General features: G+C 43.6%; 2 protein-coding genes across 4 annotated transcripts; one reads left to right on the top strand and one right to left on the bottom strand.

Moving 5' to 3' along the window:
* The first annotated feature begins 17,739 nt into the window (after positions 1 to 17,739).
* Positions 17,740 to 22,991, top strand: CUNH11orf95 (chromosome unknown C11orf95 homolog). Its single transcript, XM_036259811.1, has 5 exons — positions 17,740 to 18,025; positions 20,083 to 20,580; positions 21,105 to 21,491; positions 21,715 to 22,266; positions 22,499 to 22,991. Exons 1-5 carry the CDS (start codon positions 17,887 to 17,889, stop codon positions 22,960 to 22,962), a joined length of 2,040 nt encoding a protein of 679 aa, XP_036115704.1. The 5' UTR covers positions 17,740 to 17,886; the 3' UTR covers positions 22,963 to 22,991.
* Positions 22,992 to 27,479: 4,488 nt separating this feature from the next.
* Positions 27,480 to 71,091, bottom strand: RTN3 (reticulon 3). 3 transcript variants are annotated; one of them, XM_036260248.1, is made up of 9 exons: positions 70,778 to 71,091; positions 56,018 to 56,074; positions 43,937 to 46,297; positions 34,122 to 34,329; positions 32,018 to 32,156; positions 31,518 to 31,587; positions 31,008 to 31,054; positions 30,130 to 30,188; positions 27,480 to 28,368 (listed from the first exon to the last, which is right to left on the bottom strand). In XM_036260248.1, exons 1-9 carry the CDS (start codon positions 70,914 to 70,916, stop codon positions 28,323 to 28,325), a joined length of 3,126 nt encoding a protein of 1,041 aa, XP_036116141.1. In that variant the 5' UTR covers positions 70,917 to 71,091; the 3' UTR covers positions 27,480 to 28,322. The 3 variants fall into 3 exon arrangements, with proteins under 3 accessions (XP_036116141.1, XP_036116139.1, XP_036116140.1); XM_036260246.1 differs by lacking the exon at positions 43,937 to 46,297 and having other exon boundaries at positions 27,705 to 28,368; positions 70,778 to 70,980; XM_036260247.1 differs by lacking the exons at positions 43,937 to 46,297; positions 56,018 to 56,074 and having other exon boundaries at positions 27,883 to 28,368; positions 70,778 to 71,038.
* Between the last annotated feature and the right edge of the window lie 250 nt (positions 71,092 to 71,341).

Raw genomic sequence — 71,341 nt, 5'->3', positions numbered from 1 at the left:
TTCGGTTGCAGTTTGTCTCTGGTCCTGGTTAGGTTGTGCGGGTGGCAACCGCTCGATGTGTCCCTTTCACATCGATGTTTCTCTCTCTCTCTCTCTCTCTCCCCCTCTCTCTTCCTCCCACTCTGAACAAAAAAGAAAAAACAGATGCATATGCAGAACCTACATGAAACTCTTCTCACCTTCTTCCTTGAAACCAGGTCCTCTGATTATTAGCTTGAAAAGCTGGGATCATGGTGAGTCTTAGTTGGTAGTAAATGCAGTGCTTCACAACAGAAACCAGCAAATCTTTAAGATTAAAAAAAAGGAAATGATTCATTGGCTATAGCTTAAATCGTAGTTGGCTGTTTATGATGGATTGTCCTTAGGTTTCGCTTTTGTAATCTTCAGGTATCTACAGACTTAGGTTTGGGTTTGCTTAGTAGGTGCTATGGCACTAGAGCCACCCCTGTCTAATGGCCTCCTTGCTTAATTAATTTAACAATTCCCCTGTTTGGGTGATCCTCAGATACATGAGAGATTGACCAGAAATTTGATATCAGCGCCACTCTCAGTCACCATCACGGTTACATTTCTCTGTGTCATTGTGAAATTCATAGGCTTCAGATCTGTAGAAGAACTGCTTTGGACGTTTATCCCGTTGTTCATCTTGTTTCTGTTTCTCCAAGTGCACTGAGGCCATTTGATGGCTACAAACATACTCTTAGATCTTTAAGAGAACACAGCACACCAGGGAGACTATAATGATGACCATTAGGAGGATAATACCAAGGGGCTGAAGTATACTCCTTAGCCAGGGCCTCCATGAACCAACTCAGTTGACATCAAATAAATAAAAAAATGTACTGGATGGGGTATTAACCTATTTCAATCAAATAGCTTGTTTGCTGATTTCTTGTCTTTGAGTATCTACAATACCAGAGGTGTTGATCCAGGTACAGAATGAGGTTTTCACTGTGGTGCAGACTCCAAGCAATCTAAAGCATTTCTATGCTCTAAAAGCACCTTGGCAGGAGAACCTGGGGACTTCTGTTGTGCAGCCATGGCCTTAGCAGGAGACTCAGCAATGGTTGCCGGAGTTAAGGATGTTTCTGATCATTTATTCCAAGCCAAGGAAGAAAGGACCATCCAAATGATGCCCATCCAGAGGGATTCACATCTGCTGGACCAATGTTGAGATGAATTATGAAGAGCTTAATCCGTGAACTTGGGAGAAATGTCCATCTTAAGATGTAGTCTCCTCCTGGGGAGGAATCTCCCTGGTCAATTTTAACTTTAGATCACTGGTCGGTATGCAGTTCCAAGAGTCTTGAAGAGCCCTTTGCAATTTGGAGATGTGGACCAGGGTTCAAGTTCCTGAAGTTTGGCTTCCATCTGGGTAGTGAAGAGAACCTGGTATGGTCGCTTCAAATGAGGCTCAAGGTCAGTCTTTCATTTTTTTTATGTATATATTTTATTTATTTTTGTTCTTCACTCAATGATAGTTTTCTATCATTAGATAGAGTGGGAGGGAGGGAGAGACACACAGAGAGAAATATCGATGTGATAGAGCCAAATCGACTGGTTGCTCCCACACCACCCCACTAGGGCTGGAGACAAACTGCAACTGAGGTACGTGCCCTTGATCGCAATTGAAACCGCGACTCATTGGTCCAAGGGCCAGCGCTCTAACCACTGAGCAAAATCGGCCAGGGCAACTTCAGTCTTTCTTAGGCGTCATTTTCAGAAGATCCACACTCCAGGTTTTAAGTTGTGGAAGGTTTGATCATCTGTAGGAGGGTCATGGAAAACTTTTTTTACCTGGTGGAAATACACTTTGTTATAATGCATCTAAGCGTTGCAGCATTGAGTCATATCAAAATTATGAGTACAGGGAGACACATGTGGTTCTATCATCAAAGACATAGGTCTTCTTGTTACTATTTTGTAAGGTATTAATTTATGCTTTTCCATAGGTGTTGATCTAATTGCCATAAGAACCAATGGGCCCTGGCTAGTTTTGCTCAGTGGTTAGAACGTCGGCCTGCAGACTGAAGGGTTCCAGTCAAGGACATGTACCTGGGTTGTACAGTGTGGGAGGTAACTCAATCCATGTGTCTCTCTCTCATCAATGTTTCTCTCTCTCTTTCTCTCTCTCTCTCTCTCTCCCCCTCCTCCCTCTCTTCCACTCTATCTGAAAAATCAATGGGAAAATATCTTAGGGTGAGGATTCAAACAAACAAACAAACAAACAAACAAACAAACAAACAATGTTAGAACTTTTGGCCAGGGCAGTCGGTTGATTCTGTTCATTTAGCAGCTTTAGTTTTAAGTTACCATTTGTCTCTTTGACTTTACCTGATGGCTAAGGGTGGTACGAGCAATGGTGATGTCACTGTGTCAGCAGCGCCTTATTTAATTGTTTACTTATTTGTCCCATGAAATGAGTCCCCTATCTGGGGATACCCCATAAAGGAACAATATTTTTTTTTTTTTTAAAGTTTTATTTTTATTATTATTTTTTTATCCTCACCCGAGGATATTTTTCCATTTTTTTGTACAGATAGAGTGGGAGGGAGAGAGAGGAAGGGAGAGAGAGAGAGAAACATCGATGTGAAGGGACACATCGAGTGGCTGCCACCCGCACGACCAACCAGGGCCGGGGACAAACTGCAAGCGAAGTACATGCCCTCAGCGGGAACCGAACCCGGGTCTCTCCGGACCACAGGCCGACGCTCTAACTGCTGAGCCAAACTGGCCAGGGCAGGAACAATATTTTCTAACAGCTTCTTAACCACGGTTGTGGCATCAGCCTCTCTGCATGGGAAGGCTTCAATCCATCCTGAGAACATACAATTACAATAACATGTTGATAAACCATCGCAGAAAGCAATGAAATGAAGTCCACTTTTTTTTTTCAATCCTTACCCGAGGATATTTTTCTAATTATCATCAAATCGAGTGGGAGGGAGGGGGAGAGAGAGAGAAACATCGATGTGAGAGAGACACATCTATCGGCTGCCTCCCACACGACCCAACCAGGGCAGGGGACAAACTGAAACCGAGGTATGTGCCCTTGACCAGAATTGAACCCGCGACTTACTGGTCCGCGGGCCGACACTCTAGCTGCTGAACCAAACTGGCCAGGGCAAGACTGAAGTCCACTTTTATGTTCCAATTGCCCAGTAGGTAGTGGGAATGCTCTCTCTAATACCTTCATGGTCTTCCCAGGGTTATAGGTTTGACAACTCAGACATTGACTGTAAACCACTTTTGTGACCTTGGAGCAGTCACTACCCCTTCAATATTTTTTCATAATTTGGATCATTTTTTCTTTGCCATGATGCATTGCAGAATGTAGAGCTTTTAGTAATGGCATTTTTAAGGACTCGGGAAGAATCAGGAGGCTATGCAGACCCTCAGTGAGTCCTCATTTAATATTAAATTTGTACCCTTGTCAGTGCCTGATTTTGTCTTGTATGTAAATTGTCATAAGCAATTGGGTTAGAATCAGTCTTACGGAGCTCCTTCAGGTTGCCCACAGGAACAGTTTAGAGCTGGCTGATGTAGCATGGAGAGCATTTCCCCGATCCTTAGGTTCTGTTTCTCTCCTAGGAGCTTCCGTTTTAATCATTGCAATTTGATTAGACAGTAGCATGGCAGAGAGCAGTTCACCTACATGGGGTCCAAATTTGACTGAGGTTCCGCTAGAAGTGAGGGACGCTCTCGGTTTCTACAACATACCTAAGTCACGGACCACCAAAGACATATCTGCTATCGGTATAAATGTTTACTGCTTTTCCTTTGGCCAACTGATGAGTCCAAGTGAGGGCTTGTAGTTATGCTGGTTGAGCAGACTTAAATTGGGGAAGGATTCTTTCCTGCAGTTCATATTTAGTTGGGACAGCATCTCTGGCGTAATATTTTCCTTCTGCATTCTTCGCATAGGACCCATTGGCGAAGATGATTAAATCCGGGTTTTCTAATGGTGAGTCCTGCCTGTCAGTGAGAGGGGTCAATAACCGTAGCACTGCGTCTGCACGTGTAGTCACGGTGCTCTGTGTCATCGTCAAGCAAGGGCAGCAGGGTTGAGCAAGTTGCAACCCTTAAGACAGAAGTTAAAGGTGAAGGAAGAACCTCGTAAGATGTTAGTCTGTTTGCTGAAAAATGTTGAGTCTTCTCAGAGTTTAATCGACTCTCAACAGCATGAGGTACTTGTAAGTACAAGTCAAATCCTAATACCAGTTCAGCTGAAGCTTCCATCCTTTTAGCTGCTGCAGCTACTGGACATGCTCTGGCTACTGGGTCTGAGTGTGAGCTGTAGCAACAGGTCTTTTTCCTCCCGCTTGGGTTAGAAGTCCCAGGCCTGGTCATCATGCTTGTGGACAAATAAGGGGAAAGACTTCCTATAATTTGTGAGCCCTGGAGTTTGTTGGAGGGCTAATTTTAGTTGGCTAAAGGCTCGATCATGATTATCTTCCCAGGGTAAGTGCTCTCGAATTGAATTCTCTCATATATGGGAGTTGTGATCAGAGATAACTTTGGAATCTAAGATCTACAATTTCCTGCAAGTTCAAGGAAGCTCTGTCTTCTTTTTTTTTTTTTCATCCTCACCTGAGGACATTTTTCCATTTTTTGTTCAGACAGAGTGGGAGAGAGAGAGAGGAAGAGAGAGAGAGAGAGAAACATCGACGTGAAAGGGACACATCGAGTGGCTGCCACCCGCACAGCCAACCAGGGCTGGGGACAAACTACAACCGAGCCCTGCTGGTTTGGCTCAGCGGTTAGAGTGTCGACCTGTGGTCCTGAGAGACCCAGGTTCGGTTCCCGCTAAGGGCACATAACTCAGTTGCAGTTTGTCCCCGGCCCTGGTCGGTTGTGCGGGTGGCAGCCACTTGATGTGTCCCTTTCACATCGATGTTTCTCTCTCTCTCTCTGTTCCTCTCTCTCCCCCCCCCCACTCTACCTGAACAAAAAATGGAAAAATGTCTTCAGGTGAGGATAAAAAAAAAAAAAACTACAACCGAGGTACGTGCCCTTAGAGAGAACTGAACCCAGGTCTCTCTGGACCGCAGGCCAATGCTCTAACCGCTGAGCCAAACTGGCCAGGGCTGTCTTCTTTTGTAAATCGTCATCCGAGGACATTTCTCCATTTATCTTCAGATAGAATGGGAAGGAGAGAGGGAGAGAGAAAAAGAGAGAGAGAGAAAGAGAGATTGATGTGAGAGGGAAACATCGACTGGCTGCCTCCTGCAGGACTCCTACCAGGGCTGGGGATGGAATGCAACTGAGGTATGTGCCCTTGATCAGAATCGAACCCGCGGTTCTTTGGTCCATGGGCCGACACTATAACCGCTGAGCCAAACTGGCCAGGGCTAAGGAAGCTTCTTAACTATCATTTAGCTGTAGGACTGTGGAATGTTTGGATGTTCTTTGTTCTATCAGGCGCAAGGGTCACATCGCCTTCTGCGGTCACATCATGGGCTAGGTAGTGGGCCTTCTCTTTTGAGAACTGGATTTTTCCTTGGAGGCCTTCTTGCTGTCATAGACTAATCTGTTTCTGAGTCTTCCCTTGTAGGGGAGCATACCAATAAGTCATCTACCTATTGAGTGAGTGTAGAGTCCCTAGGGAACGGTTGTTGCCAAATCTGAATGTAAAACCTGTGAAAAATAGGATGGGGCTTCAGGGCACCCTTGAGGCATTACAGTCCAGGTATATGTTGGTTTCTCCGAGTGAATGCAAATAAATGTTGACTGTCCTCCTCAAGTGGAATACTAGAGAAAGCAGAGCATCGACCCACCACTTTGAGTCTGTAGGTACATTATATAAAAGGTACTGGGATTTGAAACTACAGGGGACCTTGGCATCCCAATTTTTTGAATTGCACACCGATCCAGAACAAATCACCAACTTTGTCCCTTTGTTTTTTTAATGGGTAGGATTGGAGTGTCGTGGGGACTAGCACATGGCACTGTAAGTCTTGGCGTTGTTAAGTCATCTACAGCTGGTCAGAGCTGTAGCGTAGTTCTTGGTGTTGAGGCACTTTAGGCAGGGGTGTGGGATCATCTGTTTGGATTGTTACGACTTCAGTGCTCTTAGTTTTGCCTTGGTTGGTGGAGGAAGAAGCCCGTAGGCATCCAGGCCCTTCCGGGAGCGGAGCTTTCATACCTTGGAGTCCAATTTCAGCAATTCCTGTTTGCAGAAGGCAGAGCAGCTCAGCATCAGGAAGGTCAGGAAATTCTGAGACCCTTAATTTCTCCTTCTGAGTTAAATTTTATGACTTCTCCATTTGGAAAGCAAACCTCGTCCTAATGGGCATAGTGGGGCAGTGTCACCCAGAAGGAAAGTACGGGTGCCCGAAAATGGCCCTGGTGTCATCTGGACTGATTTAGACACAGGTACCCTTTGAATTTGGTTAGAAACCCCCACTATAGAAATATTCTCTTTACTCCGAGGGATTTGCTGTTTTATGAAAGTGGAATTTAATGCAGATGAAGCGGCTCTATGATCCACCAATACTGTACAGAATTCTCCATTAATTTTTATCTTGGTTTCCCCCCGCTCATTTAGAGGTATCATGGGGAGCAATTTTCCGGAGGGTTCCTGGGAGCTCATCCATGTTTATTATTTTTTCAGTAATCCAATGTTTTAAGATTCCCCCCAGTGGAAAACCAGTCTGGATTAATAGGTGGAGGCCTATTTAAGGGTGGGTTCAGCAGGGGTATGCTTTCTTCCAGAGCCATGGTTGTTTACAATAAAGGCAGACATTTGGGATACAATAGTCCTGAGTGCAGGACCTCTGGGTTCTGGCTTGAAATGTGTACACGGAGGTCCTCTTGGCCCTTGAAATTGTTGGAACTGTGGGGCCATAAATTTATTGGCTATTTGAATTTTATCTTGCTCCAAGTTTCTTTCAAAATGCTCAGCTAGGGCCCTGGCCAATTTGGCTCAGCAGTTAGAGCGTCAGCCTGTGGTCCAGAGAGACCCGGGTTCGGTTCCTGCTAAGAGCACGTACCTCGGTTGCCGTTTGTCCCCGGTGCTGGTTGGGGTCGTGTGGGTGGCAACCACTCGATGTGTCTCTTTCACATCAATGTTTCTCTCTCTCTTCTTCCCTCCCTCCCTCCCACTCTATCTGAAGATAAGTGGAAAAATATCTTCAGGTGAGGATTAAAAAAAAAAAATCAAATCGAATAAAAAGTCAGCGTGTTTTCTGTGCTTGTGTTCAATCCAGAAAGCCCAGAATGTTTCACAAAAGGGTTTCCAATAGTGTCTTATAACTTGAGACTGGGTCATCCTTTTTTTGGTTTGCAAGATTGAATGACAGGCCAGTTAGTCTTTTGAGGAAATACCTTATCAATACTTTCAAGTAGTCCAGCTCATTGGTTGAGTGTCAACCCATGCACTGAGAGGTTCCGGGTCAGGACACATGCCCAGATTGTGGGCCCAATCCCCAGTGGGGGGCATGCAAGAGATGGCCAATCAGTGTTCTCTCTCATTGATGTTTCTCTCTCTCCCTCTCACTTCCTTTTTCAAATCAATAAAGGAAAAAAATACTTTTAAGTAGGTATTGGGCTACACTTACAGTGCATTTGGGCCATCCCTCCCTCACAGTGCAGTGAGTATGTGGGTCTTTAATATCACTCTCAGGATCTTCCCATGTGGCTTCAGCCATTCATTTTCAGGAGTCACTAGGGCCTAATGTTATATGAATAAATTGATAGAGAAAGGGCACCCCAGATCATAAGTTCTAATTAGGGCTCTAAATTCCTCATACAATTTGTGAGGATTCTCTAGGTTTTGGAAAATCATTGATGATAGCCCTAAACTCAGCCTTTGATGAAGAAGATAGTTACATTTGGTTTTCCAGGATCAGCAGAGAGCCTCATTTCCAAAGGCATTTGTTTATGCCCTGGCCAGTTTGGCTCAGCAGTTAGAGCATCGGCCTACGGACCAATGCGTTGTGGGTTCGATTCCACTCAAAGGCACGTACCTCAGTGGCTGTTCATCCTCAGCCCTGGTCGGGGTTTTGCGGGAAATCAACCAGTCGATGTGTCCCTCTCATGTGGATGTTTCTCTCTCTCTCTCTCTCTCTCTCTCTCTCTCCCTGCCACTCTATCTGAAGATAAATAGAAAAAGATCCTCAGGTGAGGATTAAAAAAAAAAAAAAAAAGACATTTGTTTAACTTCTAGCTCATCTTGAGTGAAAAGGCAATTAATAAAGGGATTGGTGGGTTCAGAATATTTCGGGGGAGGAGGTACAGGGCAGGAGCAGTTGGAGCAGCCAGGATCAAGCTAGTCAGTGTACTAGCTTAGATTCACCATCAGCTGGTTGCTTAAGCTCTTCATTTGTCTTTTGTAAAGAATCTTTTCAAGAGGCAATTTTTTATTCATTCATTTCTCAGAAGCTTCTGCATACCAATAAAACATGCATTCCATTGTTTCAGGGGAAATTCAGGATTTTTCTTTTTTCTAGAGCACCTCATAAATGGATGAGTTTATCTGGGTTAAAAGTTTCCCAATATGGCCACTGTAAGTTAAAATGATTTTTGGTAAGGTTAATTCACTAGTTCAGAAAAACAGGTTCTGGATCCATAAATTTTATACATAGTTAGCTGGGGTCCCAGATGGAGGAGTCCCAGATTGTTTGGACTGAGAGGAGCCCATTTCTCTCTTTTTCCCCTCTTATTACCCGAGGCATCATGACAGTCCAGTTTCTTAAGTCGCCAACCAAACACCCAGTCCAGAGAAATGGTCAAATAAATTTGGAGAGGTCTATTAAATGCAAAAACTGTAGAGCTTAGATTCAAGAAGGACTTACCCATGATCTTCAGATGCAGAGAGAAAGCAGTGAGTTCAAGGGGCTCAGCAACTTGGCTAGGTGCACACCGCTCTTAGGGGATGGGGCAGAGGGGGGTGGTGTCTGCCTCTGGATCCCACTTCTGACACCAAAACTGTTAAAAGATATGTTGAACCCTAGCTGGTTTTGCTCAGTGGTTAGAGTGTTGGCCTGAGGATTGAAGGATCACAGATTTGATTCTCGGTCAAGGACACATACCTGGGTTGCAGCTTTGATCCTGGGCCCCAGTTGGGGTTGTGTAGGAGGCAGTCAATTGATGTGTCTTTCTTGCACAATTGATGTGTCCCTCTTGCATTGATGTTTCTCTCTCTCTCTCCCTCTCTCTTTCTCTCTCTCTCTCTCCCTGCCACTCTATCTGAAGATAAATAGAAAAAGATCCTCAGGTGAGGATTAAAAAAAAAAAAAAAAAAGACATTTGTTTAACTTCTAGCTCATCTTGAGTGAAAAGGCAATTAATAAAGGGATTGGTGGGTTCAGAATATTTCGGGGGAGGGGGTACAGGGCAGGAGCAGTTGGAGCAGCCAGGATCAAGCTAGTCAGTGTACATATTTTAGATTCACCATCAGCTGGTTGCTTAAGCTCTTCATTTGTCTTTTGTAAAGAATCTTTTCAAGAGGCAATTTTTTATTCATTCATTTCTCAGAAGCTTCTGCATACCAATAAAAAATGCATTCCATTGTTTCAGGGGAAATTCAGGATTTTTCTTTTTTGTAGAGTACCTCATAAATGGATGAGTTTATCTGGGTTAAAAGTTTCCCAATATGGCCACTGTAAGTTAAAATGATTTTTGGTAAGGTTAATTCACTAGTTCAGAAAAACAGGTTCTGGATCCATAAATTTTATACATAGTTAGCTGGGGTCCCAGATGGAGGAGTCCCAGATTGTTTGGACTGAGAGGAGCCTATTTCTCTCTTTTTCCTCTCTTATTACCTGAGGCATCATGACAGTCCAGTTTCTTTTTTATTTATTTATTTATTTTTTTAATCCTCACCCGAGGACATTTTTCCATTTTTGTACAGACAGTGGGAGGGAGAGAGGGGAAGAGAGAGAGAGAGAAACATCGATGTGAAAGGGACACATCGAGTGGCTGCCACCCGCACGACCAACCAGGGCTGGGGACAAACTGCAACCAAGGTACATGCCCTTTAGCGGGAACCGAACCCGGGTCTCTCCGGACCGCAGGCGGGCGCTCTAACCGCGGAGCCAAACCGGCCAGGGCTTAAATTTTTTTTTTTTTTATCCTCACCCGAGGATATTTTTCCATTTTTTGTACAGATAGAGTGGGAGGGAGAGAGAGGAAGGGAGAGAGAGACAGAAACATCGACGTGAAGGGACACATCGAGTGGCTGCCACCCGCACGACCAACCAGGGCCGGGGACAAACTGCAACCGAAGTACGTGCCCTTAGCGGGAACCGAACCCGGGTCTCTCAGGACCGCAGGCCGACGCTCTAACCGCTGAGCCAAACTGGCCAGGGCCACAGTCCAGTTTCTTAAGTCGCCAACCAAACACCCAGTCCAGAGAAATGGTCAAATAAATTTAGAGAGGTCTATTAAATGTAAAAACTGTAGAGCTTAGATTCAAGAAGGACTTACCCATGATCTTCAGATGCAGAGAGAAAGCAGTGAGTTCAGGGGGCTCAGCAACTTGGCTAGGTGCACACCGCTCTTAGGGGATGGGGCAGAGGGGGGTGGTGTCTGCCTCTGGATCCCACTTCTGACACCAAAACTGTTAAAAGATATGTTGAACCCTAGCTGGTTTTGCTCAGTGGTTAGAGTGTTGGCCTGAGGATTGAAGGATCACAGATTTGATTCTCGGTCAAGGGCACATACCTGGGTTGCAGCTTTGATCCTGGGCCCCAGTTGGGGTTGTGTAGGAGGCAGCCAATTGATGTGTCTCTCTTGCACAATTGATGTGTCTCTCTTGCATTGATGTTTCTCTCTCTCTCTCTCTCTCTCTCTCTTTCTCTCTCTCTCTCTCACTGTCTCTCCCCATCCCTCCCTCCCTTCTACTCTATCTAAAGATTAATGGAAAAATATCCTCAGGTGAGGATTAACAACAACAAAAAAGATAAGTTGAAGCATATTAAAATTTTGGAGGTTTATTTGAATAAAAATCCACTGCAATCAGGCTGTGCCAAACCAGAAGTGATTAGAAGTGCTCCACCAATGGGAGGTGGGGAAAACTTTTTATAGAGAAAAGGTGGAAGTGAAGTACAGTAGGCCCCTTATCCACAGTTTCACTTTGCGTGGTTTAAGTTATCTGTGGCCAACTGTGGTCCAAAATTATTAAGTGAAAAAATTCCAGAAATAAATAATGTATGAGTTGTTTTTTTTTAATGTTTTTATTGAGTTTTTAGGGAGAGAGAGATAGAAACATCAATGTGAGAGGGAAACATCAATTGGCTGCCTCCTGCTTACCCCATACTGGGGACAGAGCCCCAAATCTGGACACATGCCCCCACTGGGGATAAAACCGGGACCTCTCAGTCCATGGGATGACTCTCAAGCCACTTAGCCACACCGGCTGGGCAATCATTTATGAGTTTTAAATTGCATGATTTTCTGAGTAGTGTGATAAAATCTTGCACTGTCCAACTCCACCCTGCCTGGAATTTGAATCATCCCTTTTGTCCAGTGTATTTGTGCTGTACATACAGTACAAAAAAAGTCTGAGAGACAGAGAGAGAGACAGAGAGAGACTACATTCACATAGCTTTTATTACAATGTATTATTACAATTGTTCTATTTTATTAATAATTATTGTTGATCTCTTAATGTGCCTAATTAAAAAAATTTTTTAAAAATTGATTTTAGAGAGAGGAAGGGAGAGAGATAGAAATATCGACTGGCTGCCTCCTGCATGCCCCCCACTGGGGATTTGGCCCACAACCTAGGCATGTGCTCTGACCAGGAATCGAACTGGTGACCTCTTAGTGCAGGGGTCGATGCTCAACCACTGAGCCACACCGGCCAGGCAATGTGCCTAATTTTTTTTTAATCCTCACCCGAGGATATTTTTGTATGTATCTTCAGATAGAGCGGGAGGGAGAGAGGGGGGAGGAGACAGAGAGAGATATTGATGTGAGAGAGACTCATTGAATGGTTGCCACCCACACGACCCCAACTGGGGCCAGGGACAAACTGCAACGGAGGTACGTGCCCTTAGCGGGAACCGAACCCGGGCCTCTCCAGTCCGCAGGCCGACGCTCTAACCGCTAAACCAAACTGGCCAGGGCAATGTGCCTAATTTTTAAATTAAACTTTATCATAGGTGTGTATGTACAGGAAAAACATAGTGTATATAGGGATCGGTACTATCTGAGGTTTCATCTGCTTGGCATCTTGAAACATATCTCCTGTGGATAAGGGGGAGAATACTATAAGGGAATGATTGATCGGCCAAGCTTAAACCCTAGTTGGCTGACTGATTGGTTGTCCTTGGGTTTCACTTTTGTAACCTTGAGGTATCTACGGGCTTAGGTTTTGGTTTGCTTAGCAGGCGCTGTGACGTTACAGCCATCTCAGTCTCAGCGCCTCCTTATTTAATTAATTTAACAAGTGCTAGCAGTCACTGATTTATTTTTATTTATTTATTTAAATCAATTCATTTATTATTGTTACAGATGTCCCCCCACCCCAGATACCCCTATGGATACGTGGGCAGCGAAAGTATCAGAACTTCATGGGAATGATAAGCACCAGCTCCAGGAAGAGTTCACTTGGGGAGGGAGGGAGGAGAATGGAGCAAAAAGGCTTGTGTAGGAGCTTCAACTGTCTCTATGATACTTTATTTCTTAAAAGGTGTTATGTAGCAAACATGTCAACACGTTTAATTTGTTGAAACCGAGAGGTATGAGTATATATGTGTACATGTATAATAGGTTCCTTTCTGTATGTTTGAAATATTTTATAATTTAACAGTGTTTTTAAGTGTCAAGGATTTGGAGATTGGTAATCTGGGGGTTAAATCTTCATTTCACCAATTACTATCTACGGTTTTGGACAAATTACTTCTTTTCCCATCTGTGACTGTAGCTCTTGGGATGTCACACCCTATTCACCTGCTCTGAAGACTCGATTAAAATAACATTGGGAAACAGCTGGCTAGTTTTCTCTTTTCTAAAAACAAGTATGATCCCTGGCCGGTTTGGCTCAGTGGTTGGAGTGTGGGCCCACGGACCGAAGGGTCGCTGGTTTGATTCCCAGTCAATGGTACATACCTGGGTTGCAGGTTCGTTCCTCTTTTCGACCATGCAACTGTGCGTGTGTGTTCCTCTTTATCTCCCTCCCTCCCACTCTATCTAAAAATCAATGGGAAAACATCCTCAGGTGAGGATTGACATACAAACAAACAAACAAACGAAAACAAATGTGATACTGGTGTTTTACTTTCAAATTTAAGTGACTGGGGTTGAAATTCCTCCTTGCCCTTTCCCCCCAAAACACACATACAAAGTTTAGAGTTTTAGTTTATGCCTGGAGATAACCTAGGTTTAGAATTCCTTTGGAATTTTACAAGGGATGGTTTAATTTGCAATCTACATACACAGTCCCTTTGACATTCACAGGCTCTATGGCTAATTGACTTTCATTCTTTGAAAGAGTTTAGGTTTGCCCTCTGGAGAATCCCGAAAGGCTACTTTTCAGAACCAGTGTTAGTTCTGGGACATACTGAAAAACAGAATCTGGAATCGGTGGCATATTTGGGTCCAGTGAGGTTTTTGCATATACTGCCCTAAAAACTTCCTTTAGGAACACTATTTACAGTTCCTCCATTCTAGACATTGGCGAGGCCCTTCCTTTTTTTTTTTTCTTTATCATCCTCACCCAAGGACATTTTCCCATTTTTTGTTCAGGTAGAGTGGGAGGGAGAGAGAGAAACATCCATGTGAAAGGGACACATCGAGTGGTCGCCACCCACACAACCAACCAGGACCCAGGACAAACTGCAACCGAGGTACATGCCCTTAGCGGGAATTGAACCCGGGTCTCTCCGGACCGCAGGCCGATGCTCTAACCGCTGAGCCAAACAGACCAGGGCGAGGCCCTTCCTTTAATGGGACTGCCCAAGGAGCCACGGAAGCACCGGGCAAGGGCTCTGATTCCTCCTCCAGAGACTCTGGCTCTTGCAGGGTGGGAACAGCCACCCTAAGGAGCCCACATCACGGCAGACACCAGACAGTGGACTAAGAATCCGAGTCAGAGAATGGAGGGGAAGAGGCGAGATGAAAAAATGAGAATTTCTGGGTTTGATACAGGCTTCAAAGCTTCTAGCTTGTGACCTTATTCTGTTTCCACCCCCCAGATGTATTTTTCTTTTCATATCCCTGTCACTCCAATCCAGATACTTTGAGCGTTAGCCTGGCCCTTCTCTGATCATCGTATTCAATCAGGCACCATGTCCTATAGATTCCACCCTCTTAATATGACTCAGTGTAGGACCACTGCAAGCTCTCAAGGGCCTTTGTTAGAAAGTAGTTAAAAGGGTCCCCTCTGGCCCGTGAATTACTAAAAGAGGCTCCCTCTGGGCAGGAGCAGCTTTCAGGTATGTGTTTGGTTAACAAATAGCTCATTTGGTGAGGTGTCCTTTCCTCCTGGCAGAAGCCAGTGTGCAGGGCTGGGACGGGGGACGACCCAGGTGGCATTTCAACCCCTCTCGCCCTCTCTAGCGCCCCTTGTGTGCAGTGAAGATCGCACCACATGTGCTGTGGTCCTGGTCAAATCTTTGGCTTCCTCTCCATTGGCCCTGCTGCTGTGGCCTTAAAGTTGTTCTTCATGGTGCGGACTGCTGGAGCAGAGTCTACAGTCTTCTCTCCCTTCCTCCCTTTCTCAGGGCTGCCTCCGGAATACTCTGAACACTGGCTCCAGGCATCCCCCATGCCTCCAGGACAAACAGACTCTCAGCATGGCACCCAAGGCTCTTGCCCCTGCTAATTTCTATTTCTTCTTCTGCCTCTTCCACACACCAGATCCCTAGCCTTAGCCTGAAAAGCCTTTGCTCCTTTCTCCTGGCAGCATCTTCCCAGTCTTTCAAGACTTGGCTCAACCAGTACCTTTCCAGGTTGGGTGGCCTCTCCCTTAGCTCTTATCACCCTGTATTGCAATCAAGGCCGGCTAACCACGGGGCACCAGGTCACAGTGCCTAGAGCTCATGATACTTTTAAGGGCTCATGAAAACGTTTTAATTTATTTTGAAGTCAGAAGACAAAAATGAACTTTAAGGGTCAAAGAAGATGTATTATTTTTCTAACATCAGAAAAGAATGAAATTTGTAGGGCCCTCAAAAATTATTAAATCATTCCGTGTGTGTGTGTGTATAAATATTATATATATATATATATATATATATAGAGAGAGAGAGAGAGAGAGAGAGAGAGAGAGAGGAAGCTGCTCCTTCGGGTCAAAGTACCCAGGGTCCATGAAAATAATCATAACGTGGCCCTGTTTCTTGCCTTCCCACAGCAGAACCAGTAGATGGAGAGCTCCTAGGATGGGGGGATGAACCCCCTTAAAGCTGTTATCTTTGTTTAAACCCTTATATCCCCAGCCAGTGCTAGGCACTCAGGACTGGCTCAGTCAATGCTTTCTGAAGAAGTGGACAAGAAAAATGAATGAACAAATGGCTTTGGGTGAGACTGTTGACTCTGAGCTTCCCTTTCTTCAACTGCAAAGTGAAGCATCATCGCCATAGGGTGGCTGCAAGGATCAGATGGTGAGTGGGAAATGCTTCTGAAATGTGGAGCTTGGAGCTGGTCCTGAAGCCCTGCAGGATGTGGGCAAAGAAAGGAGAGCCAGAGGTTGTTAAAAATGGCTCCAGGTGGCTTTGATAGCTTTCTTTTGGTAATGAATAAATTATCCTATTTATATGTGTAGAAACTGGAAGGACATTTACCAAAGTGGCTCACAGTGGCCAGGCCTGAGGGTATGTTACCTTTGAAATGATTAAAAAAAAAAATACTTAGGAGCTCCAGAAGGCCAGGTCTGTGTCTTACTTTCCCTTTGTGTCCCTGGGCCTTGTACAAAGGGAATGCGAAGGACATGATGAGTAAAGGAATCTCCCATTTCATGGCCTCAGCTGGCACCCCATCAGTACCAGGACCCCGGCTCCGAAGTGGGTGAAAGGAAGTGCAACTCTACCCTGAGATCAAGGCCAGCAGCAGAGAGTGCACAGTTGCAGGAGACTCAATTTACCTAAGGTGATGCCTTGTAAATAATCATGGGGACTGAGGCAGAGATGGGACATCTTCAATGGTGACAGACAACTTTAAGCACACCTTGGCAGGGTGGCTCGTTTGGCTGGAGCGTCATCCAATGTATCTACCATACAGGAGGCAACTGATGGATGTTTCTCTCCAACATCGGTGTTTCTCTCTCTCCCCCTCTTTAAAAAAAACACCCCAAAATCAATGGAGGAGCATGTTCTCAGTGAGGATTAAAGAAAAGAAAAGAAAAGAAAAGAAAAGAAAAGAAAAGAAAAGAAAAGAAAAGAAAAGATAAGATGATGAAGAAATGTTAAGCCCATCCCCTCTTCACAAACTCTTAGGTGATAAACTTTCTGTGTTCCAAGTCATGTAATGTTTCCCCTGGGCCCGGAGGGCTGGGATTGTTGCCTTTTTAATAAGCTTTGGATACCTATTAAGTCATAAAAAGTATCGGAATGGTCTGTCTCCCTCACTGCTGTATTCCCGGTGCCTAAAAGCACGCGGACACACAGTAGGTGTTGAGTGAGTGAACCAATCTGTCAAGGGTGAATTTAATGGATTGCTGGGACCTCTCCAGCGAAGAGAATAACCCATCTCCGTATAATAAGATCCTTCACGGCCTCCCGCACCCTGTCATTTGTACCTCTAGGAATCGCCTTTGTTGTTGGCGACCAACCACAGGCAAACCAAGCACCTGCTACTCCAGCGGGTCCGAGAGAAAGGACCCCAGGCAGCCAAGCCCCCGACTGCCTCTCCGAGTCCCTTCTCTCCGCTTCCTCGGAGCTGGGGGCCCGAGGCATCCTGAGGCTCGAAGCCAGAGTTCGCCTCAGCACTTTCCAACCTTGGTGGCGCGTCCCCAGGTGCCAGGTGCCCGACACCCTGCCCTGGGTCAGCATTCTTCGTCTCCTTTGGCTGGGTAAAGGGTCTGGGGCTGTGTCTGGCACCACCAGGCCTGCGGGGGCAGGAGCCTGAGTCACCGCGGCGCGCGCCCTCTCCTCACGGTTCCCATCCCGGGGCCCCCTCCACCGGCAGAGTAGGGCCCCGGCATGGCCCGTGCTTCCCTGGTCTCCTGCACCCCCCAGTTCCCGGCCCGAGTCTCCGCGGCCGCGGTCCCCGCCCCGGCCGGCTCCCGAGGAGCTTCGTCCGCCGCCCCTCCAATGGAGAAGCCAGCACTCCCAGCGCTCCCGGGCGGCTCCCGCGGGAGGGGGCGCAGCCGCCCCCGCGGCTCCACCCTCTCCACGGGGCCGCAGCCATCTGGGGCCCCTGCCAATCGCGTCCGCTCTGGGGCCCGCGCCGAGCTTGCGCGGGAGAAGGCAGCCGCACCGGCCGACCCCCTGCCGGCGCCGGTGCACTGAGATGCCCCGAGGGTGCAGTGGCTGCGAGCCGAGCCTGGGTGGAAGCGCGCAGCGGACGCGGCGCCCCTCGCCAACTCGTTGACCCTTCAGGAGCCGGGACCGAAGCCCCGGAGGCGACGGTGGGGGCCCGCGCCGGTGGCGAGGTCCGTTCTCCTAACGTCCGGGGCGGGCATCGGCTGCGAAGCCTCGGCCCGGCTCGTTGCCTCCCGCCTCTCCCCTTCAGCCCCCCGCGAGCTGGCAGAAGGAAATAGCGCGCGGCCCCTTTAAATTTACCCAGGAGCCCTTAAAGGAGCCCCAGGGGCCCCCAGACAGGAATCCCCACCCCGGTCCAGCCCGCGCCGCCGAGCGAGCAGCCAGCCGTCCGTGCGGCCGGCTGCCCCGTGCATGCGTCCCGCGCCCCGGGGCCTCGCGCACCGAGCGCCCCGCGAGAGCCGCCACCGGCTCCGCGGCCCCGCGCCCCGCCGCCCCGGGGCCCCGCTCCACAGCGCAGCGCATGGAGCCCAGCGGGGACCACCGGAGCCGGAGCGGCGGCGGCAGGGGCGGCCCCGGGCCAGCAGCGGCCTCGGCACGGGGCCGACGGCTGCCGCCCGCGGGATCGAGCGGCGGCACGGAGCCCGAGGAGGACGACGGCGGTAAGGGCTGGGGCCAGTGGCTCGGGTGGGGGCCCCAGCATGGGGGAGGGGAGGGCTGCGGCTCCGGGCTCCGGGCCCCTCTCCGCCGCCGAACAAAGGGGGGGACGCGGGCAGGGCGGCCGGGGGCGCCACCTGGTGGGCGCGGATGGAGCCTGCAGGGCCAGCGGGGGAGCCCCCCGCCCTGATCCTGGGGTCGGCCCACGGGACTCGGGCGGATCCCCTCCCCCTTAAAGGGACCCGCGGCCCCCGCATTGGAGGCCCGGCCCGAGGGGCCCCAAAGGGCTTGGCCAGACACCGCTGGTCACGCGCTCTAGGCTGTTGGACTTTCGGCCCCCGCCCCTTTCAGACTCCGAGGTGATCTCCCTTATAAAGTCTGCCCAGACTATGGGTGCCTTTTGGGGACTCCCCTGTGTTAAGTCGGGCTGCCCCTCTTCTTTTGCTTTGAGACAGGAATCCTTTTTTCTTTCCCCACCACGTTCTCCCTAGGAAAGCATAGCTTGCGCCTCCGGGGGCCCGCCCCTACCTTCCCCACCGCGGACAGTTTTAAAGGGAAGGGCTCGCCCACAAAGGCTGACACCCACTCCTGTCCGCGTGCTATCTCCCGTCTTTTCAGAAAATGTTGCCACAATTTGCCAGTTGTAGTGGGATCAGTCAGTCCTCCCCATTCGCTCTCAAAGGAGACAGTTTCTTCATTCCCCTGCTGCAGGGTAAATGCCTTAAGACCCGTGAAGGTTCTGTCAGGGCGAGGGGAGACTGCCCTAACCTCAGAGCTCCCTTCCAGAAACTCCCCATCCCCTTTTGTTTTTAAAGGATCTCGGCTCCTCCCCTTTTTTCGATCTTAAGGGGCCAGTCCACCTTACACTAGCATAGATCTGGCGCTGGAAGGATGCTTACAGACTAGTTAGCTATCTAGTGCCTTTACAGACAAAGAGCTTAGGCCCAGAGAGCGACATGACCTATCAAAGGTCACAGAGCAAGTTACCAGTAAAGTCAGGACTCGAACCCAGGTCTCTAACTTTGAAGCCTGTGTTTTTTATTTGGAGCTATTTAAACAAAAAACAATGGTGACAGGAGCCCTCTCTGATCCTGTCTTTTGTTTCCCAGACCCTGAGATTCTCCACTTGGATAATGATCACACCTGTCTATTCAGCTTAAATGAAATTGGGTCCAAACTGTAGGTAGGGTGGGGGACTGCTCTGGATCTCTGTCTGTTTGGCAAAAGAGAACATAGCTGTGTCAGTGGGCTCTGCCCTTGCTGCTCTGGTGCCCGTGCTCTGATTGCTGGGCAGTGGCTGGCTCCCTGCCAGAGCAAAACACAAATCCCCAGAAAGACTTACTGGGCTCCCCTGGGTGGGGGCCACTCCTTGCTGCAGAATTTTCAGTAGCCACTCTGGTGGCCCTTCTGCTATCCCCTTTCAGAGTCTCTAGAAAAGTCAGGGTCCTAAAAAATGCATTTCCTTGGAGGTGTTGACAATTTTGTCATGGGGATCCCTCCTGTGGCTGCTTATATTTGGGGAACTGACAATGCTTAGTGCCCCTAAATGGGACTCTCAGGAGGCTGAACTGGAAAAAGGAAGAAGCTCTTTGGGTGGGGCCCTCCTGGCCCAGGCCTTAGGCGGGTGGGTCCTGTGTGCAGCCCTGGATGCAGACAGATGCCCCCTTTGTTCTCACCCCGCTGCCGGCTCTGCTTCAGCTGTAACCGCCCCAGCATGCTGCTCTCCTGGCTTTACCCCTACAGCTCTTGTCCAAAAAGAGTGTCCTACAGAACCGGCTGCCTCCTTGGTGTTCACCTTATTTTTTAAAAAGTCAGAGCTAGTCCCTCACAATGCCCTGCATCCTTTTGTTCTTGAGGCTCTCTTAAAGGGCCCTCGCTCTCTGTAAAGGGCCACTGTTTTGACTCCCTGCTCTCCCACATCCCTTTTATTGCTGTTGCCATCCTTTTCCTGCCCCTGAATGAACCCTCCCTCCTCCCTTTCTCGGGCTGCAAAAATCAAAGCCTTGGGTTTTTTCCTTGGAAATCGAAGATTGAAAAACTGTCTCCCTTTTCCCCTCTCCAGGGCAAGATCTTCATCTGGAAGGGGGTGCCTTAGGGTCCTGGGGGAGTGCCCCCCTGCCCTCCTCCAGGGCCAGGGGACCAGCATCTTCAGGCAGGAAATACTCAGACCACTGTGAGGCCCGGGCCTCCAGGCCTGGAAAGAGCCGCATCCCTGGCCGTGACCACCGGAGATACTATCATGACCACTGGCGGCTGGAATACCTGATGGACTTCAACCCTGCCCGACATGGCATGGTGTGCATGGTGTGCGGCAGCTCCCTGGCCACGCTCAAGCTCAGCACCATCAAGCGGCACATCCGCCAAAAGCACCCCTACTCTCTGCATTGGAGTCCCCGGGAGAAGGAAGTCATCAGCAACAGCTGGGATGCCCACTTGGGGCTGGGGGCCTGTGGAGAGGCTGAGGGCCTGGGGGCCCAGGGGGCTGAGGAGGAGGAGGAGGAAGAAGAAGAAGAGGAGGAGGAGGGGGCTAACCTCCCAGCTTGCCCACCCAAGGGCCCAGGTAATATAGGACATGGAGAGGCAGGGGCCTGGGTGGCAGGTGGGGACAAATGGGGACAACCCTGGCTTCTCAGTCAACTAGCTGACTTCCTTTAGGTGGGGTCTGCTTATTGTCCTTATTGTACAATAGTGGGAGAGGGATAGTGGGATGAGGAAGTCTTCAACATCCTAGATAGCTTTGATTTCTGTGGCTTTAGAAGGATCAAGGAGAGTGGAGGCTGGAGGGGTCGGCAGGAGAAGGGCTGGGATCAGAGGGGTGTTAGAAAGGTATGTCTGGAAAGGAAGTCCAGAGAAAGTGCTAGAATCTGGGTCTGGGGGAGAGGTGGGTGGGCCTTAGGGTTTGTGTGCAGGAGGATTAGGAGATGGAAGACTTAAGACTTGAGGGGAGAGGAAGAGGATACAGCTAGGCCAGGGTCTCAGAGTCAGAGTGAGGGAGAGGCTTGTGGAAGTCCTGGCTGTGGTGGTGGTGGGGGTTCCCCCAGAGGGCCAGCATCTCAGTTCCTTCCCTCCCTCCAACCCTTTCAGGCAAAGCCCCAGCTGGCAGGGGCAGCAGGCGCCAGCGACGAGGGGGCCCAGTGGCACCTAGGGCTCGGCGTCAGCGCCTCTCGGCTTCCTGGAGGGCCAGGGGCAGCAGGGGGCTGGGGGCTCGGCGCCTGGAACGGAGGCTGAAGGAGTCCCTGCAGAACTGGTTCCGGGCAGAGTGTCTCATGGATTATGACCCGCGGGGGAACCGGCTGGTGTGCATGGCCTGTGGCCGGGCACTGCCCAGCCTGCACCTGGACGACATCCGTGCCCACGTGCTGGAGGTGCACCCCAGCTCCCTGGGGCTCAGCGGCCCCCAGCGCAGTGCCCTGCTGCAGGCCTGGGGTGGCCAGCCTGAGACACTGTCTGAGCTCACTCAGTCCCCACCAGGTGCGAGGCCCATCCCAGGGCCGAGATCCCCCTCCTATAAGGGCTGCAAAGTGGGGTCTGTGGCTAAAATCGGGAGGGACTCCCTCCCCCGCTCTCCCCACACACATATTGGCTCATCCCTCTAGCTTGGGGCTGGGGTGAGGAACAAGGGACCCCCCTCTGCGTGGGTAAGGGCAACCCAGCCTGGAGGCTGAGCTCCTCTCCCTCACCCCTTCCCCAACAGACGATGACCTCGTCCCCCAGGACCTGACCAGAAAAAGCCGGGACTCGGCCCCTGCTGCTGGAGCCCCCTCCTCTCAGGATCTCAGCCCCCCAGACGTAAAGGAAGAGGCTAGCTGGGTCCCTGAGAGGCCCGGGCCGGCAGACAAGGAGGAGGAGCTGGAGGAGGGCAAGAGGGAGGGGGTCCCAGGCCGGTGGCCACGGGGCCGCGACCACCGCCGCCACTACCAGGAGCGCTGGCGACTGGAGTACCTCATGGAGCTAGACGGCGGCCGGCGCGGTCTGGTGTGCATGGTGTGCGGGGGCTCGCTGGCCTCGCTCAAGATGAGCACCATCAAGAGGCACATCCGCCAGCGCCACCCGGGCTCCACGCGCCTCAGCGGGCCTGTCAAGGCCCTCATCGCCCAGGAGTGGAGCGAGAAGGCTGCCCACCTGCTGGCCCTGGGGCTGCCCTCCCCGGAGTCCTCCAAGGACCCTGCCGCCCCCAGCACAGCCGCAGCCTCCGAGGAGGGGGGAGGGGACGAGGAGGAGGAGCCAGAGGAAGAGGAGTGGTGGGGTGAGCTGGTGGAGTGCCAGAGCAGGTGGAGAGGGAGAGGGGCAGGGGCCCAGCCAGGCAGGGAGAATGGGTTGGGGAGTGCTTCGGCAGAAGGGGGGCAACGAGGGGAAGGTTGGAGAGGAGATTGGGGAGGATGGGACAGGAAGGCAAAAATGGGGGGTTATGAAACAGACGCAGGACTCGGGGTGCTTCTGGCCCACCCGTTCCAATGCGGTCCTTTGTCCGTTCCTAGGTGATGCCCCACTTTCTCCTGGGGAGCCGTCTGAGCGGCCTGCGGAGGAAGAAGACGACGACGAGGACGGCCAAGAGCCCGGGGGCCTCGCCTTCCCGCCCCTGCCCCCGCCGCCGCCGCCCCCGCCGCCGCCGCCGCCGCCCCGCAGCAGAGAGCAGCGGCGAAACTACCAGCCGCGCTGGCGGGGCGAGTACCTGATGGACTACGACGGCAGCCGGCGCGGCTTGGTGTGCATGGTGTGCGGGGGCGCGCTGGCCACGCTCAAGGTCAGCACCATCAAGCGGCACATCCTGCAGGTGCACCCCTTTTCCATGGACTTCACGCCCGAGGAACGCCAGACCATCCTGGAGGCCTACGAGGAGGCGGCGCTGCGCTGCTACGGCCACGAGGGCTTCGGGCCGCCGGCGCCGGCGCCGCGCGACGGCGGCTCGGACCTAAAGGCTGGTGCCGTGTGTCGGGCGTGATGGGCGTAGCGGACTCGCGGGCCGGGCAGAGGAGGCCCTTGGCCTGGAGAGCGCTGCCGCTGCCCCCCGCTGGCCGGGCAGGGCGGAGATTGGGGATTGGTGGGGTGCTGTGGAGCTCCCGGGGCCAGTCAGACCTCGCTCGGGCCCTGGCTCACCTCGCGCGGGGCCCCACGTTTCCCGATGAGCCACAGCGGCTTCCAGGCGTTTGCACCGAGCGTTTCCAGCCCCGGCCCGCGTCCGACACCAACCGGCCAAGAGATCCTGTGCCGGGCCGGGATGGGGGCGCCGACAAGTCAGTATTAGGACCCTACGGCGGGGTGGCGGGAAGGGCAGGAAGGGCGCGCCGGCTCCTTCCCTGGCCTGGGGCCCAGCTCGGCAGCGTTGCTCGCCGGCAGGCAAAGCGCCCGGGTCAGCCCGGCTGCCTTGGTCTTACTGGTGTTCTCGGTGGCTCGGAGGCCTGTACTAGACTCTGGCGGCGGGGAGGCGGGGCCCTGGAGCCCGCCGGGGGCAAAGGCACGTCGGACTGCGGTCCCGCGGCGGCGCGGGGCGGGGCCCGCGGGCTGCGCCCTCCTGAGCGGGCTCGGTGGGGACTAGGAAGCTGGTGGCCCCACCCGCCTCCCGGTGCCCGCCTCGTCCGCTGGACCGTGATCTTGTAAAGGGATTAGCACTTTTTCCTTTGCTCCTCTCCTGCTCCGGAGGCCTCCGTTCACCCCTCAGCTTAGGTGCTGCTGCTCCACTGAAGCGCCTCGGTGGGTCCGAACCCGGGGCACTGGAGGTCCCGGCAGTTGGCGATGTATTCCCATTCCCTCTGTCCCCCTTTGTACGCGGTGGATGCGCCGCCGTTCAGTCCCTGGGGCCTGGGGCCCTGGGGCCGGGCCTCGGCCTTTCTTTCTCTTCCCCACTGCGGGGCCGGGAAGGGGCCCCACGATCTCCCAGGCAGGTCCGAGAGGGATGTGTAGATTCATTCTCCTGTGGAGAACAGGTGGCCCCGAGATCAGGCCCTTTTTGCTTTTTGTATTTTATTTTGAAACTGTATTTAATGCTTTTATATGAGAGGGGAGGGGCGGGGAGAGAGCTGTCCCAGTCACCCTTACGTGCAAATGTCTTATTTATTATGCGTCTATCAGAGATAAGCTGTGAGGTGGTGGAGGAAGGACTTAAAGGAAGGGGTGAGGACGGGGGTGAGAGGATACCAAACATCCCATACTGTGACTCTCCAGGCCCCAGTGTCTGCTCTTCACATAACCAGGCCAGTTCTTTGGGTCTTATGGCCTGAGAGTGGGGGTGGGGGGAGCAGTGGTTGGGACTTCAGGGCTGAATCTGGATGTGGAGGGGCCCTGGCACCGGGACCAGGGGCTGCCTGTACGGGTGGGAAAGCAGACAGCAGAGGAAGCCCTTCCACTCATCCCAGCTCCACCAGGCCAGAGCCCAAGGTTCAAGTGCCTCAGGCCCAGTCCCCTTGACTCTTCCTGATTTGGGAACTGGATTTTATACCACGGATTTTATAGCATTTTTATATAATTCAAGATTGTCAGAGTTGGAAAGACCTTGGAGATCAACTAGTATCTGCCTCCACCCCTTTCACAGATAGGTAAAATGAGCCCAGAAACTGTTTAACAGCCATCTAGGAACAGTACAAAAACTAGAGTTAAAAAAAAACTCCCAGTTCAATTTCTTTGCACTACATGACACTGCCTCCCAATCTCTGGTAAGTTGTAAAACTTTCCTATGTGGCCTGTTCAAGGATGGCATGTGCTGGGTGCCGCAGTTAGTTGTGTGACCTGGGGATGGCAAAGAACCGCACTTTCCTGGAACGAGTCCTCTACAAGGTAGGTCTTGCCACCATAGGCTTTCCGCTGGAGGATGTGGGCAGTAGCCTTCTCCATCAGAACCCAAGTGGGTTTGACTGCTGTGTGGCCCAAGGCCTCCCAGTCTTCCCAACAGGGCAAGGACTCTGGCATTGTGTCCTTTGGTGTTGATGCCTGGAGTTAGAAAATACTGCGTGGGCCCTCAGGTGACTGAAAAGTGAGTAGTTTGTTTGAACTTGCAGGGTTTTTGAGACAGTATTACAAGCTTGAGACCAGGGATTATATGGATGGCACCAGGCTGGGCACTGCCATTCTTTTATTTTCCTTCACACAAGTTGTTTTCAAATCCAGAATGAGTATTCTACCACTTTTGCTACTCTGCCTGTTCAAAACAGTAGGCATATTGGGGCAACCTGTTATATTCACCCAAGCCCACTGCCGAAGTTCAGGTAAGCCAGGGCAGAGAGCAGGTTAGGAATAGTATTTCCTCTTGATAGGAAGGGAGGGGCCTTAGGACAGGAGTGGATGGCTTCATGGCAGCCCCAAGCACTCCAGTGGTTTGCAAAGTGGCCATCAGACTAGCATCGTATTAGGCATTTCATAGAAACAGAAATTATTGGGCCCCATCTCATTGAATCAGAAACTGGGACAGGGCCCAGCAATCTGTTTTGGGAAGCCTTTCAATGATCACAAATGAGGCTCACTTTGGTGCTGAGTGCCAGTGATCTAGGAAGTGCCACTGGGGTGATTCCTACTTTGACTGGAGCTATGGCCTCACGGCTTAGGGGTCAGAAGGTCCTCAACTCTAGGTGTATACCTCCTTGCCTCGGGAGTCTGACATGAACAGGTGAAGTTCCTTCATGAACTTTTTGTTAATGGTATGCTTGCTAATACGGCCAATATGTAAATGTTACTCTGAATACATATTTATGTACCATGTTAGTGACATTATTCAAACATTTGTATGCGTATTTGTGAAGTTTGCATCAGTTATTATTTTTTTAAATTTCAGCCTAAGTTTCCTAAGGTATGTTGAATAAAGTTTTAAAACTAGCTTAAGGGGCATGACAGTCTTAGTTTTGGAGGAGAGCAAGACCCAGGTGACAGGTTGTTTCAGCAAAGAACTGATGTTATTTAGTTTTTGTTTTCCATGGCGACGGATGTGGCCATGTGTGACTTGAAGGCTGCTTCATATGTTGCAGGTGGGGAAACCTCCTAGGTTGGTGAGAGACTGAATTGGGACAGCAGACCCCACTGGCCCCTTCCACTCCTCATCTTTCTCCTAAGTTCACCTCTTAGAGGGACTCTTATTTTCTTTCAGAAACCAAATACACGTCCTTGCTCTACTATGGAAATTCTGCAGTCTTGGGCATCAATACCGGTATCAACTATTGCTTAAAGCCTCAAAAGTGGAGTCGGGATGGGGGCCAGTGGAAGCCTTGTTTGGTTTTTACTTTATCCAAACTGTGTATAAAGAATAAAGTTAGCAGAATGACACCACAGACTTTGTTTTTATTAATACCACATCAGTTTGCAGTTTTACAGGAACCAAGATTCAAGCTCCTTAGGTGCTACTGTATTTTTATGTTGCACGCACACACACGCAGTTTCATTAGTAATTTTTCATCTATAGGTTTTTCTTTAAAAGAAAAAAAAATCCTGTGTGGCACAAAGATCTGTCCAATTATCTAAACACAGCACTTACAAAACAAAAGAGCTAGGTGTGGAGGCTTCCAGTACAGACAATGGTCCTTTGGAGGGGAAGCCCAAAAAGATGATCAGTGCACTGGGAGGGCAAAGGATGGGCTGGAGAATGCATTTTCTATACTATGACATGAAATCAGTTAAAAATTTCAAAAGGAAAGGGGGCTAAGAAAATAGAACGGAGTAAGGCAAGGGTACCTTTTACCCATCTAAATTCCTAAGTAATTTTCCCAAAAAAGTAAAAAAAATTCCCTTCTGCTACATTCTACAGAGTTGCAGTGCTTTGGGACCATCAAAGATCGTAGCCCTTACTTTACAATCACCAGTGCATAATCTCTCTGGATTATCATGAGTTACAACCTGAAGGAACTCACAGATAGCTTTCAAGTTTACTCAGTTTTCATGTCGGATGGGGAGGAAGACACTTAAATTCCCAATCGCCCTCCATCTGATGTCAGGGTGAGCTGTTCTGTTGTCTTTAATTGTGTACAGAGCTCATCAACACCATCTGACCCTGCCCGCTTGCCGTTACCTAAAGCTTCCTGGAAAACACTCAAAAGGAGCACCCTGGGCCATGGCAAATGTACTAGGACATTTTATGTGCCTGAAATGAAGGGAACCCTCAAGACGTAACACACACCAAGAAGCTAGTCTCAAAGTTAAAAAACTCCCTAAGAACCAAATGCACTTCCTGACACTCATCTGTGGTCTCAACTACAGACATGCACACCATCTCCTCTAAGCCAGCTCGGCTTTGGGCCTCAGGGTAAATGATGAGCACAGGTTGGAGATGTAGCCTGTGAAGGAGGAGGATGTAGGGAAAAGATAAAAGAGTAAAAAAGAAAAAGCCTTTGTGTTTCTGTAGTTCGCCTCCTGAGAATGTTCCCCCACTCCATGGACTAAGATAGGATCACAATAACTCAACAACTGAGGAGCCCACATGCATATTATTTTTTTCTCTAACAAGTTTACAGCAGTATACAGCAGTTACAGACATTTATTTCATAATAAGAAAAGTACAACCATATTTATTAAACTTGAGGTGAGGTGGGTAGGGGAGAGGGAGGAAAGCACGTTCGGGAAGAGTTCTCCAACTGAAGCTAGAACTGGTGTCCAAACGGCCCAGACACACCTCCCAAATGGCAGAGCCTCTCCTTCGAGCAAGGAGTGGGCAGCAGAGCTCATGCAGTCCCCCTGTCTCCGTTCTTGGCTATCAGAGGGCATTCTGGTAATCAGGAATCATTACTATCACCTATAAGTTATCCAGAGTTGAAAGTTATATCTATATGCGAAGAGGAGTATGAGGAGTAGCTGCTCACACTGCGGGGCAGGAAGATGGCATCAAGGACTGCAAAATCCACAAGCGCATGGGAAGGAATCCCAATCTTGTCCCCAGATAATTCCTTCTTAAGTTAACCATTATTTCTTCACTTAAAAATAAGGGCAAAATTGTGATGGGGAGCTATGTAAGAAAATTACATAGCTTTGCAAATTAAATAGAAGAACCTGAGAGGTGTTTTCTCTTTCTTTTTCTCCTTTACCCTCCAATCTTTCCCTTTTCAAGCTACACATAAAGGCTCCACCACCATTACTGATTTATCCCATTCAACTGATTCTGTCTGTATTCTTTTGGGTTCTAAGATATCAGTTCATTTTTTAGTCCAGCAATTCTTGTGCTTGATACTGCAGGTAAAGGGAAAGGAGGGGGAAACACCAAAATGAAAAAACAAGAAAGCTTGGAATGCAGGCTCAAGCTGACACTGAGCACTTTCCTTCATAGTACAAGGAACAACGTTATAACTATTAAATGGTGTTTTAGTAACTGTGGCATTTCTGGTTTCCATGTACTTATTCTGCCTTTTTCTTTGCGATTCCAGGTAGTTTTGCTTGTATCCTATTGGGGGGGGGGGGAGGTAAAAGCAGACATTAGTTCTAGGTTTTTATTTTAACAGTGATGCTAGAGGACAGTCCTGGATTTGCTGGAGCAGTTGAAAAACATTCTCCCATTTCCAGAGGGCTCATTCTGGATGAAAAGAATCTGGCGTGGGTAAGGTGAGTGTGGTCTACCAAGACCCACTCCCGGTCCCTGCCACTCAGCCTGCTGCTTGCCCGCGCCAGAACCTCCAGAGAATAAGGAATATCTGGGCATGATGTCTGCTGACTGTGTTCTACACACTGGCAGTGAAAGAGCCCGTTTCTCTGGAAATGCAGGTCACTCACTGGTGCCATAGAAGGAACCAGGAGTCAAGGATCCCAGAGTCAAGAGTCAAGGAGACATATTAAAAACTACAGGAGCTGGCAATAGTTCCAGCTCCCTATAGGACACCAAAGTTGCCCTTTATTCTAAGTTCCCCCATGACTGAGGTCATTCACATTCTTCAGCTAATGTCAAAGCTACTCCCCACAAGTATTCCATTCCACAGCAGGGGACCAAGTCAGCCAACACTGCTAATCAAGACATTGGGTTCAAAGCCAAGTGAGCTACAACCATCTTTCAAAATCAGAATGAACAGCAACTAGACACACATTTTGTGCTAACTGTTCTTGCCGGGTTTCAGCTCTGATGTATACCTAAAAAGAGCAGGTAAAGACCCTGGCATCAAGCCAGAGTTGTCTGGACATTGTCAGTTTCCTCTTATTAAAGCTGAAAAAGCATTAAAACCTGGGGTGTGAAAGGAACGGATACAAACAGTAGATTTAATTGAGAAGTTTTGTTTCCTTTCTTTTTTTTTTGTCACTCCTCATCCGAGGATATTTTTCAATTAATTTTTTAGAATGGAAGAGGTAGGGAGGAGAGAGAGAGAGAGACATCAATGTGAAAGAGACACATCGATTGGTTGCTTCCTGAACAACTCCGACATGGGCCGGGGGTTGAACCTGCAACCCAGGTACGTGCCCTTGACTGAGAATTGAACCGAGACCCCTCGGCCTTGGGCTGACACTCCAACCACTGAGCCAAACTGGCCAGGGCACATGTTTTGTTTCTTAAAGAGTATCTGAAGAGCCTGGTTGTAATGGCTCAGTTGGTTGAGCTTTGTTCTGTGCACCAAAAGGTCACTAGTTAGATTCCCCATTGGGGCACATACCTGGGTTGCAGCTTTGATCCCCAGTTGGGGCTGGTACTGGAAGCAACCAATAGATGTTTTTCTAACATTAATGTTTCTCTTTCCTCTCCTTTCCTCTCTCTCTAAAAAAAAAAAAAATCAGCCCTGGCCAGTTTGGCTCAGCGGTTAGAGCGTCGGCCTGCGGTCCAGAGAGACCCGGGTTCGGTTCCCGCTAAGGGCATGTACCTTGCAGTTTGTCCCCGGCCCTGGTTGGTCGTGCGGGTGGCAGCCACTCGATGTGTCCCTTTCACATCGATGTTTCTCTCTCTCTCTCTCCCTCCTGCTCTACCTGAACAAAGAATGAAAAAGTGTCCTCGGGTGAGGATAAAAAAATAAAAAATAAAAAAAAATCAATAAAACATATCCTGGAATAAGGATTTAAAAAAAAGATGAAATACTCTCTTGTAAAATCAAACAATTAACCAAGGTTTTTTTCTCAGGTTAAAAATGACATTTCAGGGGAAATCTGGCATCAGCATTTTACACAGGGGACTAAAAATCACTGGGGGAAGCATACGTTAGGATGAAGTGTGGAACCCAAGCATACTTACTTTTCAACAATCGACTTGGTCTGATCACGGGCGATGCCAACATAGTGATCAATCTGGGTCTTTAAGGAAGGAAAGTGACTCAGTTGTAGCAACACACAGATTAACAATTTTCCTTAAGTTACAAGCAATGTTCTTTTGTCTAGTGTAACTATTTTTTAAAAACACCATGGAATATTCTGGAAAATGAAAGTATTTTTAAAACTCTAGATTTCAGACTTCAAATTATGTCATAAACACCTCAGTTGCAGTAAAAACGTTAATTTCTTCTGCAGAGGTAAAGTCTTACATGGTAAGTGTTTCCTTTAGAGATACTGGACTTATAATAGCATTTTCTGAATACCAGATAATGTATGTCTAATCTATTTTCTGTAATCATAAATGTATTTTGGCTCCTGGGTAAGACTAATTCATTTAAAATAAAAAAACCATAAAGTGTATTGATGGATGACTTAATTTGTAAAGAATAACCCCAAAATCTAGCATACATTCTGTATATATCATTCCACAATGAAAAAACTTGTTCACACTGATGGATTCCCATACTAGCCTTAATAGTTTCTTTTTAGACACAAGCTTTTATTTATTTAAACATTTTTTCCAACTTATATCTTTTGAACAGATAAGGTAGCCATGTAACAGAAACACAAAAGGCACACAACAAAGTATAAAAAGTAAGGCTTCCTACCCTTATCTCTCCTAGACAGTTTCTCTATTTCGAGGAAACCACTGTTACCAGTTTCTTACAGGTACCTCACGTATAAAATTAGACTATAGAAGTAATTACAAGAGATTGCTCTGAACTTTCCATACCTAAAAACTGAACTAGAACTAGTCACACATCAACTGGCATGTCGGATTTGAAAGAGGCCAAAGCTTACCTTGTACTTCTCATAGACAATTGGAACACTGAAAATGAGCAGTTCAGCTGTAAGACAGAACCATGGGACATGACAAGTATAAGTGAGAGACAGTCACAAAGTTTCAGAACTCAAGTAACACATAGATTTTTCCTCATGAAATGCAGGGAAACACAGATCTTCAATATGATAAATTTTGGCTAGATCTCTCAATTGAGGACAATTGGACATAGGTACCTTGGCTATCACAGATAATTTCCAAATTATAAAAATGATTTCTACAAAAAAGATCCTCATATTTAAATCAAATCTAGATGACTCTCCTTTGCTTCTAGTTGTTTTGATATTTTTTAAAAATTAGGATCATTTAAAAAACCTATGGCCACACACAGGTTCCTTCAACATCCAGTTCAAAGTCTCTACGGATCGTAGGGCCATGCGGAAGGAGTGGAACAATGCTGGGCATTCTCTTTGCTCTTACTCCTACCAATTACTTCTAAGAGCATGGAGATATTTTCCTTGCCGCCTTACCAAGAATCAGAAGGGTGATTCCATTGAAAACGGCACCAACATAGGTCATCAGCCACATGAAGACAGCCAGCTGCAAAAGCCAACATTGGGGTTCAGCAGGAATAATTGTAACACAAACGTCAGGTTAACCGATGCCATTTACCTCTAGCTAATTAAGTCTACATAAATTTAGTGATGTATGCCATAGTAATTTCAAAATGAAGGTTACCCAATTTGCACTATACATTTGAGGGTGCATAAGAGCATTCTGTAGTTCTCTTGGACCCAGAGACTGACTGTAATTGCACCGCTGTCAACTACATTATCCCTGTTCTGACGTTAGTTCCCCAGGTGCAGGAGATACCTACTCCACTGACCCCTACCCCCATTTCTACAAGTTGATGGAGATAAGCGTATAATTGTTTTGTCTCATAAAATCCTATTTACGGTTTTTCCTCTGAATTATAACCTAGTCTCTGGTGTTCCTCAGCCTCATCACCAAAAGCTATAGTGGAACTAACCTTCAAGGAGTCAACCAGATCTTCTACCAGAAAGAGACGAATAATGAGTTTCAGGGCCCTGTTGATGTGCACCATGGCAGCATTCACGTAGTTATGGAAAGCTTCTGAGGACAGAGTAATGTCTACATCCAGGTAGGCCCTTCCAAACGAAGAAACAAGTCATACATTTGACATGGAAGGAGAAGACCTCTTTCTGTTAGCACAGCAGTTCTCTAGCGTGTGAAATTCCCCCAAGGGCGCATCTTAGAAATCTCTAGGGGCACCAATGTCATTTAGTGGTAGAGACAAAGATGTCAGATGTCTGCAAAGTGTGGGACAGTCCAAAAGGTGTTTTTCCCCAGTTTTAACAGATCCTGAATTTTCTAAAATTGTATTTTGTTTACGCTAAATTTAACTAAGATTTCTCTTTATTCCCCATCATTTTGGAAAATCACATCTGTATTGGAAATTATACATGTAGTATCTGATGTTTTATTACTTTTTTGTGTAGTTATTTACAAGCAATTATATATTGACTGGGATACAAAATATTTTATTGTACATGGCTATTTTATCATTCCTTTCTATTATAATTATGATTTGTTTTTAAAATTCTGTTTATGGATCTATTATTTATTCATTTCATTTCAAAATGATAAAGAAGGCATTATAACATGTTGAAAACACAAAAAGGAGGGGAGCTATTGAGTTTGATAGGGTTGAAGACTACAGAAAAAGAAAGACCTGGGTTCTGTTCCCAGAGGCACTGCAGAATTGAGATGTAACCATAGCTTGTAAGTTGTCCGTTCACTCAGTACTCAGAGTGCCTACTGAGAGCCTCTCTGTGAGGTGCTGGGCTATCAGGAAAGATAAGACTGCTCTGGCCTTAGAATGCCTGCAGTTTTGTGGGAAAGACAGAGTAACAGGCATATTTTTATTTCCTATTTATTAAAAAAATATTTACTACCAAATATGAAAGTCATAAAATTTAACTGTAATTAATTCAACTTAGCAAAGCACATTTTACACATCTACAACAGTGTCATGCAAGAGGGGAAAAATCCTAAGACCTCTGAGCCTGTGGCAAAATAACACAATTTATTCACTCATTCAACAACTATTGACTTGTTAAAGTTAATTTGCAATAACTTTTCAAATGCCACATATAGTTAAATTATTCTATTTCCACCAAGAGAAAACGCAAGGACCAGAGCCACAGACACCTATTCTGTCACAGATAAAGGAGGTCACAACAGGGTTTCTTTCTCTATGAGAAAAGGGTTTGAAAAAAAGATCATTTGCTAATGTTAACACTTTTTATGGCCTAAGATTTTCAAGAGGAAAAGTGTGAGGAATACAGTTGTTAAAGTTACAGCACAGTCAGAAAAGCTAGCAACTAGATTCCAGAAATGCATGACCTACATTCATCAAGACTTGCCCCTGGTATTAAGAAAACTAAAGGAGCCCTGGCCGGTTTGGCTCAGCGGTTAGTGTCGGCCTGCAGACCAGAGACTCTAGGGTTCAGTTCCCACTAAGGGCACGTACCTCGGTTGCGATTTGTCCCTGGCCCCAGTTGGGGTCATGTGGGTGGTGACCACTCAATATGTCTGTTTCACATTGATGTTTCTCTCTCTCCCTCCCACTCTATCTGAAGATAAATGCAAAAATGTCGTTGGGTGAGAATAAAAAAAAAGGAAAACTAAAGGAGAAGAAGGAAATCGGTGATAACACCAAGGGTAAACACATTGAGTTCCGATATCACTAAGAGTACAGCCTCAATACCAAGATTTCAAAGTCGTTTTAAGATTTAACTATGTGAGGCTTAAACAAGTGCTTGGCCCCCATCTGAGTGCCCCTGATGCTGTGTTGCCTACCCTGCTCAGGAATTTAGACAGTTCTCTTTGGTCTTAACGTGTGAGACTCTAGCTTGTCAAAAAGTTCTTGGCTCCTAATTGGTCACTTCTTAGGGTGGTGCCATAGTTTTTAGTTGTTGTTTCACTCCACAAACCAGCTGCATTGGACCATATAATTCTTGATTTTTTGTCAGGTATGATTTTACACCTGCCCAGCTTCAGCAAACCCCTTCACTAAACTGTAAAGTGTTACTTGTTATCCTTCGACTCACTTGAATGGATGGCCTTCTTCTGACTTCTGTACAGCTTGGACGACAGACTTGTAGACCCTGAAGCTGATGGTGACAGAGAGAAGAGCCAGGATAAGGTAAGAAACCACACTGATGACACTGAAAGCTGCCAGGGAAAGCAGCACGATCAGCGTGGTGCAAAAGACAAGCCCGGTCTTCTTCACATCTCTCCAGAAAATCAGATCATGCACTGTCGAAAGAAAAGGGAACATAAGTTACACGGACACCCAGGAGCCAGTAGCCAGGACTGTCCTCTGGTTGTGTCCTGCATGCCTGAGAAGCAGGACACTGGCATGCAATTACAGGTGCCCCCTCCTTCAGAGAATCTGATAGGTGAAAAATCACATTATGTCAGGGGTGATATTCACAGAGCAAAAGGTTCCTCTGGTTTCTGGACAGGTTTATAAAAATGTGGGAACTTATTTTTTGGAGGTAGCTACTGAAGTACAATGGGGTGAAGTATCATTTACTTCTAATGTTTCAGCAGAAAGGATGGAAGAGCAAGTATGGTAAAATCTTGATAACTGTTGACTAAATTAAACAAACTATGCCTAAAGATCATTTGGGTCAATAGGCTATGAAACCAAAGCTAAACTGAAATGTATGAATCGGGCTGGGGGCAGAGAGTAGTGAATAAAGACAATCAGGCTCTGTTCGTGTCAGTCACAATGAAGCACCAGTCTCTGTTAATCCGAAGGGTACTCAGGAAGGATTATGGGTAGGGGATCAAATAATTATCTAAACCATGATACTTTTGAAAATAGGTGGGAACACTATTAATAATTGTTAGGAAATAGGTATAATAAACCAAGACTGTCCCAGGCAAGTAGGTTTTATGGTTGGGGACATCCAACCTGGAAAAATCTAAGTTCTTCTACCTGAAGAAACCTCAAAAACCCTGGGTGTACACTACTAGCAATCACCTCCAATCTAGCAATGATACATTTGAATTTCAATCTGTAAAGGCTAACTTCAACATTAATAACTCTATTCCAAATTTCTTCTGTGCTCTTCGTTTATATATATGTTAAAAAAAAAAGAGAGAGAGAGAGAGAAAGGGAGTTGGAGAAACATAAGTTTGAGTCCTGATAATTTTTAGGCACATTACCTTAATCAACCTTTCTAAACTTTTGTTTTCTCATCTATAAAACGAAGAAAGTGACACCTATTTCCTAGAGTTGTTTTAAGAAATATATAAGGCTAATGCATGTAGAACACTTAGCACTATAAATGGCACACAAAAACCACTCAAACTTGAACTATAATGAAAATATGATAGCTTGAAAGACTGTGATTGAGAGTAACATGAACCTGAATCTGACTCCAGCTGACCCACTGGCACCTAGTTCTTTCCCATACTCAGCTTCAATACTGTTCTCTGAAGCCTAACCTTGCTAGAGCCCACGGGAACCTAACTAGAAACTAAGAAAACACTAAAGATATACTCATTGTATAGAAGAAATAATCAAGGTTATTTATTGGTTCCAAGATTCCAGCTAGGAGATGTGACTACTAGGAGAAAGTAGTAGGTTTTAGGATCACTGAGGAGAGGTTGAGAGTCCCAGACAGTGATGTTGCAAAGGAGAAAGAGAAATGGGAGGCAATTCAGGTTCACCTGACTGAACAGGAAAGCTGAACAGAATGCTACCTACTTACAAGAGCAATTCCCATAGTCAGAGTCCAAGTATATGTATGTCACCGTTCATATAACTATAGGAACAGTTTCAACACACAATGTTTAGAGGATCAAGAACAGTTTCAACACAATGCTTGGCGATGGGACAAACTGATACCATGTGCCTCCTGATGTAATGTACTGAGGATATAACATCACTTCTATAGTATTCTTGCCAAGAACATAAAACCTGAGTCTAATGAGAAAACACCAGATAAATGCAGACTGAGAAATAGTCTACAAAACAAATGGCCTATATTCTTAAAAAATATCAAGAGTGTGAAAAGACAAGAGACTTTGCAACACATAAATGCAAAGTGTGATCACAGATTGGACTCTAGATACGGGGGTAAAAATAGTTACAAAGAACATCATGGGGACAACTGACAAAATTTGAATATGGACAATATAATTGATAAAAGCACTGTATCAGTGTTAAATTTCCTAAATTTGATAAAAACTTAAGTGTACTATTAAACAAATTCCTTGTTCAAAAGAAACACACCCCAAAGTATTTAGGGTAAAGGAGGCAGGATGTTTGCAACCAGTTTTTCTTTTTTAAATCCTCACCCAAGGACATTTTTGCATTTATCTTCAGATAAGAGTGGGAGAGAGAGAGGGAGGAAGAGAGAGAGAGAAACATTCATGTGAGAGACACACATCAAGTGGTTGCCACCCACATGACCCCAACCGGGGCCGGGGCCAAACCGCAACTGAGGTACGCGCCCCTAGCGCAGCAGTTCTCAATCTGTGGGTCATGAGCCCTTTGGGGGTCGAACAACCCTTTCACAGGGGTTGCCTAAGACCATTGGAAAACACATATTTCTGATGGTCTTAGGAACCGAGGCACCGCTCCTCTATCCGTCTCCAGGCAGGTCCACCCAGATGCAGATACACCCATATACAACATGAGGAACTGTATTAAAGGGTCGCAGCATTAGGAAGGTTGAGAACCACCGCTCTAGCGGAAACTGAACCCAGGACTCTCTGATCTGCGGGCCGATGCTCTAACCGCTGAGCGAAATTGGCCAGGGCTGCAACCAACTCTTAAATGGCTCAGAAAAAAAACACATGTGTCTATAGAGAAGAGGGAGGGAATGATAAAGTAAAAATAACCAAATGTTAACAACTGATGAACTACTAGACCAAGGGTTATATGGGAGTTTTTTTGTCTTACGTTTGCTATACTTTAAATTAGAAATATTTGAAAGAAAAAAAAAACTTATAAGGCTGGGACCCAGTGAATAAAAGACCATGCTGTATCTGAGAAGGAAAAAGGGACAAATAAAATAAATGCAAATAAACCTACTTTTGTGCAAATCAGAAAAACCACCCTGACTGCATGAACTTTATTGCCACCTGCTGGCAGATCATGTTCTGTAAACACTTTCTCCCAGTCAATGGCTCGACTATTAGTGGTGTCTTTTATGAGTAAGTTTCAATTTTGATGAAGCTTAATTTATTGACGTTTTAATTTCATGGCTAGTGCATTCTGTGACCTAAGAAATCTTTGCATACCCCTAAATCATGAAGGTATTTTCCTATACTTTCTTCTGAAAGTTTTATGATTTTTAAAAAATGTTTTTATTTACTTTTTAAAAAAAATCTTCACCTGAGGATATTTTCCCATTTATCTTCAGATAGAGTGAGAGGGAGGGACAGAGAGGAAGGAAAAGGAAGAAAGAGAGAAACATCGACATGGAGGGACACATCAACTGGCTGCCTCCCGAATGACCATGACCAAGGCCGGGAGCGAAACGTAACTGAGGTACGTGCCCTTGACCAGAATCAAACTCGAGACTCTTTGGTCCGCGGGCCAATGCTCTAACCAGTGAGCCAAACTGGCCAGGGTTGTTTTTACTTTTTTAGGGAGAGAGGAAGGAAGAGGGAGAGAGAGATAGAAACATCGATAGGAGAGACATCAACATCAATCAGCTGCCTCCTGCACTCCCCCCTGCTGGGGATCGAGCCTGCAACCCAGGCATGTGCCCTGTCCAGAAATCAAACCTGGACCTCTCAGACCATGGGATAATGCTCAATCAACTGGGCCACACTGGCTGGGCTATGGTTTATATTATTTTATTTTGGGGGGTACGTGCCCCTAGCGGGAACCAAACCTGGGACTCTCTAGTCTGCAGGCCGACGCTCCAACCACTGAGCCAAACTGGCCAGGGGTAGGCCACGGTTTTAGTTTTTACATTCAGGTCACTGAATCTAAAGTTAATTTTATCATATCATGTGAAGTAGGTACTGTAGTAGGCAGAATGCTAAGGCGGCCCCCAAACTCTTGCCCTTTGGGGTACATGTCCTATATAATACTTCCTCTTGGCCCCAAATGTGAGCAGAACCTGTGACTATGATACAATAGTCACTCTTGTGCATATATTTCAGTTGGGTAAGATCCTGAAGCAAACTAAAAAGAAATTCTCCTGATAGCTTGGCAGAAGTAAACAACCACGTGAGAGGGCCGTGAGACTAGGGTCTGAATATAGTCTCTAGGAACTGAACACGACCCCGAGCCCACAGCCAGTAAGCAAGAAAATGGGGACCTGGTCCTACAAGCTCCAGGAACTGAATTCTGCCAATAATCAGTGAGCTTGGAAGAGAATCCTGAGCCTCAGGTGAGATCACAACCCTGGTTCATGCTTATCGAGAATCTGAGCAGAGGATCCAGCTAACTGGTGCCCAGACTCCTGATCCGTGAAAACTAGGAGGTCAAGTTGTATTAAGTTTCTAAATTTGTGGAAATTTATTTCTGGATTCTCTGTTTCTTTGATCTATTTGTTGACTTTTTTTGCAAGTACCACACTGTCTTTATTACTGAAGGTTTATACTTTCTTGATGTGAGTATTCCAAGTCCTTCAATTTTGTTCTTCAAGATGGCTTTGTATTTGCTTGGTTCTATTTCCACAGAAATTTTACAATGAGCTTGTCAATTTCTAAAGAAAAATTCTTCTGGGACTTTGAATTGTATTGAATCCATAGATGATTTTGGGTAGGACTGAGATGTTAACAATATTGAGGCTTCCAATCCATGAACACAGCATAGCTCTCCTCTTAGATAGTTCTTTAGCTTCTCTCTGCAGCTTTGTAGTTTTCAGTACAGAGGTCTTGCACATTATTTTTGTTAAATTTATTCCTAGTTTATGCTTTTGATGCTATTGTAAATGAAGCTTTTAAAAATTTAATTTCTGATTATTTGCTGCTAGTATGCACTAAAACTGTTTTTCGTTAATCCTCACCCGAGGATATTTGTCCATTGATTTTTAGATAGAGAGGGAGGGAGGGAGGGAGAGACAGACATCGATATGAAGGAGACACATCGATTGGTTGCCTCCCACACAATCCCGACCAGTGCCAGGATCAAACCTGCAACCCTTGACTGGGAATCGGACCCGAGACCCTTTGGTCCTTGGGCTGACGTTCCAACCACTGAACCAAATCAGCCAGGGCTAAAACTGAGTTTTGTGTATTAACCTAATATGCCATAACCTTGCTAAATTCACTTATTACTCCTAGTTGCTTTGTAGACTCCTTAGGGTTTTCTATGTAAACAATCATGTCATCTACAATTAAGACAGTTTAACAACTTCTTTCCCAGTCTTTATTCCTTTTATTTCTATTTCTTGTTGTAATTCACCAAGTAGGACCTCCAGTGTGATGCTGAATACAAATGTCCAGACTGAGCATCCTTGCTTTACCCAATCATAGAGGGAAAAGTGTTCAATACTTTGGCATTAAATACAACATCAGCTGTACTTTTCAATAGATGCCACTTATTGGATTGAGGAAATTACCTTCTATTTCTAGTCTGAATTTTTTTTCTACCAGATAAGGAAGTTGGGCTTTTTCACATACCTTTTTGTGTATCAATTGAAATAATTTTTTTCTCTTATTATGTTAAAGTGGTGAATTATGTTGATTAAATTTCCAATCTTATCTTTTTTTTTTTTTTAATCCTCATCTGAGGACATTTTTTCCATTTTTTGTACAGACAGAGTGGGAGGGAGAGAGAGGAAGAGAGAGAGAGGGAAACATCGATGTGAAAGGGACACATCGAGTGGCTGCCACCCGCACGACCAACCAGGGCCAGGGACAAACTGCAACCGAGGTACATGCCCTTAGCGGGAACCGAACCCGGGTCTCTCCGGACCGCAGGTGGACGCTCTAACCGCTGAGCCAAACTGGCCAGGGCTAAATTTCCAATCTTAAAACAAGCTTATATTCCTGGAACAAACCTCACTTAGCCATGATGCATTAACCTTTTGATATATTGTTGGATTTGATTTGCTAATATTTTGCAAGAATTTTTCATCTTCTATGTTCATGAGGGATATTAGTCTATAACTTTTTTGTAATTGTTCAGTTTTGGTATTATATACTAATCTATGATTTGGAAAGTGTTATCTCATTTTTCCTTAAATGCCTGGAAGAATCCTCTAGTAAAACCTCTGGGCCTGGACAATTTTTGGGGGGTGTGAGGGGGTAAGATTTTTTATAACAAATTTAATAAAAATTATGCTAGCTTTGGTAAGCTGTATTTTTCAAGGAATTTGTCCATTTGATCTAAGTTGATAGATTTGTTGGCATCAAGTTGTTCATAATATTCTATTATCCTTTTAATATCTGTAGAATCTTGTGATATTGGTAATTTGTGTTCTCTCTTTTTTTTTTATCCTCACCTGAGGACATTTTCCATTTTTTATTCAGGTAGAGTGGGAGGGAGAGAGAGAGAGAGAAACATCTAAGTGAAAGGGACACATCGAGTGGCTGCCACCCGCATGACCCAACCAGGGCCGGGGACAAACTGCAACCGAGGTACATGCCCTTAGCGGAAACCGAACCCGGGTCTCTCTGGACCGCAGGCCGACGCTCTAACCGCTGAGCCAAACTAGCCAGGGCTGTGTTCTCTTTTTTCTTGATTAATCAAGAAATCAATTTTTTTTATCTTCTCAAAAAGCCAAATTTTGGCATTGTCAATTTTTTTTATTCCATTGATTTCTGCTCTTACCATTATAATTTCCTTCCTTCTACTTACTTGGGTTTACTTTGATCTTCTTTTTCTAGCTTCTTTAGTTGAAACCTTAGATCACTGGATTTAGATATTTTTTCTTTTCTTACCTAAGTATTTAGAGTTATACGTTCCCCTTTCAGTACTGTGTCCCACCAGTTTGATATACTGTATTGTATTTTCATTGTCATTCAGTTTAAACCATTTAAATTTTTTTCTGGTGATTTTGTTAAGCTATAGATTATGCAAAAGTGTCTGCTTAATTTCCAAATATTTGGGAATTTTCCTAGGTATTTAATTTTCCTTGTTTTAAAATTTTGTTTCATTATGGTCTTAGAGCATATTTTATATTATTTTAATCCTCTGAATTTACTGAGTTGTTTTATGGTCTAGCATTATTGTCTACACTCATGAATGTATACCTTGTGCACTTGGAAAAGAACTAGAGACTGACACATTTTACTAAAGTAGTTTATACTTTAAAGACCATTTAAAATGGTTTTCAATTCTGAAACCCACAAAGGAAGACCTGTCATCTTCTTGGTCTAATTATAGTGATCTTCCTTAATTATTATCTAAAAATATCCACTACTCACAGAATTTGTGACAAATTCCTAAACTTCCATAGCCATTTTCACCTCTCATACTAGATTAAATAACTCAGTTGAGAATTACTAATTAGTATTTACACAGAACTTTATTTACTACAACACTATAAAGCAGGGCAAAATAATTATCACCATATTAACAAGGAAAATGCTGAACCAGTTAGGCCAGTTGTCTAAGGTCACACTAAAGCAGGAACTTGCCAGAATTAGACACTGGCATATAGCCTAATTCCCATATGCCTCATCACTCAAAAGATTACTGTAAGAATTATAATAATTCATGAAGAAACCTAAGATATATCAGAGAATCATATCATTGAAGTGATATTAAAGATCATCTACTTCAACACCTTACTTCACAGATAAGAAAACTGAAGCCCCCAAAGGTGATGTAATGTAATTGTTCAATGTCACATTTCTAGACACAGTAAAGCAATAATGAGACTTAGTACTCCTAAATCCAAGTTCAATAATCTTCAATTACTAGAGAGTAACAGCTATCCTTTAATGCCATTTCAAATTTTTGAGTTTATAAAAAAGCCTTGACGTTTTCACTGATAAGATTCACTTAATTAACAATTAATTAATTAACAAATAACTATCCAGCCAGGTCCTATACTTGGTGCTAAATGAATGTTTACTATGTCCTAGGTACTGCATCTTGCATTTTCACATTTAACCCTCACAATACTATTATAAATTACCAACTCTATTTTAAGGATTAAAATTTAGGAAGATCAAGTTATCTACCCCATGGTCTTTAATCAGGAAATGACTCTATAAAAGGTAAATGGTACCCGTCTGCCACAGCCGCCACGGCTCTGTGGTACCCTATGGCCATGGGCCCCAACAAGGGCCACAAAGTGACCAAGAATGTCAGGAAGCCAAGGCACAACTGGGGCACTGGCACCTCACCAACCACACCAAGTTAGTGCAAGGTGGTGAGGGACAAGATCCGAGAGGTATGTAATTCGCTCCTCATGAGGGTGACCCCAGCCAGAGGAGCTGAGCAGTGTTCTGGCTGCAATAAGAAGAGGAAACCAGCTGCTAAGGGCTGAGCCCCCTCCCCACTCTATGCATAGCAAAACCTTACAGAAAAAAAGGTAAGTGGTATAATCACACTTACAAGTTTATACTAATAAAAATCTCATTTTTGTTTTAAATATCATAACTCCCTATATAATTTCATTTGAAAAAAGGGATCTATTGTCACAAGTTTGAAAAACCATAAATCCCTACATAACACCTAACACCGACCATAAAGTAAGTACAGAACTTGGTATCAGATTAGAGGTTGAATGTCCCTTTTGGAGGGCCTTAAATATCCTTTTTTTCTTACACTTTCCAAGATACCAGAACAGACAGCATTAGAAATAATTTAACTGAAGGCCAATTGCTAGGAAAGTAATCATTCAAATGAATGGAAGATAAGGGGAAGGGTTTCTAGTACCATATAATCAGTTTGGCCTGAAGAATATTATATAAGCCCGGCCAGTATGGCTCAGTGGTTGAGTGTCAACCCATGCACCAAGAGGTCGCCGGTTCGATTCCTGGTTGGGGCACATACCCAGGTTGTGGGCCCAATCCCCAGGGAGGGGCATGCAGGAGGCGGCCAATCGATGTTCTCTCTCATTGATGTTTCTATCTCTCCCTTTCCCTTCCTCTCTCTCTAAAATCAATGAAGAAAAAAAAAAAAAAGAATATTAAATAAGGTCCAAAGTAGAAGAATACATGAATTCTCTTAAGTATTACTTACAAAATAGTACAATACAGGTTACCTACTTTCAGAGCATAAACTCTCTATGGTATAATATCAAAGTAATTAAAAGTTTCATTTACTATCCCTCCCAGTGGGAATTCTTTTATCTTTGATTGCCAAATAGATTTCATAAGGCCCATAGCAAAAAACCCAAGTGCTAAGCAGTGCTATTATTATGGAGGTTTAAAATAAGCTTTGCAAATAAATAAGAGCCCAAAGATATTAAAATCAGTGTTCACCCTAGGGTCAATAAATAAGAAAAGAAGAACCTAGAAAAAATTGTAGTAAAAAAATTACTTTTATAAGCAGAATATTAATTTTAATGAGGGGGTCTACTATTTTGGGAAATATTTGTATAAGAAAACCAAATCACCCCTGACAGATGTGGCTCCATGGTTAGAGCATTGGCCCACTCTGAAGGGTTTTGGGTTCGATTCCCGGTCAAGGGCACGTACATGCAGGTTCCATCCCTGGCCCCAGTTGTGGTCATGCAGGAGGCAACCAATTGATGTGTCTCTTACATCGATGTTTCTCTCTCCTTCCCTCCCTTCCACTCTCTCTTAAAAAAAGGAAAGAAAACCTAATCAACCACTAAAAAAACCGACCTTTCTCCAGTTAATACTGTGTTTTTATCTTAGCCATAATTTCAAAAATATAAGTCAGAAACTAAAAAAATGGCACTCCGATAAATAATTAATCATAGCAGAATTAACCACATGCAGTATTTCTAATGTAAATGGTTACCTGAGAAGTCTGTCAGAAGTCTTGCTAGGACATGCTTGTCTACCAGTTCAGTCTTGCTAAGGCTGGAAATAAAATCTACACTAGTAGTTTCTTTGATAACAGTGGGCTTTTTGGAAATCCCGAGATCAGATCCAGTCTCGACATCTGTGTGTTCTGGGACACCACAAAATCTCTGTGGCTGAGAAGATTCTGGAGCAAATGTGTGAGTCTGTCTGAGTATTTCTTTAGAAGGAGATTCTACTTGATCCTGTGCAGGAGCCGACTTCTCCACCTGCCTTTCACTCACTTCTTTAAGGGCTTTGATTGTGAGCCATTCCTGTTCTAAGTCAAGAGATGCTACTGAAGATCCTTGGGTGGAGAAAACATCCAGAAGCTCACTTCCACTTGTTTCTTTGTTTCGTTCAGAGTACTTGCTTTTTATGTCTTTAATTTCGGAACCACCTGACTCACTTTCAAGCAAGACTTTTACAGGAAGAGCTGTTTTGAACTCTGTAGTCTTCTCTGACGTTGCTTCAAATGCATTTCCTTCACATTTATCTACTATTCCTTTCTCCCTGGTTTCTGTCAAGGCTGCTATCAGGTCCTCTGGGGAAGAATCATCTACATCTTTAATACTTTTTTCATGTAATGACTCCAAAGAGGCAGAGCCTGTCACATTTAGTGAGAGTTCCATCTTATTAAAAATATTTGAAAATGCTGAAGGAAGTTTTGGGTCCTCAGTGGTAACAACCTTTCCAGGAATATTTTCACTCATTCTATGCGACTGCTTCACATCTCCTGACATGACATTCATATCACATGCTTGGGAACAAGCCACCATACCAGCTGGACTCTTTTTGAGAACATCAGGCTGAACTTTCGGCTCAGAGTCACTGATCAACTCTTCAAAGTTTTCAAATGTTTTGATTTCCCTGTTATAATGGAGAATCTCTCTGATTTCTCTTTCATCTGCTTTTACAATAGCACTTGAAATGGAAACGGGTTTTTCAGCCTGAATTTTGTTACTTTCAAATGAAATATCAGCTGTGATGTCCTCTATTACTGTGTCATCAGACTCACCAGAACTATCAGCCTCTGTCCCTTCTCCCAACACAGAGCTCTGCCAGTTCATGTCACCTTCCAGGTGGCCATCAGGTAAAACCACTTTCACTGTGGTCACTCCACAACCCAAAGAGACACATTTCTCAAAAGGAGACCCAGGTAACTCTGAGAGTGTGTCATCCTGTGTCTGCACATTGTCTCGCACACCTTTGATATTGATGTCTGTTGTGGAATCGAGACAGTCTGGTATAGGTTTTTCAATTACAGCGTTTTCTTGTGGGAGAGATGCTTCTGCCCAGTCACCTGTTGATTTAGTGATGGTAGTGCTCCCATTAATAGAACATACAGAAATTTTCTGATGAGTGTTAGTTTTAAGATTTACAACGGGAATTTTTGCATCATAGTCACTCACATCAAGTCCTGTAGTTTTTGTGATGTAGTCAGATTTATTGCTCTGCTGTTTCACTTGGGGAACCAAATCCCAAGTCAATATTTCATTAGTAAAGTTATGCATATCACTCACACATCTAGACACCTCTTCCAATGCTGCAGTTGTGTGTGAAAACTGTCTAGTGAGCAATGCAGAGGTTGGGTAACGCCCGGCCTCTTTATTTCTTAGTGGAAATACTTTGTCATTGGACTCTGAAATGTCTGCAGATGACTCTCTATCAGTGTGCATTGCCCAACTACTAAAATCATTTGCGCTCTCCTTATATGCATCTTTAAATTCTCTGTCAAATGCTGCTTTGTCAATAATTACTTCAAATGGTGATTCAGGGGAATCCTTTTCAATAATACCACCTGCTGAAACTTTGCATGGGGACAAGGAGTATGTACAAATGCCTTCTGCCTTAGACTGCTCGGTGGTTGGTTTCTGGGCTGTTAGTGCGATGAACTTGCCATCAGCATCCAAGGCTGTTTTGTTGTCCCTACTTGGTATCTCACTTGGGTTCTTGGACTCTTGATCTTCACTTATTTGCTCCTGCATTTGAACAACCTCTTTAGAGAGAAAAGCAGGACGATCTGGGAAACTGGCTGGAATGGAAGGACGGTTACAGTGACCTCCTTCTGCAATAGAAACGGGGGAGTTGGCTCCGTCTTTACTGGTCCCCGGAGACTTTTCCATCTTTTTCACATCTAGAAGAGCCAAGCAGCCTTTTCCTTTTCCTTCTTCAGCCAAAATAGTCTGGCTGCCTAACACTTTGCTTTGTTCTCCATGTAATATTGTAAGGTCAGTGTTATGTATTTCAGAAGATGAGAAAAAGGAAGAAGTCCTAATTTCTGAAGGTGGCTCATCAGAGCAAAGAGAGCTCAATCCCTCTATGATTAGAATTTGAAAGAAAAAAATTGTTTACCAAGTACAAGTACACATTAGCTAGTCAGGCCAAGCAGCATGCTTTTTATTTTTAAAATTACATATATACACACAGGATGTATATATACACACACAAATATTTAACAAAACAATGCCAACAGTTATCCAGTAAGACATGCATAAAATTGCCCAAGGTGAAACAGAAAAGCCATATCATGCTACAAATTGCAAATAACAACAAAAAATTCATGAAAAATACTTTTCAGTCTGCTTTTTCCATTGTAAAGGGAAAGCAGAAAGAAGAGACTGGGAAATCTGGGGAAGTTTTTCTTCTTTGTTTTAGTAGAGTTATTTAACAGAAACAACAGATATTATAAAGCATTGCTATGCTCTCATCTGTAAACTGAACAATACAGAACACATTGCTTCTATAAATCCACTGTTATAGTCTGAGAATCTGAGAAGAAAAAATAATGACTAGAGTTCTTTTTGATTTTCAGGAGAGACAGTGAATCCCTTCTGTGCCTAAAAATCAGACTAAAATTATTCTGTCCTACCCACTGGGAAGACTGGTCCCAGGTATAGATGGCCTCAATATTTTAAACTAAAGGTACTGAAAAAGTTGGCCTGTTCCAAACTCTCCTGCACCAACTTGCCAATTTAACCCCAACTGAACTGTGCAAATTGGTTTAAGTTAAGAAGAGTTAATTCCAGAAATCCTGGAAAATGGAAATGTCCTTTTAAAACAGAAAATGTCCTTCTAAAAAGCATACATTAATTAAGGCTTATCAGTTATTAATAGCACAGTAAGCACTGATTTACCACATTGTTTTCCAACTTCCCAATCTAACAAGTTTTTATTGGGAAAGAAGATCAGAACAACCGCTCCAAGGGCAGGCGCTGTCTGATGCATTCTTGCACACTGTTGCATCTTTGGAGCTGGAACAAAGTAGGTCTTAAATCATTCCATATGAATGAATCAGAGGTTCAGGTTGAACAGGTGAGACCTAAGTAGACTCAGGACAGCAATGCCTTGAGTGTGGAGGAATAATTGGGAAGAGTGAATGAGAAAAATCTTTGGGCTTACTCTTATTCAGCTTATGTTCTTTTTCACATGAGAAGCTAAATAATTATTAGACAAAATAAAAACTATTACTTATTCAAAATAATGTTATAAATATGAAAATAAATAAGAACATCTTATTGCAATGAATAAATTCATTATAAAAATCTGCCCGGCCAGTGTGGCTCAGTGGATTGAGTGTCATCCCATGGACTAAGAGGTCCTGGTTCGATTCCCAGTCAGGGCATATGCCCAGGTTGTAGGCTCGATCCCCAGTACAGGGTGTGCAGGAGGCAGCCGATCAATGTTTCTCACATTGATGTCTCCATTTCTCTCTCCCTTCCTCTCTCTTTAAAAAAATAAAAAATAAAAACATATTTTAAAAAAATGTTCCCAAAGTCCAGATAATATTCCTCTATTTCAAGACATCGCTGAAATTTGATGTAATAGGAATTGGACTTTTAGAATAGTATGAGTGTAATCTGGGTAAAAAGTCTTTATAAACTGAGGAAAAAAAGTTTGGTGGTACAGACTGCACTAGCAGGAGAGAAAGTATTTGAAGTGAGCTGTAATTTATATTTAGTTCTAATGTAGTACACATGGTCACATCTATCATTACATAGTATAGATCTTCAGCAAGGTGGATTAAGGATATAAATGAATATCAACACTGTAGGTTTAAACTCCTGAAATTTAAAGAACTATAAGCTACATTTACATCAGAAATATTCTATAATCTGAGCTATGTATTGTTACTGAATTTACTAGTTACTGTTTCTACTAGGAAACGCTCAATGCACTAGACCTGGACTAAGGTAAAACTGTTTGGGAACCCCTCCCTTCAAACAGGAATAAAACTTTGAGGTGTGTAAAACTGACTCCACCTCAGAGAATGCTCAATTTATAGGTTTTATAGAGAATGAGATTTCAGATGACTCTGACCTGGCATCTTACAGGTCAGAATGGACAAAATGAATTTGGAATAATTCAACAAAAATTTATTGAGTGCCTATCATGTGCCAGACACTGTTTTAGAAACTAGTTTAAAAGCAGTTGAAGAAAACAGAAAATAATCCTTGCCTTTGTGGAGCCTACAATACAGAGCAGGAGATAGACAATAAGCAAAACCAGTAAGTAAAATGAGGATGATTGGGTGGTGGGCTTAATGAAATGAAAAAGAAAGCAACCTACATTGACTGCTGATTAAAGAATACAAACATTGCTGGGTGGGGGAGGATGGGAGGCTCAGTAGAAACATCCTATGCCTTGTCAGGACACAAACTTCTCAGTTTCCCAAGCCTTGCTTCTCTTCTTTCTTGAACTCTTAATACTTCAAAAGTTTTAAATGATGTGTATAATAATCTGAGGTGCAGCTAGAAGATTGGTCAGAAATACTTTTTAATTCTTTATTTCTTAAGAGAGAGGAAGGGAAGGGAGAGAGAAAAACACTGATGTGAGAGTGGAACATAGATTGACTGCCTCCTGCATGCCCCCTACTGAGGATCGAGCCTGAAACCTGGGCATGTGCCCTGACCAGTGCCCAACTGAGCCACGCTGAACAGAGCTAGGTCAGCAATCTTATTCTCACAATACCAACAAGTTCTATACTGAATGCCATAACTGCCTGACAGATTTCAAGCATTTTAACTAAAGATTCTGTAATATGATATAACTATTATATGGACAAAAGAACTTGATCACATTCCCTACTAATAATTTTGTGACACTATTTGGAATGGATAGCAAGCCTAGGGGGTAAACAGTATGATGCTGTATTCATTCCTTAGCGATTGGGAGATGCAGGTGCTAGCTCTATGACTGTCAATCAAGCTTTCCCACATGTAGCAAAAAAGTCACCTGTGCTTTGATTTTAATTATCTTGTTCAGAATTTTTGCAAATGAAAAGACATTTCTTTGGCTGGTTAAAACTTGGACAGACCTGAGTTATACCAAGATAATGGAAAAGAATGGGCTGCAAGTAGAGTTTATAAAGAAATGAAAACATAAATAGAACAAAGACCAGAATCTAATAAGCCTTGTAGAACAGCTTCCATAAGCAAATAAAGACTCTTCCAATTAGTCACTATGGCACTTGATAAGTCACTGGTGTTGTCCAAGTCTGTACCTGGTAAAATAGCAGAAAACACCAGGGAGTTTGAAAATTGCTAGCTGTTAAAATACTATACACTGTAAAACTGCCTGATGAAATAACTCCAGATTATCTTACATCTCAGAAAATGTTCACTACCCTTTCTTCTTTCAAAAGACCCAGCCCTTCACATGCAATACAAGAGACTTTCAACACTACTCAAAACAAATAAAAAATAAATAAAATAAAGTAAAATAAAAATGTCAAAACAAAAAACAGAAGACTCAAAACAAATGTGTCAAAAAATTCCCTCATTATGAATATTTTCTATTGCTATTAAAGGATTTAATGAGCACATTCATTTTCAAGAATTCTAATCACTTAAAAATATGGCAATACTCTATTAACAAACAAGGGTTACATATCTACTAGAACAGAGTCAATATATGGTTAGAGATAAAAATGTCCTAACCCTATAATGATCATAGAATGTCTCCCAAATAATCAAGTATTGAGCTCCCTGGTTATCCCTGGTATTCTTAAACTCTAAATTCTTATGTCTCCATTTAAGTATATTTTCTGAAACAAAACTAGGAAATTAAGTTGGCAGTTATATTCTAAATTTCTAGACCATCCCCAAGCCAAAATTTCCAATTAAATATGCAAATTCCTTTCATCGCACTTACTAATCATGTGGCCTTGGCAAATTGCTTAATCTCATCTAAGAAATGGGGATACTAAAGCACCTAACTTGAGAACTGCTGTCAGGATTAAATTAGTACATGTGAAGTGCTTAGAACAGCATCTGGCACTTTGCAAATTTTCAACAAATGTCCCCACACATCACACTCTTAAAACAAAAAAAACACCAAAAACAAAACTCCCCTGACATACAGACTCCAGACCATCTGCCTTTTTATTAGGAGAGAGAAAAAAGAAAGACAAACTGTCCAATTATAACTACTTTCACCTGGTAAATAATATAGAAAATCCTCATTCAGAGTTTTAGACACCTTCCCTCCTACCATTCACAAATAAAAGAAAGAAATTTAAAGAGCTTTTACCTACTTCAAAATTTTGGGTGATGTACAAACCAAATACCTATGACATTCCAAGAAGTGAACTAGGTTCTATGTGGATAAAGACATTTAAGGCAGGCCAATATTAAAAAAAAATTGTAAGCCAATGTTGAAAGATAAAAGTTTCCTGAACAAAATGTTTCAGTAAATGATCTTTATCACCATTAAGGACAAAGTATATGTTAGTTCAATGTCCGACTAGCTGAACCATTTAATAACCTAGCACAAAAACAGCCTTTGGCACCATCTTTTACAGTCCATTTCAAACTTCAGAGCATCGACAGGTACTTCACTAGTACTTCACAGGCTTCACCTCTGACTTCCTGACTGAGAATTGCTAGATGAAGATAAAGCTCAGGAATCTGCATGACAAGTTCCCAGGGAATAAATCTGATTTGAGAACCACACCTCAATTATATTTTATTAGCTCTAGAAGAGCAGAGAGAATGAGTTGTATTTCAGAACACTGGTCCTGTAAAAAGCCCACAGATGACGCTGACACTCGTACTCCCCACAGGCCTCCTCTGTCCGGGAGCACAACCTGCAGGTTAGAAGGGGATGGGGCAGGAGCTGTCCCTTTGTGCCTGTTTTAAATACATCCATATACTAATTTTAAAGCACAGTAACTTGACATTTTAATTGGAATAAGGAAAAGTTCCTTTTGGCTAGAGAATATGGTGTGGGAATTGAGTTATAAATTCCCCTCTTCTATGCTCAGGGTATTTTATCTTATAGAACAAGGTGGGAATTAAAAGTTACATGATGCAAAAACTTCCAAGTGAATGCCTTGTACACATCAAGTAAATATATTCAAAGTAAAGAAAACCGTGTATGTATATGTGTATATATATATATGTTTGCGCTTCAAAATATCTTCTCTTCACTGTTTCTTACTCCCCAAACTGTCCTTTAGTTCTTCCTAAGAAGAGTGAATGACTTACAAGTCTGTTACAGTTGCCATTTGGTTACTGATTACTCCTCCACCCCTTAGGCATTATTATTTTTAATTAAAAGAGTACCTGTAACTTGGAAAAACCATCAGTGAAGAAACACTGCCAGCTTACTTTTTCACATACATATTATGCATACATACAAGGGAGGCTTGAAATATTCAGGTATAGGTTTTCCTACACTTGAATTTTCTCATGTTCACAAAACAAGAAAGACAAATTTTCGTGCAAAACATCAGCAACTTTCAGCCACAGCAGCATCAAAATAGGAAGTCAGCCAGCAGACACTTTGCAGCCAAGCTAGATCCTAAACAAAAAATCTCTTTTGTACAAAGAAAAATGTTTTGCTTTTGTTTAAAAAAAGGCTGTAACTGGCAAATTTTCCTCCTCAATGCTTGCCCCAAAGTTCAGTGTTTAACTTCCTATTCCAGATGCCTACTGCGTTACTCGAATGCAAATGTTGATTACTGCAAATGCACTTCCAGTTCTGCATGGTGGAGGAATCCTCTCCTATTTTATTTTCACCTATTTTTCTTCCAATGTTTTCTAAAGAAAATCAGTCTTTTCCAGCCTACTCTTTCATCAAAGGTTTCAAAAGTAGAACCCAAATTTCAGTTTGATTTTGTGTCTGATGGAAGGAATACATCCACCCAAATGATACTAAATTGCGATAACTAGAAGCAATAATATGATTAAAATAATAATTTCTGCCTCTTCTGCTCTTGTGATTTTAATATTAACCTCAAAATAACATCTCTAAAAATATCTGTAAACCCTAAAATCCAACAAATATACTTTATCATCTTTATATTACGTAGTGGTTATGGGCATGGGCTTTGAAGTCCTAGGCGCTAATTCTGTCACAGTGTGACCCTGAGCAGGTTATTTCACCATTTTAAACCCCCGTTTTCTCAACTGGTAAAAGAGCTAGTATCTTTTCTCCATAAAAGTGGCTATGAAGATTAAATGAGATAATTCATATAAAGTACTAAGCCCTGACCTGATAATTCCATTGGTTAGAGTATCATCCTGATATTCTAAGGTTTTGGGTTTGATCCTCATCAGGGCAAATACAAGAATCAACCAATGCATGCATAGGTAAGTGGAACAACAAAATCAATGTCTCTCTGTCTTGTCTCTCTCCCTTCCTCTCTCTCTCTCTCTCTCAAATCAATAAATATTAAAAAAAATAACAATAAAGTACTGAGCATTGTATAAACTCAGTAAAAATTAGCCATGTACTACATCTATACCTCTTCATATCTTTATTTCACAATACAGAAAAACATTATTAACTCCCTTATTTTGAATTGCTCAGGGATTAGGCTGCAATTTAACTTTTAATGGGGGGAGAGGGGAGGAATCAGTAAGCAAAAGACCTACTGAGGAGTAAAACTGATTATTCCACTGACATTCTTATCACAAATCTAGTCATTAGCTTTCAAAAACCTTAAACTGCTAGCTTAAGTAGCTGTATACCTCAAAGTAGTACAACTTAGTAAATATTACATAATTTATTTTGAAATACTAAACTGGCTGTCATTACTCAGTCCAAACTAATAACAGTGTTTGGCACATGCATCTCACTGAAGCCCAATAATGATAAGTATATATTTCAGGATTAAAAATTTCATTTTTAAATGTGAAAATGTCTCAGTACACCAACAACTTCCTCTTCTCTTATTATTTATTTTATTTTATTTACTGATGAGGAAAGAGAAAGAGAAACATTAATCTTGTTGTTCCACTTATTTATGTATTCATTGGTTGATTTTTGTATGTACCCTGACCGGGAATTGAACCCAAAACCTTGGCTTATCTGGACAATATTCTAACCAATTGAACTACAGCCAGGGCTTCCTTTATTTTTATTTTATTTCTTATGTTTTTATTGATTTTACAGTGAAAGAGGAAGGGAGAGAGAGATAGGAACACTGATGTGAGAGAGAAACATCAACTGGCTGCCTCCTGCACACCCTCTACAGGGGGATCAAGCCTGCATCCCAGGCATGTGCTCTAACCAGGAATCCAACCAGGACCTCTCAGTCCATGGGATGACGCTCGTTCCACTGAGCCACACAGGCCAGGCTAGAAGCACCAATCTTGGCTACTCTGGAACACACCTAATCACTTACCTCAAACAACTGAACAGATCTTTCTTTGGACCTGCCAATGAAGCAGAGCACCAACTGTGTTACTTTTCTATTACGTGTGTGTTTATATGTGTTTGTTTTGCAAAAGAAACGCCATAATAGAGGCTGGATTGGAACAGCAGGGAATATGACCTTTTTTTTTTTTTTAATGTTTTTTTTTTTTTTTTCTTAACCTCACCCGAGGATATTTTTCCATTTTTTGTACAGATAGAGTGGGAGGGAGAAAGAGGAAGGGAGAGAGTGAGAGAAACATCGATGTGAAAGGGACACATCGAGTGGCTGCCACCCGCACGACCAACCAGGGCCGGGGACAAACTGCAACCGAAGTACGTGCCCTTAGCGGGAACCGAACCCAGGTCTCTCCGGACCGCAGGCCGACGCTTTAACCGCTGAGCCAAACTGGCCAGGGCGGGAATATGACATTTTTAACTGTCTCTTTACAATACCCTTTTAGCAATAACACTATCCTGAATCTGCATGGGTCAAAATAACTTTTTTTTTTATTCCTCACCTGAGGACATGATTATAGATTTCAACATAACTCTTTATAAGCTAAAAGAATGATAAATCTATTCTCTTTTACAAACTCACTGTGAAACTGAAGCCTACTTAAACATTCGTTTTTAATTTTAAAAAATCCTTTTTATTTGCCTCCATTCTACTTGAGTGTATGTGTAATTTTTCCTAACAAGAATTAAAATAATTTTTAAAGCTATGATAGTTATCTTCCCAACATTTCATACACTAGGTATGTTGTGCTTGGGTTACACTGTTACCCTTCTTAGGATATCAATTATCCCTTCTATATAAAAAAAAGTTAAAGTTATAACTATAAAGAATGTATTTTATAAGAACTAAAATATTTACAGTAGAGAAACATAATTATTTGTTCTTTTTACACTGTATTTTTACTGGTTTATTTTCCAGAGTGGAATAAATGTAATACCTATTTACCTAAATTACTGAATTTCCAATGGGGAAACAAAACAAAGCCCTTAAAAATATTCTGGTCGAGCCTTGGTTGGCACTGTTCAGTGGTTAGAGTGTCAGCTCTTGCACTGGAGGGTTGCAGGTTCGATTCCCAGACCCGGTTGGGGTGCGTGCAGAAGGCAACCAATCGATGTGTCTCTCACATTGATGATTCTCCCCTCCCCTTCCACTCTCTCTAAAGAAAAAAAAATATCAATGGAAAAATATCCTTAGGTGAAGATTAACAAAAATATTCTGGTTGGGTTCCAGATGTCAAGAATCACTTTGTAGGTTTGAGTTACTTTCTAACATTCACAAAATATCTATCTTTTAATGTAAACACATTGATTTCAAAGGTCATGATTTGACCAACATGATATCAAAATACAGCAAGGCACATTATAAAGGGTTTGGGGGCTCTATGTTAGCAGCCTTTAAAATCAACAAAGTATCACTTAAAAGCAACAAATTATCTATCATATCTATCATGTTTCCTAAGAAGTAGATTAAACCTTGAAAATATTTTGCTGCGTTCATTTACCTCATTACATTTTTATTCTTATAATGTCCAAGTCTCCCTAACAAGCCAGCATCCAGACTTCTAGAGAATTCAGTGGGGACAACAAACTGCACAGGGTTTCTTAGACTTATCTAGTGAGTTTAATTACCTTTTTAAAAATAAGGGTTTTCCACTGACCTATATTGATGTTAAGTACAACAGTAAAGCAAAGCAGTGCTTTTTAGTGCAAATCAACAAAGCACACAGCACTCTCCTCCAGCTTCTTGGCAGTGCTACCACCTCCACAACCTATAGCTATCTCACTCAGATTCCCTTCCTCATTGGTTGGCAGATCTAGAAAAAAGAAGTCACAGCTCAATCTGTAGGAAAACAAGCCTCGCTTGCTAAAAAGTCAATTGACTTGTTCAATGTTCCTAGGCAATTTGGAACTAGCCAAGCTCTTGGGATAAATTTCAGAGAAGTTCACACTAAAAAACTAGCTAAGAGAGTATATTAGTTCAGTAGAAGCACATTTTTTACTGTTTTTCCAAATCCAGTAATTCTTCAAAGCAGTTACATAACTGAAAATCAGTAAGTTAAATGCATTCTGGGGGTGGGTTTTTTCTGAGCCACAATTCAATCTGTTCCGAATTCTGTGGGCAAGTTTTTAATTTTTAAGAAATACTCAAAACCACATCTCAAGCTTATGCTGTTATAAGATCCACCTAGCCTCATTCTACTTTATTAACCTTTACAGAAAATCCATTGGAAACTGCTAAATAGTATAAAGAACTGGCTTGTGATTCGTTTTTATTTTAAGGGATTCGAGGGCAATAGAAAACTTATGCCATATATCCCCGGTTACAGCCTCTTTCTCAACATTTTTCTTTTATTAATGTACACACAAAAAATGACAGACTTGCCTTGTGAGGTCGAAAATAGAGATACAGGCTGAGAGGAAGAGGAAGAAACAAAGGAATCTGAAAGAAAATATACAGTGTGAGAATGTGACAACCTCACATAGGAATTGTAACTTTTATTTTGGGCAAGCATCATAATTTCATTGGGTTTAAGCAAGAGGGAAGACTCAAGTCTTTATTTCCAATCACTGTTTTCACTCACCTGTCAGCAAAACCTTATTTCATTTTGAGATGCATTTCTAAAAGTTAATTCATTTTTGGGGAGTGGGGGTCAGATAGTCTCACCTCCAAAGGAAGAAAAGAAGGACTCCTAGCACTGTTAAACAAGTACAGCCTCAAGAAAGATGATGCTCCCCTGCAACTCTTTGTGGGAAAGGAAAAATAGGCATCTGATTATTAATTGATATTTGCTTTTAACCATTTTAAACTGCAGTTTGTGAAGTTTGTCACTAAAATATAAGCATTTAAACACACATGGCTGGCAAATATGCAAAGCTGACCCTGAATAATTAAAAAATATATATAATACAATTCACAGGGGAAATAGGACTATATCAGAAATCTTCATCTTCTAAGATTACACTCTTCTAAATTTGGCAACATATATCAAAATTTTAAAGCCCCTCCCCCATATTTTTTAACTTGGCAGTTATATTTCTGTGAATTTAATCTACAGATACATTTGCATACATGCATAAAGATGTGTATGAGACTATTCATGAGAGCACTGGTTATAAGTACTAGAAATAATCTAGATGACCATCAATAGAAAACTAGTTAAATAGTTTCATTCAAACAATGGAATACTTGCTGCTATGAAAAAGAATGAGGTTCAGGTATAGATGCTAATATATATGTTGATACAGTAAATTAAAAAGTGCCGAAGTGCCTACAGTGTACCTCCATCTATTAACTGGCAACAAAAGGGACTAGCAAAACGAACTTTGAGGTCTGGGGTGGGAGGAAGATTTGCTCGTCACTACAACTTTTGGCCCTTAAAAAACAACAACAACAACAACAAAAAACCAGACAAACCAAGAATATTAATTACCTTTTCAGTAAAAATGAAAAAGAAAAAATGCCCCTAAATATACTAATTGTTACTTGTTAACTCCTTTTTTTCTTGTAGTTAAAAAAGTTTTCATAAGTATTAGAAATATTAGAATGAGGAGATTGCTTTAAAGGACTGGACCATAGTTATACCTGTAAATAGTAATTTTAAGAAAACTATTTAATCAACAAATATTGAGCATGTTAACACCAAGGCAGAATTTAGTAGACAATAGGCAAGTAATTCAGTAACTCAAGGCCAGAATTTAAAAAATGCCTTTTTTTTTTTTTTTTTATCCTTACCCGAGGATATTTTTGCATTTATCCTCAGATAGAGTGGGAGGGAGAGATGGGGGAAGAGAGAGAGAGAAACATCGACGTGAGAGAGACACACTGACTGGCTGCCACCCACATGACCCCAACCGGGGCCAGGAACAAACTGCAACCGAGGTATGTGCCCTTAGTGGGAACTAAAACTGGGACTCTATGGTCCGCGGGCAGACGCTCTAACCACTGAGCAAAACCGGCCAGGGCAAAAACCCACTGCTTTTTAATTATCTTAAAGTGTAGTATCACATTTATTCCTACAAATGAAAAAGTTCTTCTTTCCTTTTTTAAAGCAAGCATTTCTATACGCATTCACCTTCAATATTAAATCTCTGTAAATGGGTGAGCTTAAATCAGAATAAACTTGAAAAACCAAATGTTTAGCTCAATGCTAAAAAAGATCATATGAACTCCCCTTTTCACCTCCATCTAATGAAAAATTTCGACATACAAATTTTTATGTGTAGCATCCATTCTGATACAGAACACAGATAACCAGAAATAGTTTGCAACAACATTGCATGAGGCTTGAAGCTTCTAACTTACAAAACCACATTGTACTCATACTCATTTATACTACAGGAAACTAAGCCCAAGAATGGTGAGCTTAATTCTCAAATGTTATTAATTAAACCAAACATTATCTTAGAGAAGGCAGGTCCAGGCACTGTATTACCACTGTGACAACAAGTAACTGAAATAGTCAAACCAGTAAAACTATATGAGTTGTGGGAATGCAGCAGAGGCAGTGAGTAGGGTAAACAGCAGAAGAGATAGTAAACTTGGTCCTAAAGGTGAACAAGGAAGGGGATAGCATTCTGGAGAGAAGGAACAACTGGTCAGATTCTAAATGCCTTTAAAAGTCATGCAATGAAATTGCATGTGAAATGAGGAATCACTGAGTTTTAAGGGAGTGATAATATCACATGTCTTTTAAAAAGAACTCTAACCCTGGCCGGTTTGGCTCAGCAGTTAGAGGGTCAGCCCACAGACCAATGAGTCGCGGGTTCGATTCTGGTCAAGGGCACGTACCTCGGTTGCAGTTCGTCCCCGACCCTGGTTGGGGTTGTGCGGGAGGCAGCCATTCGATGTGTCCCTCTCACATCCATGTTTCTCTCTCTCTCCCTTTTTCTCCCTCCCTCCCACTCTATCTGAAGAAAAACGGAAAGAGAATTTAAAAAAAAAAGAACTTTGGCAGTAGTGTAGAGCATGGACTTAATCGAAGAGCTACTGCATAATCCTGGCAAGACACAAGGGCTTGAATTAAGGAGGTGCGGATGGGAATGAGAGGATAGATTTGATGAGACAGAATAGACAGAACTTGGAATCATTTGGATGTTGGAGACTGGAGAGGTCAAAGGACTGATGGACTAAATAAAATGCCACTGATTGGGGTACAGAGCAAAGAAGAAATTCCTTATATTAATTTTACCTAAAAAATAAGTAGTCTAGTCCAGCCAGTGTGGCTAAGTGGTTGAGCATTGACCCATGCACCAAGAAGTCGCCGGTTTGATTTTCGGTGAGGACACATGCCCAAGTTGTGGGCCAAATCCCCAGTGAGGGGCATGCAGGAGGAGGTGGCCAATCGATGTTCTCTCTCATTGATGTTTCTATCTCTCTCTCCCTCTCACTTCCTCTTTCTCTAAAATCAAGAAAGGAAAAAAAATCAATTAAAAAAAAAGTAGTCTAAGGCCTATCTAAGTGGAAACTGTTTACCACTATGGACATGCTCAGGAGAGAGGTAGGGCTATAGATTAATACCTGGGAGTTAACATTTGGGTGAGAATTGACACCACTAGAGCGATTGAATGTGTCCAGAAAGAATTAGAGAGGCTTTAAGATGGAATCTTGAGATATACCAATATTTAAAGAGGTGCAAGAGAGAATGGTACAGACAGAAAGGAGTCAACACAAGGGGAAATGGTGTCACTTGGAGAAAGAACACTTTAGAAAATGATTAACAGAGTCAAAAACCAATAAGTGGTCAAGACTTAATGGGTCAGTAAAATTAAGTAATCAAGTAACTTAGCACTGACGATTCTATAAAGTGGTGGGGAGGAGGCCACACACTGAAGACTGAGGAGTGAATGGAATTTTTAAAAACCCCAATAGCAGGATGAGTGATAAAGGGAAGAACTAAATACAGGGCAACAGCTAGAGGGAAAGGCAGAGTGAAGCAGAAGATTTATTTTTAGGAATGAAAATGACTTAAGCATATTGATAATTTTTCATCTTACATGCTTTTGATGATCTTGACAGTTTTTTTAAGAAAATATGTTATTAATTTTAGAGAGAGGAAGGGAGAGGGAGAAACACTGATAAGAGAGAAACATCATCAGTGGGCTGCCTCCTGCATGCCCCGTACTGGGGACTGAACCAGCTACCTAAGCATGTGCCCTGACCAGGAATCCTACCAGCGACCTTTAGGAGCATGGGACGACACTCAACCGGGTCACACTGGCCAGGGCAACAGTTTTTTTTTAAATCTTCACCTGAGGATATGTTTTTATTTTTATCTTTTAGAGACGGAGAGAGAGAGAAACATCAATCAGTTGCCTCCCTTACTTGCCCTGACCGAAGACTGAACACACAACCAGAAACCTATTGGTTATTGGGACCAACTAAGCAACCAGGCCAGGGCAATGACCTTGACAGTTTTGTTTTTGTTTTTTTTTTTTATCCTCACCTGAGGACATTTTTCCATTTTCTGTACAGATAGAGTGGGAGGGAGAGAGAGAGAGAGAGAAACATCGACGTGAAAGGGACACATCGAGTGGCTGCCACCCACACGACCAACCTGGTTGGTCCGGGGACAAACCGCAACCGAAGTACGTGCCCCTAGCGGGAACCGAACCCGGGTCTCTCTGGACCGCAGGCCGACGCTCTAACCGCTGAGCCAAACCGGCCAGGGCGACCTTGACAGTTTTAAGAAATACTGGAAAGCCCTGCTGGTATGGCTCAGTGGATTGAGCATCACCCCATAGACTGAGAGGTCCCAGCTAGATTCCTGGTCAGGGCAAACACCTGGGTTTTGGGCTCCATCCCCAATAGGGGGCGTGCAGGAGGCGGCTGATGGATGTTTCTCTCTCACATCTATGCTTCTATCTCTCTCTCCCTAAAAAAAATCAATAAAAACATATTTTTAAAAAATAAGAAATACTGGAAAAATATTTTACAGAATGTCCCTAAATTTGGGTGTGTCTGATGTTTTTCTCATAGACCAGAGATATGGGTTTTAGGGAAGAATACTACTTAGGTGAAGAGCCATCCTTGTTGCATCATATCAAAAGTACATGCTATCAGTATTATTTATCACTAACGATGTTAACCTTGATCCCCTGGCTGAGTCAGTTTGCCGTTTCTCCAGGGTGGCACTGCTCCCCACCCTTTCATATTGTACTCACTGGAAGCAAGTCACTTAGCCTTTCCCACACTACATAAACTGGCAGGTTGATTTTTATTTATGTATTTAGAGCTAACATAACTACTATAAAATAGACCAATTATAATAATGTTTTGGTCCTCTGGAACCAATAAACTTAGATAAGATCTAATATCTAGTTTAAAAAATTCAATTTCTTTGCTGTTGGAAATAAATCCCAACCTGACTGGAAGTACATTAGAGTTAACCCTCTTACATAAGGCACAGAATATGATGACCAGCACCTAGTAAGTAGAAAGCACAGAATATGGAGGCCTGAACATTACAGAGCCATAATAAATGTTTGGTAAAAACCAAACTGTAAGAGATCTTTCTTTCTCTTTCTCTTTCTTTCTTTCTTTCTTTTTTGAGAGAGTGGGAAGGGGGGGGTAGAGACAGCCATGAGTTGCCTCCTGCATGACCCCAATCCCAACCAGGGCCGGGGACAGAACTGCAACCGAGGTACATGCTGTTGGCAGGTATCGAACCTGCAACTCTTTGGTCCGCAGGCCAACACTCTAACCGCTGAGCCAAATGGGCCAGCACCAAACTGTAAGAGGTTTTTAAATTGTTATTTCCAAAACAGACTCTGAACCCTGGCTGTTGTGGCTCAGTTGGTTGGATGTTGCCCCGTGCACCAAAAGGTTGCCAGTTCAATTCCTTGTCAGGGCATAAGCCTGGGTTGTGGGCTCGCTCCCTAGTAGGGGGCATGTGGGGGGCAGCCAATGGATGTTTTTCTTTTCCTTTCTCTCTAAAAATCAATAAGAAAATCTTAAAAAAAAAAAAAAGAAAAAGACTAAGTAGTGACTGGACATTAGTCCTATTAATTCATTAATAGTTCCCTCCAGTATAAGTCAAAATGGTGTTCATTATGCTCACTCTTCTGTTACGCTAGTTGGAGAGCTTTCTTTGTACGTTTATGGAGTAAATGTATATACGATCTGAGAAGAAGAACAAACAGAACTCTTGTTGCAAAAGAAACAAAATGAGAAAGTCTAACAGAGAGAAACAATGAAATGTGTAGCAGGAAACAGATTACAAATATTTTAATAATCCAACTTTAAAATAGTACTACAGTTACTTTTAGAAATGTCTTATCCTTCTCCAAATAATGTGCGAAAATGCATTAAATCAAAATCTAATTCTGTTAGGTGTAAGATTGAAATTAAACTTATTTTAACGTATTTTAAAATCCTGACACCTCAGACTAGCCTACCATTGTGTGCTTATTGGAAGTGAGTCTTTCCAACAGACCAAATGTGACATTCAAGTGGTTTATAAAGACACTTTTCTGGAGTAATGAAAGAAGGCAACCTTAAACATAAGATACATTTATTATAGACATAATTTTATGGGCTTACACAAAAACTCTCTCCTCAGTATCTAAATGGATATATCAATTTCCATAGGGGTGTTTGCAAAGCTTATAATACTATTTTCAGAAATCAAATGTTCTTAACCTGAGGTTTATGAATGGAGTTCATAGTAGTTCATGAACCCTGTGAAAGTTTATGCAATACTTTATTTATATGCATGCTTTCCTGGGAGTAGAGTTTCTTCATTCACTTATCTCAGAAAGATTCATTAACCCTGGCCGCTGCGAATCTGTGGATTGAGTGTCATCCCATGGACAGAGAGGTCCTGGTTTGATTCCCAGCCAGGGCACATGCCTGAGTTTTGGGCTCAATTCCTGGTAGGGGTTGTGCAGGAGGACAGCCGATTGATGTTTCTATCTCTCCCCCTTCCCCTCTCTCTAAAACAAACAAACAAACAAACAAACAAACAAACAAAAAAGATTCACTGAACACCTATTATGAGACAAGGACTAATTTTAGTTGCAGACCGAAAAATGGTAAGATTTCTGTTCTCATTAAAAAATATCCAAGGTGCTCTGGCTGGTTTAGCTCAGCGGTTAGAGCGTTGGTCCACAGACCAAAGAGTCACAGGTTTGATTCCAGTCAAGGGCCTGTACTTTGGTTGTGGTTCGGTCTCTGGCCCTGGTTGGGGTCGTGCGGAAGGAACCAATCGATGTGTCTCTCTTATATCAATGTTTCTCTCTCTCCACCCCCCCCCCCCCCGCCTCTCCCACTCTATCTGAAGATAAATTGAAAAATATCCTTGGGTGAGGATTTAAAAATAAAATAAAATAAAATTTAAATTTAAAAAAAATCCAAGGGCCTGCTTTGTGCTAGGTTCTGTTCAGGTACTAGGGATAGACTAGTGAATAAAACAGCAAAAATCTCCACTTGATGGAACTTATATTCTGGTGTGGAAGACAAAATAAATAAATCAAATATAGTAAGATAAATTATGACAAGTAGTAAGAAAAATAAACCAGGGGAAGCCTATCGAATGTGTTTTTCACTCTTGTGCCATTTAAGTGAGTCTGCCAGGCAAAGACCTAAAGAAGGGGAGGGAGAATGAAAAGCTGTGAGGAGACACAGGAGAGCATTCTAGGCAGAGTGAACAGCAAATAAGACTCTGAGGTAGGGGGGTACTTTTGGTGTGAAGAATAGAAAGGAGGTCAGTGTGACTAAAGCTGGGTGACTGACCAAGGCGGAGGTTGGGGCCAGATAACATGGGCTTCATAAGCCCTCTAAGGATTTTGGTATTTACTCTGTGACAGGAAGCCAACAGAGCATGTGCCCAGGAGTGACATGATCTGACTGAAATTTTTCACAGATTTACACCAGCTGCTGTGCGGAGAGCAGGTTGAAGAGAGGCGGGGAGAAAGTGTGGAGATGTTAGGAGGCAACTGCGATAACCCAGGACAGCTATAACAGCAGCCTGCTAGCGCAGAGTGGTAGCAATGGAGGTTGAGAAAAATTGGTCAGACACTAGATATATTTTTAAGGCAAAATCAGTAAGATATGCTGACAGATGTATGAAGGAAAGAAAGTCCAGGATGACTCCAAGTTTTTTGATTTGGGCCAAAAAGATAGACCGAATGGCCATTTATTGAAATGGAGAAGACTGCAAGAGAAACAGATTTAAAAGGAAAGATCAGTTCAGTTTTGACATGGTAACGTGAAATGCCTATCAGACACGGAGGCTGATAAAGATTTGGAAGTTGTCGCCCTGGCTGGTTTGGCTCAGCGGTTAGAGCGTCAGCCTGCGGTCTGGAGAGACCCGGGTTCGGTTCCCGCTAAGGGCAGGTACCTCGATTGCAGTTTGTCCCCGGCCCTGGTTGGTTATGCGGGTGGCAGCCACTCGATGTGTCCCTTTCATGTCGATGTTTCTCTCTCTCTCCCCCTCTCCCTCTATCTGAATAAAAAAAAAAGATATGGAAGTTGTCAATGGTACTTAAACCACAAGATGGATGTCATAAACGAGACCAATAAAAACAGATAGAAGAAAGTTCTAAGAAGTGAGTCCTAGAGCACTCTAAATTTTAGATGTTGGGAAGATAAAGAATTAGCAATATAAAATCCCAATAATAAGAAAATCCATAGACTCAGAAAGGACATTAGTGTTTAAGGGATGGGGAAAGGAACAAAAGGAGAGTGACTGCCAACAGGTACAGGGGCTTCCTTTGGGGTGATAAAATTTTCTGGAATTAGGTAGTGATGATGGCTGCACAACCTTGTGTATACACTAAAAACCACTTTTAAATGGTGCTTTTTATATGAATTATGTCTAAAAAAAAGAACTAGCAAAGGAGACATAGGAGGAGCAGCTAGTTAAAGAGTGTGTGGTGTCATGAAGATAAATTGAAAAAGGTATTTCAAGGAGGAAGGAGTGATCTATTTTACGAAAACCTGTTGAAACAGCATTTAAGATGAGGACTAAGAAGTGACTACAATGGATTTAACAAAGTGGAAAGTAACTGGTGAACCTGACAAGAGAAGTTTCGGTAGGACCATGGAGCAAAAAGGCACCTGGGCTTAGAAATCATGGGACCAAAAATTAACTCAAAGTTAAAACTGATAATTCAAGAGGATGAGTGAAGCATTTTTATCACGTTTCACATTTTAAATGGAAGCACTTTGTACATGTGAAAGAGAACTGAATTGAGCCCTCAATCCCTTTGCTTTTTGTTTGTTTTTTAATCCTCACCCAAAGACATTTCTGCACTATCTTCAGACAGAGCAGGAAGAAGAGAGAGAAAAACATCAATGTGAGAGAGACAAATCAAATGGCTGCCACCCACACGACCCCAACCGGGCAGGGGGCAGGGGACAAACCGCAACCAAGGTACGTGCCCTTAGCAAGAACTGAACTCGGTTCTCTCTGGTCCGCGGGCGATGCTCTAACCACGGAGCAAAACTGGCCAGGGCTCAATCCCTTAGTTTCATCCTACCCTCAACTTCACAGCCACAAACCTTTGGGCACATCACTTAATCTCTGAGTCTGATTTCTCATCTGTAAAATGAGGTTTATATCTCTACCTGACTACCTCACAGATACACACAATACAAATCTTTCTACTATTGAATATAGCCTTTAGAGGGATGATGTATGTTTTATTTACCTTCCTATCTCCCACGGCCCCTAACAAAGAGCTTTAATGTTTGTTCGAATATTTGTTGAAATAAGTTAATGTATGGGCACAACTTAAACCATAAAGCAATACACAAATGTCTCCCTCCCAATAAAAAAAAAAGCAACACACAAATGTAAGATATGAAAATTAAGTATTTCTACTTCCTATATAAAATGAAGACAATGTTCACTGTTGAAATGCTTTCAAGTAACAGGACAAAAAGAGCCCTGTATTAGTTTACCCTTTAATATACCCTCAAGGACAAACTGTCAGTTTGAAACACCTCAAAAAGCTCACATGTCCCCTCTTGGTTAGGTTATGATGATGTGCTAACAGACAGAAAAAAAAGTTAAGTTTTACAGGGAGAAAACAGATTAAGATTATTTCTTTGAAATTTTAAAAAACCATAAGAACCCTGGCCAGTTTGGCTCAGTGGTTAGAATGCTGGCCTGTGGACAGAAGGGTCTTGGGTTAGATTTCCATTCAAGGGCACATACCTAGGTTGTAGGTTCAATCCCTGGCGCCAGTCAGGGTCATGCAGGTGGCAACCAACCAATGTGTCTCTGTCACTTTGATGTTTCTCTTTCCCTCCCTCCCTCCCTCCCTCCCTCCCTCCCTCCCTCCCTCTCTCCCTATCTAAGAATCAATGGAAAAAATCCCAGGGTGAAGATTAACAAAAAATTAAAAGTTAAAAAGACCATAAGAGTGGGCTACCTGCTGACAACCCCCCATAATGTAAAATACCAACATAAATCCTATATCGTATTTAAAGGGATTATCTCTGAAATTGCAATATCACAGAGTAACAGGTACATAAGTCATGTATGTAGTACAAGACGTCAATGAAGCAATCCCAAGCAATACTGATTATGACTAAACTTATTTAGCATACACACTTTTTCTAAAACATCTGTAACATATCCATTGATCCAAAATAACCCTAGAATTAATAGCTATTATAAACAAACAAGAAAAGATAAGTCAGTTTCCTGGACAACTTGGTAATTTTTATTTAAAACGTTTTACTATGAAATTTACATATGTCACAAGTCTGTACAATTTAGGCAATTATAAATTCACCATTAACAATAAACTATTGGCTAAGTTTGAACACAATTATAAGCTAAGTACACACAACAAATATACACAGTTATTCAATTCTAGGATTATGGCTAGTCTAAAAATAAGTGCCTTTCTACAGAACAACCTCTTGGCCCAAACACAACTGGAAACCTTAATTTTCCCTTTCCCTTCAATGAAATGTCATCAGTTCCTTCACTATCAAACTTCATTTACAAGTTCTTGAAACAAACAGGATTTAACAGGTGACTCCTGTATCAGGAAGAATATATCATTTCCTCACCACAGAACACAATAAAAGCAATTATATTAGTTTTATTTTTGTTTCCAGACCATCTCTAAAGTAATAAAAAATAAAAACACTGACACTCTTATCAGCAACTTAATAAACAATACCTAGAGATTTCAATTTTGGGTTAAGAGATGCCTGTTAAATATTTATAAACTGGTTTGTTTAATCAGAATGGTTAAATTACTTGTGAATTTGACCCTAAAGGAAAACAGCATTTAAGAAATCTTTTATTCCTGGGAAATAAAAGCCATCCAAATCAAGAGGCATTTGTAAACTATATTGACATGACCGTGCTTGTTGATAGGAGTTTCATAATGTATCATAACTGCACTTATTGTGGTCAGAGTACTATATATAATATGTAAGCATACAGATGTCATGCCAAGCCATCTGTGAAACATCCTGGTTTTCCCTGCCCCCGACCACCACTTCCTTAACAGACCTGCTGAGTGAAAGGGATAGCAGCTTTAAGACATTAATGTGAGGGGTCAAAGGTGAAACAGCTCACTTTAGATAGCTCTTCCTTTATTATGAGGAAGATTATAATTTTTCACTTCTAATTCAGTTACTATTTTGTATCTACGTGCAAAAATGTGTAATCTGCAAACAGATATATCAAATATTAGGTACTGTAATTCAATAAAAGTTAGGATTTAAGGATGCAAGGCAAATTTGTCTAGGTTACATTGCTGAGGCTCAGGGTTTGCACTAGGACATACAATTAACATGAGTCAGAACTGAAATCTAGATGTCTCTGGGGTTTAATGTGTGTTTATCACCATATTACAATGCCACTGATAATTTGACATGACTACAATACAGATGTCAGTATTCCTTTTAATTCAAGGATTAAGACTGAAAATATAAATTACATACTCCCATTTGATTGACTTGTTAGAACAAAGTGTGAAAATGATGCCATTAAAAAGTACAAAGAGCCCTGGCTGGTTAGGCTCAGCGGTTGGAGCGTCAGCCTGCAGTACAGAGAGACCCGGGTTCGGTTCCCGCTAAGGGCATGTACCTCGGTTGCAGTTTGTCCCCGGCCCTGGTTGGTCGTGCGGGTGGCAGCCACTCGATGTATCCCTTCACATCGATGTTTCTCTCTCTCTCTCTTCCTCTCTCCCCCTCCCGCTCTATCTGAACAAAAAATAGAAAAATGTCCTCGGGTGAGGATGAAAAAAAAAAAAAAAAAGTACAAAGAACTAAGTTTCATGAACGAGGAAAGTATTTAAAGCATAAACTTAAAAAAAAAATTATACAAGCTGTCTTGCGTTGAGCTTATTTCCAAGAACAGATACAAGAAATGTAGCTTTATTTTGGCACCATGATTTTCATAACAATAATACAACTCTCACACTGAAAAGAACACTAAATATGTAAGTCTCTTTTACCTCAACTTCAAATTTCTACCTTGAAATCTTCAGCTTCCTTCAAAGGCAGAAATCTGACAAGCCAATCCTGGCCCCTGACCTCCAAGCATACTACATTGCCAGCTGCACTAGTATCTGAGGCCCTGGACCTCACTCATTCTCTACCTGTAGGTGGAAACCAATATTTCTAAAATCATTACTTGACAGGTCAGACAAGACACAACTGTCTCCTAAAGGACACCAAATGACCACTCACTCTTCTTTTACTTTTTTTTTTTTTAATCCTCACCTGAGGACATTTTTCCATTTTTTTATTCAGACAGAGCGGGAGGGAGAGAGAGGGAAGAGAGAGAGAGAAACATGGACGTGAAAGGACACATCGAGTGGCTGCCACCCGCACGACCCAACCAGGGCTGGGGACAAACTGCAACCTAAGTACATGCCCTTAGTGGGAACTGAACCCAGGTCTCTCTGGACCGCAGGCTGACGCTCTAACCACTGAGCCAAACTGGCCAGGGCTTCTTTTACTTTTTGAAAGTCTCTAAAACCAAGAGGAGGTTGGTGAAATAACATGAAGTTGAAGGTTGACATCAACACATGTAGATTTTTCTTACTATCCATTTTATTTATTTAAAGGTTTATTATTTATTTTTTTTAAGTTTTTTTAAAAATTGATTTTTAGAGAGAGAAGAGGGGAGAGGGAAAGAGAGATAGAAACAAATTGGCTGCCTCCTGTACACCCCCCACTGGGGATCGAGCAAGCAAACTGGGCATGTGCCCTGACCAGGAATCAAACTGGTGACCTCCTGGTCCATGGGTCGGTCCTCACTCAATCACTGAGCCACACCTGCTGGGCCTTAATATCCATTTCAAATGAGTTAAATTTTGGAATAACAAAGTCCATCTTATTTTCACTGTGCAGAAGCCTGAGACATTTCCTTTGAGAGACAGAGAAAACATTTAGCAAGAAAGCTCCTACAATGAAATGATGACTATGTATGACAGTATTTTAAGCAAAACTCTTAAAGTAGTAATCTGAGAAATGAGGATCTTATATTGGGCCCACCGAACCATGTTAATGATTTTTAGACAACATATTAATACACATTTTCAACAGATAAGAGTTTAAGATAGGGAACCGATCTAGTTTATTTTTAGATGAATAAAAAATTTTAAATCAAGAAAAATCAAAAGGGCCAGCAACTGAAACAGTAAGCAATAACAAGTGATTAAAGCCCAAATACTGAGTTGCTATGTTACAGGGAAGCTGCTGTTCACCTGGACCTTTGCCCAAAACACAAAAATTGGGAGAAATGCCGGTGGTTTAAAGGGAACAAGGGTTCTAATTTTGCTGCCTCATTCCTTTATCTGGACAGCTAATCTTGATCTTGCAGAAGCTTTTTTCTCTGCTACTGTTTCTACTGAAATGGCCATAACCACACTGGAAACCAAACAGGGTACCAAAACTCTTATGTGGGAAATCTACAGTTCAAAAATCACGTTGAGAATGTATACTTAAAACTAAGATTAGAAATGTTAAGTTCTTTATAACGATCAATCCAAGACTCTGACCAAGGAGACAACAAAGTATTTAAAAATCTCTCAAAATCCTTTAAAGTAACTAAATAGAGAGCAACATTCTCTGTACTCTTCCAAGCTTATGGCCCTTCCTTCCAAGAAGGAGTTCCTTTAAAAACCACCACCTGCTCAGGGTGCATTTTTTTCTCCTGGAGAAGGCATCTGCACTGCAGATCTCTGCCCTAGGGGAGCTGGCCAGCCAGCTCCCACCAACAGGCAGACGCATATACAATGGAAACTAAAAGCGGCCTGCAGTTTCCCTCCTCGTCTTTCACAGAGATGGAAGAAGGGGGTTCTACCAGCCCCTGCTTTGTCTGAATATCTTCCCCTCCCCCCTTTCTGCGGTAAACACCTCCTTTTGTTATGCTGCGATCAAGCAGACCCCAGAAAGCATGGAATCAAAATATGTTGATGGCTGGGCCTGACTCTATTATCTTCTAGAATACAAGCGATTGATTGCACGTCCCCACCCCCACGCCGCGACAGGGAAGAGCAGCAGGCTGTGCTGCAGATGCAGCCACAGATCCATCTTGGACCATCAGCAGCTCCCTCCCAAATCTTCCCTGAGCTATTCACATCACGTCTCCCTCTACCTCAGAGCCTCAGAAAAATGGGGCATTTAGGAAAGCTAGACACAGAAAATTAAAGGCAGGTAAAAACGGTATAGAAAACAGGTCCAATGTTCCCACTAAACTTCCTCGTCCTCCCCACTGGCCACCAAAAACAATTTTTCTGGACGACTACCATGAATGTCTGATTATGTCAACACCTGTCTGCAAACCTGCAATGCAACCCTTTCACCACCGTCCCCTTAAAATCGTAACTAACCATTTCTCCTACGACCAACCTGCCCCAATCCTCTCAACCGCTCTAATCCTCCTCTAAGTCACCCGGGTTCAGGGAGCTGCTCCCCGATCTGGTGTTTTTCCCCACCTGGTCTTGGCGTTAACGCCCACTCTCTAGACTATCTCCCCGCCCCCAACCTGTTTTCCTCACACCCCGTTATTTCCTCACCGCCTGCACGACCTTACGCTCCCTTCCCCCTTAGCCCATTGCCAGACGCCGTCCCCGGGGGCTGCAGCCTCCAGTAGGGAGGGTGATCTGCCTTCCCCTTGACCCCCTAAGCCCCCTCCCGAGGGCGGGGGTCCCCAGCGCGCCTCACCCGCACAGGAGCCGCAGCTCTTCGCCCCCAGGGCGGGGCAGGCTCCCGGGCTCCCGGCGCCGCCGGGAGCGGAGGGCTCGGCCCCAGAGGACGACGAGGAGACTGACGGGGATTGAGTGGCCGCCGACAGGTCCGCCATGGCTGCGCAAGGGCGAGACAGGGGTGAAGAGAGATGTGGGGCGGGAGAGAGGGAGGGGAAAGAAAATAATAGGACGGGGGGTTCTTCGAAATCCCTTCGATCCTCCTGCTCCGAAGACAGACTCCGACAGAATGACTGACTCAGCCCAGCACAGCGAGAGGGCGGGAGCGCGAGCGCGCAGGCGCACGAAGGGCCCTCGGGCGGGCGGCGGGGGCGGGCGGCAGTGGCGTCGAGGCGCCCAGCGACGCAGGACGCAGGCGCAAGAACTGTCCCTCCGCGTTCTTCTCGCGGCTCCCCATGGAGACCAGGCCCAAGGGGCATGGACAAGTACCAAGCCCCGCCCACCGCTGCGGCCGAAGTGGGAGGGGGTGCCTGCGAGTTAGTGCTCCTTCATAACTGTGTGAATGTTTTAGGGTCGGCGGGTT

The sequence above is a fragment of the Molossus molossus genome, unplaced genomic scaffold (genome assembly GCF_014108415.1).
Source record: "Molossus molossus isolate mMolMol1 unplaced genomic scaffold, mMolMol1.p scaffold_m16_p_13, whole genome shotgun sequence".
Classification (NCBI taxonomy): domain Eukaryota; kingdom Metazoa; phylum Chordata; class Mammalia; order Chiroptera; family Molossidae; genus Molossus; species Molossus molossus.
The sequence above is the reverse complement of the archived record's forward strand: the minus strand, read 5'-3'. Positions and strand labels throughout refer to the sequence as shown.

Coding starts and splice junctions, on each gene's coding strand:
- CUNH11orf95 (XM_036259811.1), top strand. CDS start 17,887: ATGGAGCCCAGCGGGGACCACCGGAGCCGGAGCGGCGGCGGCAGGGGC. Junction 20,581..21,104: donor TTGCCCACCCAAGGGCCCAG/GTAATATAGGAC, acceptor CAACCCTTTCAG/GCAAAGCCCCAGCTGGCAGG. Junction 21,492..21,714: donor GCTCACTCAGTCCCCACCAG/GTGCGAGGCCCA, acceptor CTTCCCCAACAG/ACGATGACCTCGTCCCCCAG.
- RTN3 (XM_036260248.1), bottom strand. CDS start 70,916: ATGGCGGACCTGTCGGCGGCCACTCAATCCCCGTCAGTCTCCTCGTCG. Junction 34,330..43,936: donor ACTTCTGACAGACTTCTCAG/GTAACCATTTAC, acceptor TTCTTTCGACAG/TGCATGATCTGATTTTCTGG. Junction 31,588..32,017: donor ATCTGGTTGACTCCTTGAAG/GTTAGTTCCACT, acceptor TGGCTTTTGCAG/CTGGCTGTCTTCATGTGGCT.